Below are 72,089 nucleotides of genomic sequence, written 5' to 3'. Positions count from 1 at the left end.
ATCCACCAAAAACACACAAAAATCCCACGGTGGGACTTTATATGAGGCACCAAGCTGTAAGCAAGGCGTCTCCATCCCTGGTTGCTTAAAAATATTGGACTAGGTGGGACTTTATATGAGACCCAAGCTGGTGTTGCCCGGCGTCTCCATCCCTATAACAAAACACAAAATGAGGTTGAAGGATTGTAAGAGGTGCATGAAAGTCAGCCAGCCCCCAGTCTGATGTACTCACCCTCCAGTCTGTCACCAACCAAATAAAACCTGTCTCTTGGTACAAAGAACAGGGGTTTAGTTGACACACATTTGCAAACGCATGTGAAAGCTGCAGAGCCACTTCACGGCACCCTGTTATATCTGCAGTCCTACACTCTTAATTTAGTGTCCTCACACTGGAGGCACATGGCCGCTAATTTGTGTTTTGTTATATGGATGGAGACGCCGGGCAACACCAGCTTGGGTCTCATATAAAGTCCCACCTAGTCCAATATGTTTATATCTCCAATATTATCTCATAATTTATTTTACCATTAGGTTTGGGTAGCAATATGCTACCCAATGCATGTAAACGTGTGCTCCTACTAAAAAGAGATAGGCATGGGATATCAGCTTCCTTGAAGAGCACTTCAGAACCTAAGGTGAAAAAACGATAATCTGGTTAAACTGGAAATTACGACCTCTTCTTAGGCATACAACCGGTGCCTCTGATGAGCAGAAACCAATGGGGTCAATTTATAAACTTGGGCTCTGCTGTGTAAGGGAGTGCTCATCAACTGCTGTGAATACCCCCAGGCTGTGATATCACCCATAGGCCCCTCGTTGCTTAGCTGTTGTTGGTGTTCTCTCCTCTCCCTTGCAGCAGACACCCACTGACACAGGGGAGCCGGAGCAGCTGGCTAGTGTGACTGGACCACAATAAAAATAGGTAAGTACACCGATTTTTTTTTTTTTTTTTTTTTTTTTTTTTTTTTACACAGGGTATACAAGAAAGGTAAGAGGAGGTGGGGGCATTTTAAAGAAAAGTTAGTCTTAGGCTTTTCTTCCACTCTAAGTCATATAAGAGTAGAAGTCTTATACGTAGGTATACAAGTATACACATCTTTTATGTTATGGTAAACCTATTGCTGCCCACGTAATGCATATGGTGCACATGTACATATAACATATTATAATCCTTAATATAGTTATGTACATCTCTTTACAGTATATACGACATAGAGGTATATAATGACTTCATGTATTCCCATTTTCATAGGCTTTTGACTACAGAACCCAACTGGACATTCTTCTGCTGTATGCTAAGAATGCGAAGTGAAAGATTTCTAGCATCTGTGTGGTTTCTGTATGTGCAACAAGGGTCAGTGTGGAAGATGTCACTCAAGGTCTCTTTGCCTGGGGTCAACTGGGACAGGAAATCCCTGAAGTCTGTATAGAGGGATCCAGCGAAAGCTATAAATGGGAATTCAAACGAAGAAAGACTTTTAAGGTACCTTACTAAATCTTTCCTATAAAATTAATTACATTTTTATTAATATCACAGTAAAATATAATATAAACATATTGCTCACAGATTTATCTGTTACAACGCCTCAGTATTTATTATTTTCCCCAACCACACTTATCTATATATTCATACAGCATATAAACAGTAGTCGAAAATAACTTCTGAAGTGTCATCATAACTATATGTTGCTGTTTTGCTGGACAGGTGATGGGTTAGAGACTTCTCTCAATGTGTTTCCTGAAATAGAATTCTGCATTCTCAGGAGTACAATTGAGGCTAGTTTCTACAATGAGCATAAGATACATATACAGTAAGTACAATGACTTTGTGTATATCAAACTCTATAGTTTCACAAAATGTTCCATACATTACACATGCAATTTATAACATGAGCATCATTGCTAAAAAAGGCATCTCCAGGACAAGCACAAGGACACCAAGGAAAAGACACTAAGAGGTTGATTTACTAAAGGCAAATAGACTGCACTTTGCAAGGGCAGTTGCTTCAGAGTTTAGTAAATAAGGTAAAGCTTCACTTTGCAAAGAATACCCAATTACGTGCAAGGAAAATAAAAAAAAAACAGCATTTTTGCTTGCACGTGATTGGATGATGGAAGTCAGCAGAGCTCCTCCTCATTTACTAAGATCTGGAGCAATTGCTCTTGCAGAGTGCAACTATTCTTTGCAAAGTGCACAGTCTATTTGCCTTTAATAAATCAAATTGATCTCAATGCCCAAAGTCGACCATAAGCTCATTTGATATAATTTGCAAGATCTAATAAGCAAAAGAGAACTGTATAATATATGTTATATACATCCCATCCAGTTTTGACATTAAAGCGTTCCCACCCACCACAGCATCCATTTAACAGGGTCTTTACGTCTTGGGGGGGTGGGAAGGACCGGCTGCTCACATGATCAGGAGTCAGTCCCACCAGATCCCGATCATCATCAGAGACTAAGAGCCCGTTCACCGGATATGGGCCTTAGCCTAAATTATTAACAACTATAAATAATTTATATTGAAGAGCTCCCTGAATGCCATACATGAATTCAGGGCTCTCTACACATTGTTGGATCAACATTAATTCCATCAGGAGTAATGGAGGTGCTTATATACATTACCTTGTGCCTAGAATTATGTTATATTTTTAAATAAAAGTATGTGTATTCTGTTATGTAGCGTCCCTGGGGAGGCTGGAAAGGCTGTAGGGGACCAAATCAGGAGCACTTGCCACCACTGGATGAACCTAAAAGGATAGTGACATAGGCTTTACCTTAAAAGCCTGCTCTACATCTGCCATGGAACTGCAAATTCCAGAATGTGCTGTCAGCCAGATCCCGTATAAATGACAGAGGAATGTTTTGCTTCACAAAGGCTTATTGTGTACGTCTGAGATGTGTTCTTAGAATTCTAAGATTTTATTTAAAACAGCAATATGATGGTATCTGAGAAATGGTTTGACAGTGTTCATCCAGCTTGAAGTACTGCAGTTTAGCAATATACCTTGGCAACCCCTTTGTCCTGAGCCTGTAGCTAGATGATGATGATGATGAGGTCTGAATACAGTAGACCCTGATTGTCTAAAAGCACTTACACTGCAAAGTACTCACTGAATGGCACCCATGCCAAGCGGCTGACCTCCTGTGTTCAGAATGCATCAGGCCGCCTGCTCAGCATAGGACCCTAAAGCTAATGGAGATCACTAGAATAGAGGTGTTTCCTTAAAGTGGAGTTCCACCCAAAAGTGGAACTTCCACTCATTTGCCCCCCCCCCTCCGGTGCCACATTTGGCACCTTTCAAGGGGGAGGGGGGAACGGGTACCTGTTTTTGACAGGTACCTTTCCCCACTTCCGGGAGACGGCGCTGTGGCGCTGTCCCTCTGAAGTTTGGCTCCCTCCTCCTTCCCCCGATCCCCGATCCAAATGCGCAGCGCGCTTCACGCATGCACATTAGGGACCCGCCCGTGAAGCCGTAAGGCTTCACTGCCGGGTTCCCTCACCGGCGGCAGCATCCGACAGCCGATGAAAGCATCGGCTGTGGTGCCGACATTGCTGGACTCCAGGACAGGAATGTGTCCTAATATTAAAAGTCAGCAGCAACAGTATGTGTAGTTGCTGACTTTTAATTTTTGGAGGGGGAGAGGGGAGGCTGGAACACCGCTTTAAGGCTAGGTTCATACTTGTGCAGCTCTGAGAGCCACATTCTGCACATGCACGACAGCCAATTCATTTGAACGGGCTGCTCTGCCTCTTGAAAATGCACGGAAAAGGTCCCTGCACCCTTTCTAAAAAGTACCCTGCACGGAGTATTAATAGCACCCCCGTAAATCTTCTAAACCACAGCTCCTTATTGCGTGTGGGTGGTTGAGGGTGTAGCACCTTCCTAGATAAGTGCTAGGAATTAAATAAAATAAGTTAGAGTTAGTTGTGTTTTTGCGTTTTGTAAATTTAGTTACCACACTGTAGTCAGTGTGGCTGAATTATTTTGGTAGACAAAAAAATATTCATGTAATCAGTGAAGCTGTAAATTGCTAGCCAGGCCTGCTCAGTGTGTTCAGCTGCTGCCACTCTGGTCGATAGCTTCTTCTGTATTCAGGGAACTAGAGAACTTTCTGGATGATAGTTGTGAAGCTATGCAGATGACAGCATGGCTATTAATACAGCCATGACCTATTGCAAAAAGGCAGGCTGTGATGGCATGCTGGGTAACTGTTTATATTCAGTGAGTACACTGGGCTCTGGGTCTTTTCCCAGAGTTTATTAGTCCAGCCAGGGGGGCACGCTGCCCTCCCAGATGGAAGCTGCTGTTGGTGATACCTCAGGTGGGAGGCCTGAGGGGCTGAATGCTGAGATCCAGGAGCTAGAGAGAGCTGACTGAGGGGGACTGTCTGCTGAAGATCTGTCTGGTATCATGGGAAGGTATTGCTTGGAAGTTGGATGGAGGCTACCAGCTGTCCTTGAGCTTTCTGAGTATAGATGCTTGAAAGATCTTCGGGACCTTTGTGCATTCCTTTGTGCATTTGCTATCCCTCTGGTACTATATGGTCAGCCATGGGCCTATTTAAAGGGGACACCAGCTGGTGTCCTGAAGAACTTTGTCCACCTTATCTCCTACTTAAAGGGACTCTGTTCTTATGGTTAAGCTGAAGTCTACTGTTTGTTTCAAGCCCGGACATGTCCTGAAGAATACCTCAGTCCTCAGTTATACAAAGTTTTTGTTTTTGGAGTATCCCACCACTATCCTCAACACTATCCAAGTTCCCCAAAAATAAATACCACGAAACAACATCCCCTGGACTGGTTATTGAATAAACGTGTGAATTAGCCTGTGTACCTGGCTGCGAGGCAAAGCCTGTGGGAAATATCTGAACAGTAATCCTGCGGCTCTTATGGGAGTAGCGCTACATGGATGCACCTAGCCCAAGTAATTCCCAGATTCCAGGAACTCTGGCCAGGTATGGTATATATAGAGCTACATTGGTCCAAACTGGACCAAAGTGCTATGTAAAAATATATACCATGTCTAGAATTATTCCTTAACCACCTCCTTCTCAAGCCTATTCTGACACTTCGCTCCTACATGTAAAATAAACTTTTTTTTGCTAGAAAGTTACTTAAAACCCCCAAACATTATACATTTTTTTTAGCAGAGGCCCTATAGAATACAATGGTGTGTGTTGCAATTTTTTAAGTCACACGGCATTGGCGCAGCGGTTTTTCAAGTGCAATTTTTTGTGAAAAAAAAAACACATTCAAGAATAAAAAAAGAACAGTAAAGTTGGCCCAATTTTTTTGTATAATGTGAAAGATGATGTTACGTCAAGTAAATAGATACCTAACATGTCACGCTTTAAAATTGCGTTTGCACGTGGAATGGCGGCAAACTACGGTGCTTAAAATACTCCATAGGCAACACTTTAAACACCTTTACAGGCTACCAGTTTAGAGTAGCATAGGTGGTCTGGTGTTAGAATAATTTCTCTTGCTTTGACGTTCGTGACAATACCTCACATGTGTGGTGCGATCACGTTTACTTATGCGTGCGGGAGCAACGTATACGTTCACATTTGTGCGTAAGCACAGTGGCGCTTTAATTTTTTATTTATTTATTTTATACAAATATTTTTTGTTTACAATTTCTTTTTACATTTTTCTTTTGTACAAACTTTATTGCTATCACAAGGGATGAACAACATTCCTTATGATAACATGGGCAATGACAGGTCTATTGGACCCCAAATCTCTCTTCTGGCCCCCATGCAGCCAATCAGACTGAGATTGGTCCGATCAGTTGCGTCTCTGGCGTCTCTGGCGTCTCTGGCATTCATGAAATATGACCTGGGCACATATATCTGTAGTGTTTACTTATCTCTCTCCAAAACTCTGAGTGCCATGTCTTACTACTGCTCAGTTTCTCTGTTATCAGCATGAGATAAAAGCAGCTGGAAATTTGTGTTGGGGAGGGTGCTTAGAGATAGATAAGCAGAGAGCTTGTCTATTCACACTGCAGCTCTGCAAGTTTCTTTGTTCCTCTGCCTATGTGGAGTGGGGGTGTGTGCCTTTCCTCACACACAGTGTATGTCCAGACTCCACACCCACTGCTAAATGAGAAAAAACAATTTCTAACATGATGTGCACTTTCTAAAGAATGTAGGAAGGGAAAAACAGCAGATATACATGTAAAACGTATGTAGGGAGATTTGTGTATCATCTGAGGCTGTTCACCTCACTGAGTATAGGAGAGGGTATAGGAGAGGTTTTACATCCACTTTAAATAAAATACTGCATTCACCTCTTTGCATCTTTTCTTGCATCCTAGTCCTGCTGACCTCCTGCAGACTCTTTGCAGCCCCTTCCCTTTCTACATTCCTCCCAGCAATGGTTGCATTATTTCTTTGGGTGGATCTCCTGATGGTGACAACCATGGTAAATGACTGTGTATTGTACATCAGAACAGCCACGTGTAGCTTCCATTGGTAGAGTGTATAACAGGGTGACACCAAATGAGAAGGATTGAGAGTCGAGGAGAAAGCGTTGCGGCCCCATACGCTTCTTGATTATGATAAAGTTGGACCATGCCTGCACATTGTGTGTTGGCACCGCTGCTTTTACCCATATGAGGGATGCATGTGAAAGGATGACAACACAAGGGCACAGTTGGTAGACAGTTGTCTCCCCATTACAAGAAGTACTTGAACAGAGACATTCATGGCAGGATCTCCAGGTATACGAATAAAAGCTGCAGATTTAAAAAAGATTGAAATTATTTTTAGCAATTACTTTACCAGGTTAAAGCTTATATTAGATTTTAAATAATAATTTACATTTTAATATCATTTTAATGAATTTATAACTGCTCATAGCTAAAGATTGTTTTTCTTTAATATTTGCCTGGAATTTGGCTTTAATAAATCTGCCTTGTTTTATTTAGCACTTTACTAATTGGTTGACTTTGTTCTCTTGCATTGTTTTATAATACAGTTGTTTATAAAACTTGGATGACATAAAGCATTAAAGATGAACTCCGGACAAAATGATAAGTACACAAATAAATACATATATAGGAGCAGTTTTACCTTCTAAAGGATTTGTGTTTCTGTCCATCCAGTCCTGATATTAACACAGTTCTGCCACACTGCACTGTCCTTTCTGTCTTTCTAATTTTTCTCTACTGCAGTTTCATTTTCACTCTCACTTCTCATGTTCTCCTGTGATTAGGTAGTGAAAGGTGAACCAGCACACTGATAAGTTAGGCCAGCCATACACGGTTTGAATCAATAATGGGTAGGCTGAATGTACCAAGTTAATCGATTGATCAATTTGGGTACAACCAGCCTGTCGGATTCTCTTGCGATTATCGCTAGAGGCTGCTCTAGCTGCTAGCAATAATCACTGACTTCTCTAGGCAGGCATTGCTTCCTTAAATCAGAGTTCCGGCCTCGGAATACGTTTTTTAGATAAAAATACCCCCGGGACAGTCAGGACTTTTTGCATTTCATAATGGATAGCCTCTGAACTGTCCCAGGTCGCACTTACCTTTTTGAAGAAATACTTTCCTTGAAAATGTCTTGTCCAGCACTGCCATCTCAGGTGTGGGCAGCTGAAGCCAGAGCGTCCTCTTCAGTGTCCTCTTCCGTGTCCTCTCCGGTCCCAGAATGCGCCTGCATCGGCCCCGCTCGTCAGTTCCGGGGCAGGTGCGTCATCCCACCTGTTTAGCAGGGAATGACGCGCATGCACCGGAACTGACAAGCGGGGCCGGTGCAGGCGCATTGATTCCTGGAAGCGATGACGTTCAGCTCCCAGGAGTCAATGTAAGCAGGAAGAGACGGCGCGGGCCGCGGCCGCAGAGGGAGGAAGTGGAAGAAAGGTAAGTATATTTTCTTCAATAACAAGGTAAGTAAACAAAAAAAAAAATCAGGACTATCCATTTATTTTTCAGGTGATCAAGAGCAAGCGGATGGCCCAAAGTGGTTTTTGAGGCCGAAACTCAGCTTTAACTCTGTAATCTGTGGTTGAAACACACAAATGCAGCAAAATTACACCACAAAAGTGCCACAAACACAATAGAAAAGCATGTAACGGCTCATGTGGATCTGCACACTGAACTGTGCTGTGGTGTAAATGAGCCCTATTTGTGGTGTAAACTTAATAAACCCTTACACGTATACACATGTGAAATCTGCACATACACTATATTGTCAAAAGTATTGGGACGCCTGCCTTTACACGCACATGAACTTTACTGTCATCCTAGTCTTAGTCCATATGGTTCATTATTGAGTTGGACCACCCTTTGCAGATATACAGTGGTGATCGAAATTTTGGGCACCCCAGGTAAAAATTTGTATTAATGTGCATAAAGAAGCCAAGGAAAGATGGAAAAATATCCAAAAGGCATCAAATTACAGATTAGACATTCTTATAATATGTCAACAAAAGTTGGATTTTTTTTCCCATCATTTACACTTTCAAAATAACAGAAAACAAAAAAACGGTGTCTGCAAAAGTTTGGGCACCCTGCAGAGTTAATATCTTGTACTGCCCCATTTGGCAAGTATCACAGCTTGTAAACGCTTTTTGTAGCCAGCCAAGAGTCTTTCAATTCTTGTTTGAGGTATCTTTGCCCATTCTTCCTTACAAAAGTCTTCCAGTTCTTTGAGATTTCTGGGCTGTTTGTCACGCACCTCTCTTTTAAGGTCTATCCATAGATTTTCAATTATGTTAAGGTCAGGAGATTGTGAAGGCCGTGGCAAAACCTTCAGTTTACGCCTCTTGATGTAATCCCCCATAGATTTTGAGGTGTGTTTACAATCATTATCCATTTGTAGAAGCCATCCTCTCTTTACCTTCAGCTTTTTCACAGATAGCATCAAGTTACCATCAAAATTTGCTGAAATTTTATTGAATCCATTTTTCCTTCTACTCGTGAGATGTTCCCTGTGCCACTGGCTGCAATACAACCCCAAAGCATGATTGATCCACCCCCATGCTTAACAGTTGGACAGAGGTTCTATTCATTAAATTCTGTGCCCCTTCTTCTCCAAATGTACCTTTGCTCATTCCGGCCAAAAAGTTCAATTTTAACCTCATTGGTCCACAGAGCTTGTTTCCAAAAAGCATCAGGCTTGTCTATATGTTCATTTGCAAAGTTCAAACGCTGATTTTTGTGGTGAGGACGTAGAAGAGGTTTTCTTCTGATGACTCTTCCATGAAGACCATATTTGTACAAGTATCTCTTTATAGTGGAATAATGTACCACAACTCCAGTGTCTGACCAATCTTTCTGGAGAGATCGTGCAGTCAAACGTGGGTTTTGAATTGTTTTTCTCACAATCCTGTGAGCTGTTCTGTCTGATATTTTTCTTGGTCTTCCAGATCTTGCTTTAACTTCCACTGTTCCTGATGACTGCCATTTCTTAATTACATTCCGAACAGAGGATATTGACATCTGAAAACGCTTTGCTATCTTCTTATAGCCTTTTCCAGCTTTGTGAGTGTCGACTAGTTTCAGTTTCAGTTTTCTAGACAACTGCTTAGAAGATCCCATGGTGCTGATTGTTGGGGCAAGGTCAGATGAGTCTGGGCATTTAAAACCTTTGAGATTGACATCACCTGGTCTTCCCAGACGATAATTGAGAACAATCCATGACACTGGCAGGTCTCAGCCTTGCAGTGCATGCTATAGATTCTGCAGGGTGCCCAAACTTTTGCAGCTGCCATTTTTGTTTTCTGTTTTTTTGAAAGTGTAAATGATGGAAAAAAAATCTAACTTTTGTTGACATATTATAAGAATGTTTAATCTGTAATTTGATGCCTTTTGGAGATTTTTCCATCTTTCCTTGGCTTCAACTCTTCTGGGGAGGCTGTCCAAAAGGTTTAGGAGTGTGTCTATGGGAATGAGGGCTGTTCACAGGGTTTAGGGAATTTCTAAACCTTGTGGACAGCCTGCCCAGAAGAGTTGAAGCTGTTATAGCTGCAAAGGGTGGGCCAATTCAATATTAAACCCTACGGACTAAGACTGGGATGCCATTAAAGTTCATGTGCGTGTAAAGGCAGGCGTCCCAATACTTTTGATAATATAGTGTATGTACAACCCCAGATGCACCTGTTTCCTACTTATTTTGTATGCCACTAATCCTGTGAATGAGCCCTTTTAAGTGCCGGTTCACATTGGTGCGATGCAGGAACCCTGCAAATCCACTGCGGGTTCCCGCATCACACCCGACTCGTAGGCAGTTTACACTGCCAAATGAGAACTGCTGGGAGTGTCAATACAAAGTTAACGTCACCCCCAGATTAGTTTGCATATCGCAGTACGAACTGACAGTTCAGACAGTAATCAGATCGCATAGGTGTGAGCACCCATGCGATCGATTCTGGTGCGGACCAAAAAAAGGGTCCTGTGCAACTTTGGTCCAAATGCAATGCAAATTCAGCCCTGCAATCTGTATGGCCGAATTCACATCACACAGACATCGCTTGTGATTTGCAGAGCAGTGCAGTGTGAATCAGATGTGATGTCTGACATTGCATATGTGTGAACCGACACTTACTCAAGATCTTTCTGTGTAAAAACATCAGTCAATTATTATGGCTGTATTCCAGAAGCCTATAACTTGCCAACATTCTGAGGTAGGACAAAAGGACTGTTTTTATTAGGAAAAACCCAGCTCAGACCTTCATCATTTCAGGTTGGCAAAAACAGACAGAACATCAATATTTCATGTGCAAAAGACACATTTTCATGCGCTTACAGACACCTACAAAGGTCAACATCAGCAAAAAATGAAATCCACAAGAGCAAGACTGAGGTTGCCAGATTTATGGTCCTATAGTGTTGACCTATTTAAAAAACAATGACGAGTAAAAATCAAAGTTCAGTTACAAGCATAGAACACTGTCACAGAAGTAAACCTGAACTGGATTGCTAAAGTGCTGTGTATCATAAACAATTGCCAGAATTAGGAAGTATTGTTTTACCTTGTTTTCATCTGTATAGTCCCCACACCTCTGAATGGTCTAAGGTTATCAGTGGTGTACCCCAAGGTTCAGTGTTGGGACCCTTACTTTTTAATATCTGTATAAATGATATAGGGTCTGGGATTAAAAGTAGCATTTCAGTCTTTGCAGATGACACCAAGCTTTGCAGTGGAATAACTTCCTTACAGGATGTCTCCAACTTACAGGCTGACCTCAATGCACTGTTTCATTGGACAACTATGTGGCAAATGAGGTTTAATGTTGATAAATGTGAAGTTATGCACTTGGGGGCTAAGAATATGCATGCGTCATACATACTAGGGGGAGTACAACTGGGGGAATCCATAGCGGAGAAGGATCTGGGTGTTCTGGTAGATCATACGCTTAATAATAGCATGCAATGCCAAGCTGCTGTTTCCAAAGCAAGCAAAGTCCTTTCTTGTATTAACAGAGGCATGGACTCCAGAGAGAGAGATATAATTTTGCCCATGTACAAATCAATAGTAAGACCTCATCCGGAATATGCAGTTCAGTTTTGGGCACCAGTTCTTAAAAGGGATATTGGGGAACTGGAGAAAGTGCAGAGAAGGGCAACCAAACTGATAATAGGCATGGAGGACCTCAGCTATGAGAAAAGATTAGAGGAACTGAATTTATTCTCTCTTGAGAAGAGGAGATTAAGGGGGGACATAATCAACATGTATAAATACATAAGGGGTCCATATAGTGAACTTGGTGTTGAGTTATTCACTTTAGGGTCATCACAGAGGACAAGGGGGCACTCTTTATGTCTGGAGAAAGAGAGATTTCATCTCCAAATACAGAAAGGTTTCTTCACCGTAGGAGCTGTGAAAATGTGGAATAGACTCCCTCCAGATGTGGTTCCGGGTAGCTCACTAGATTGCTTTTAAAAAGGCCTGGATTCTTTCCTAGGTGTACATAATATAAATGGGTAATAATATTTATAGGTAAAATTGATCCAGGGAATATCCGATTGCCTCTCAGGGGATCAGGAAGGAATTGTTTTCCCCTGCTGTAGTAAATTGGATCATGCTTTGCTGGGGGTTTTTTCGCCTTCCTCTGGATCAACTGCGGGTATAGAATTGTGTATATGGGATTGTATGGTTGGGTTTTCTTTACTGTTTTTCTTTTTGTTTTTTATTGGACTTGATGGACTTGTGTCTTTTTTCAACCTGACTAACTATGTAACCAAAAGCCAAGGAGACAGTGTGACAACAAAGGAGAACAATTGAGGGACAGGAAAGAAGCGTTGTCACCCTAAAATAGAGGAATTGCCTGAAGAAGGACCTTCGTGACAGATCACCAGATACTATTTTAAAGACAGCTACAGATTTAAAGACTGAAACATATACAGTAATCCCCCGCTCCATCGCGGTTCAGTTTTTGAGGTCCCGGTAATTCGCGTTTTTTTTTTTGTAATGTTATTTTACTATATAAATCATTAAAAATGAAATATTTTTGTGTTTTCCATAGCTCTTGCTATGTCTCTCAGTATCTTTTATGTGTTTAAATGAGTTTCTATTGTTTTAAAAGTGTGTTTAAAGACCTTAAAATGCTTTTACACGTACAGTGACAGTAAAAAAAACATGCCTACAATGCATTTTAATAGGGTTTTTCTATTTCGCGGAATTTCACTTTTCGCGGCTGGGTCCGGAACGTAACCCCCGCAATGGAGGGGGGTTTACTGTATGGGAAATGGCATTTAAGTGATATGAAACCCTCAGTTTTTAAGCACTTTCAGCAGATGATTTAATCACTTGCTGAATGTGCAGCTTTTTTAGCTTTTAGTCCTTGCCTATGTTTCAGTTTAGGTGATGTTTTAACTACTGCTCCATGTTTCCTGTTTCAGTGTGACTCCTTTTTCTTTTTTTGCAGCATCCTATGGAGCCACCCTTGCATGCAGGGACTATAGTTATATCTCCCTACACTGTGTGCATCAATAGAAACACACAGGCACATAGCCTACCCTGGCAAGGCACTCCTCTGCTCGTCCCTCCCCCTCACCCCTTCCTTCTCCAAGCTAACAGACAGCCTGGAGACTGCACTGTCCACTTTTAACTCCATCCTTCGAAGATCAGAAGTTCAGAGAAGCAGCAATGAGAGAGCAGGAGCTAGCAGCAACGAAAACTGTAATCTGCAAATGCTGGGGTAACAATGTTTGCAAATAGTTTTTTATTGTGCTCAATGTGGTAAGAAAAAAAAAAAAAGCTAAGGGTTTAATGATGTTTTTTTTTTTTTTTTACATTTTTATTGGAATCTTAATTTAACAAATTCAACAATAAAATTGTTTTTTTTTTTTTTTTTTTAGCTTTGTATCAGCAATGTATTGAAGTATTATAATAAACTTGCTAAATAAAAGTGTTACTTTGTGGTAACATTATGTTTTGAAAGTATTAATTCAAGTTATTATTATTATTATTTAATCTTTACCATATATAGAAAATAGCCTATATATTCTTGGATTACAATGCCACAAAAAAATCCTTTTTCATTCCCTCAAAATAAAAAACAATATATATACCATAATTGTAAAGCAAGACCAAATCAATAGGCTCATAGTGACAATTACTCCGGTCTATGGGGGAAAACATAGCAAGGGTGGAAGCAGTAAAAGAAATCACCAGTAAACATACATAATGTTAGGTTATACAGGTTTGATTTTTCTGAGTTACAGTACAAAGTGCCTGAACTGAATGCTGGAGACCCCTTCAACAGCTGAGAGCACGATCCTCTGTTCAGGGAAGTGGGTGAAGGAAAATGTATTCCTGGCTCAGATTGCAATGTGCTTAGTGACTACTTCTTTAGTAATGAACAGTGTTAATTTTGACATCAAATTTAAAATTTTGTTTTAGTTATAGTCATTTGACTAAAATGCCCATTTAGTTTTAGTCGTTTTTTAGTCTGTTGACTAAAATGCCATTTTAGTTTTAGTCGTATTTTAATCATCTGAATTGTTTTAGTTTTAGTTATAGTCTTTTGACTAAAATGCCATTTTAGTTTTAGTCGTATTTTAGTCTTTTGACTAAAATGCCATTTTAGTTTTAGTCGTGTTTTAGTTGTCTGAATTGTTTTAGTCGTATTTTAGTCGACTAAAATCTCCAGTACAATGTAGTCGACTAAAAAACCTCCAGTACATTTCAGTCCTCTAAAATTGAATGGGTTTAGTTAAATTTGAATGCATTATTTAAGCATTTATTTATAATTGCCAAACTCATGATATACTCCTGGAGTAAAAATCGAATAACATGTTATTATTTCTGGTATTAAGGGCTGAACATGCACTACAGACACAGATTAGCTGTTGTGATATATAACGTCTTTATAAATAAAACCAAGTTTCATAAACCAATATATTGCTTTTTGACAAGCTTCAGAAGTACAACTTGAAAAGATAAAAAAAAAAAATTGTAAACTCTTTTGACTGTAATGCCATTGGACATGTTACCTGAATATATTACCAACAATAAATAATAACAAAAAAAAAAATAGGAAAAGCCTTTTTCTTAATTTTCTTTTCTTTTAGCAGCATAGTAGATGTCCCCCGCATATTCTTATGTGGTAGTGCAATGTTAATTTTTATGTCAAATTTCAATTTCGTTTTAGGCATAGTCTTTTGACTAAAATGCCATTTTAGTTTTAGTCGTATTTTAGTCTTTTGACTAAAATGCCATTTTAGTTTTAGTCGTATTTTAGTCATCTCAATTCTTTTAGTTTTAGGGCCCTTTCACACGGGTGCTCCGTATGTCCGCAAATCATCCTATTTTTTTGCGGATGATTTACGGACATAATGTAAGTCAATGGCATTGCGGATGTCAGCGGAATACCATCCGCTGACATCCGATTTTATTCCTTTCAGTTCTGTTCCGTTTTTTGGAATGGAACAGAACCCTATTTTTCCTCCGTTCAAAAAACGGAAAGGAAGCAAAATCGGATGTCAGCGGTGTCATCCGCTGACATCCGCAATGCCCATAGACTTACATTATGTCCGTATATCATCCGCAAACGGATGGGATGATATGCGGACATACGGAGCGGATGACACAAGTGTCATCCGCTCCGTGAAAAAAAAAGTGTGCCGGAGCGGATCGCAATGCGATCCGCTCCGTATGAAAGAGCCCTTAGTCGTATTTTAGTAAACTAAAATAGTATTAATTTAGTCTACTAAAATGATATTACTTAGTTGATGAAAATGTTTTAGTCAACAAAATTAACACTGGTAGTGAACCAACAAAAGTACTGTTTGATCTAACACAGGCCTTATTTTTATTTTATAGGTCTAAAATGTAAATCTTAATATTTCCCAATCCAAAAAAAAGCATGTGTTTATATATACAGAAATATATACAGGAATTACATTAGTTCTGCTGTTCTGCTGTAGCTTAGTACTACAAGTATTATGTTATCTATAGTCCTAAAATCACTGTCCATGGTCCTGAACCATTGGAGAAAGGAAAGAGGTTAGAGTGAAACTATGGGCAAAGTATACTGTATGTTCATAGTTTTTGTTTTTCTGAATGACTATTTGAGCATAGTTTTATTACTTGCTTATCTTGCCAGCAGATTCAAACTTTAAAAAAAAAAAAAATGTTATGTGGATGACTGCATTGTTCTTTCTTCCATGAAATTGCACAACTGCGTTGTCACCCTGTGGACGGGCAGTCTTAGATATACAGGGTGATTTTAAATGTTTTTTTAGTCAAACAAATTAAAAGAAAACTTTGGCCTAGGCCAAGATCCCTTGAGGCCTCCATAAACAGTATCTGTCATTCAAACTGTGCTATCACAAGAAGGCTAGTAATAGCAATAAAGTTAAAGTATTTGTTACCCCAATATTTCATGTTCCTGATATGTGCCTGCTGTACCATGTACTTGTATGAGAATATATTCTTTGTATTGCTTTCTTTGTGTTAAATCCCTGGTGTTCCTGCTAGTCCCTCTGCTTTCCTATTAAAAACTGACCACACTAGGCAGGAGAGCACACTGTGGTCAGTTCTCTAGCTATGCTGGGAACTCAGTGTACTCTCCTCCAATGATCAGACTTGAGTCTTCAAGCTCAAGGTCAGAAACAGGCAGAAGTCAGTAACATGCTAGCAGCGAGGCTTGAGACGTAGTCAGAAATCCAAGACTTTCAAGAACTAGGAACACAGGAACCGGAGCTGAAGACAATCCAGCATTGAGGCCAGGCAAAATCTCAATTTTATTAGGCTGCTGGGCGCCATTATGTGTGGTTGTGTGTGTATGCTTATGCCTAAGTGTGCCCGCGCGTATGTGCCAATGCTCATCTGCATGTGCACACTAGTCCTTGACTATCTGATTAGGCTTGTATTCTTACCATCCTGCACATGCGCATACGAATGAACCCCTGTGGCACAGAAATGACCATCTGCTGTACGAGATTGCTGACAGCTATTGAATTAATTTTTACTATTAATGGAAAACTCACCCATCCATCCATGTGTCCATGTTTTATTTTGTTGAGAAATAACACCTCCTTGAATGTCTAGCCATGGCTATCTTGACTAAGAGCATATGATTCATGTAGCATTTACTTCCTAGAATCCATCAGCCAATAGCCAGGCATGCAGGCAGGAGGGTATGCTTATCTGAGAAAGCCAGATGATCACCGCCTCTCCTCCCCTGGCCCAACTCCCGCTGTGTCTGAATACAGCAGGAGCGATAACGAGCCACTTTGCCGCAGTACCAGCTCAGTGAGCGGTCGGCAAGTGGTTAAAGTGTGTTAAAAAAAGCCTAAGTTTATGTAGCAGGTTTTCCAGGCCTGTTACCTGATGTGGGTCGGCCATCAGTACCAGTTACCTCTCCAGCCCATGTGGGCTGAGGCCCTGGGTGTGAGCAGTGAGACATAGACAACTCCGGCATCTTTGTTTTGTAGTTTTATTGTAGAAAAGGGGATGGGAGAAGGGAATGAGTGGGATACTGTAGGCTTCAACTGAATACACTTGGGACTTTCTCCAGAAAATGTCTGTCAACGCTGTCCTGATGCCAGCTGACGCTAGCCAGCGCTCACTGACACTTAGTAACACACTGTAACTTGAAATAAGTGCTAGATCCCTGACTTTAAGTCCAGAAGAACCAGAACTGCAGAATAGAGAGCTTCTGACACTGTTTCACTTGCAGAGTCCCTGACTTTTCTTCCCAGCCTTGCACTGGCTTGTAGTAAACTGCTAAAGGCTTCTGTATTAATGCAATTCTCAACCAACACTCTGTACAATTCAGGGCCCTACCGGAGGCACCCCCTTTACATTTGTTACTCTTCAGGGTCCACTGACTATGTACCCCCTCTGTAACTTTCAGGGTCCTCAACCTAGGCACCCCCTTTACCGCTAGCTGGCACTGGATCCCAGAACCCTCTCCGAAATGGTCTCCTCTAACACTTCAGGCAGACCCCCAGGGGTAATCCTCAGTACTCACGACCTGTGTAGGCATTCCTGGGACTAAACCCCTCTCGCTCTTCGCTGGTTCTCGGCACACCGGATCCCCTCAGCTCAACTCAGCACTCTCTGGATTCTCAGGCAACACCCCGAAACATCCGCTTCCTCAGACAGGAGGGGAGACAGCCGTTGTCTCCCTCCTGGAAACCTGCTCCCGCCAAAGACACCTGCGTCACATGCTCTCCCAAACTTATACCCACTCCCAGAATTCATTGCAGAATAATCTGCCTTCTGGGGTAGATTCAAGCCTGGATGTGTCCCCTGATTGGGCCTCCTCCTCTGCCCTATGGGAAGCCTCTCACAGGAGCCAGTGGGGAGACATCCCCTTCAGCTCAACACATCTAGATCTCATAACACCTTACTACAGTAATCATGGCCCTGCTGTTAGGCAGACAAGGCCCACTATACATTTACCTAGCACCTACCTGTAAGGTGCTACATTTATGTAATTAAAAGACTGGAATGCCTCAGGGTTGCGGCGCTAGGGGGGACTATTTACACACCTGGTGGTCTTGCCCTAAGCTTAGACCTTTCTGGAATAAGTTGTTCCAGATTATTCGCAAAGTGCTCGACCGTCCTATACAGCAATCGCCCCTTATCGCACTGCTAAATGACCAGGTTCCCAAGCTTCCCAAACCGGCCCGCATACTATTACAGTTCATCCTCATCGGTGCCAAAATCACTATTGCCAGGGCCTGGAAAAAGCCTAGGGTTTCTCTCCGGGAATGCAAACTAAAAATCTCTTGGATCATGTCACAAGAGAAGCTCTCTAGTGTGCTAAACGACACGGTCCCTAAATATGAAGCAGTTTGGGAACCCTGGGCCAAATATGTGCAAGTATCTTTATAAACCCTGTGCAGGATTGTTTTGCTCTTTCCTCTCATTCCTTCTCCTGCTCCCACCCTATCCCTTTTTTCTCTTTTGTCTCTTTTCCTCTCTGTGTTTTCCTCCCCTTCTGTCCCCCCCCAAACTCCCTTCGACCATCCCAGAGATTTTCGGACTGGCCCTCAGAGGGGGACCGGACTGGACCCGGATGTATCGCCACCCTTGGGGGGCACGGCGTCCTTTCCTATTCCTCCTACTCGGGGGTACTCCTATATTTCGCTTGAATAAGTGTACCCTAATATGTGTTTGGTCTTTCCCTTTTTTTCAATTGGGCATTGTATTGTTGTTTCCCCAATTTGGGCTACTGCCTTTCATGACCATGCCCAATCACTTGTTATGGCTTTTTACATTGATGCGATTTCTCTTGAGGGACAACACCCCCTTATCCACTTACTCTTCCGGCCTATTATTTCATGTATCACCATACCTACTGTGTCGCATTTATTGTTGTTTATTTTCGTTTATTTCTGTAATTTCTCAATAAAAACTATTGAAAGTGAAAAAGACTGGAATGCCATTAAAGTTCGTGTGGATTTAAAGGCAGGTGTCCCAATACTTTTGGTAATATAGTGTATATTACAGGGGAATTGAGAAAATCAAAAACTGATGTGTTAATGCTGTTGACAGAGTGCATTATATATGTCATTTTTTATTTTGCCCATAGTCCCAATTTAAATTTAGAGTGGCATCATTTTTGATCCCTGATCTCCACTGGAATGACTGAATGAGCTGTTAATGGAGACAAATTGTAGTTTACAAGTCACCGAGGAAAATGTCACATGGTCTCCCTAATCCGTTCCTGACAGCTCTTTCTGTGGAGTGGCAGCCCCGTATAAACTGTTGACACACACGTATAGATTTTCACAGCTTCTAGACAGACAAATGCCCCATGTATGGGATTTAGGGGTCATTGGGTGCCAGGAATGTGACAGTTAGAGAAACATTTTCACACTGGGGTTCTCACAATAAAGGAACAGTAACCTTGTTAGTTGTTCCGGCGCTGTCTCCAGGAGCACTCTGATTGGCTGATGAAGAGCTTGATAGTTTTACAGCAAGCTGAAACGATGCTGAAGATGAAAACATTGTTAGCAACTTAATACAATCAATATATAGTTACATGAGGTCATTAGCTTAACGGCTGTCAACAGCAATACATCTCTTTTCTGCTCTGAGCTGAAGTGCAGACGTACTTCCTGGTTATTTCAGGACAGTTTTTAATGTTCATTTCAGTGGAAATAAAGAATGAAAGGAGGACTGCAAGCAAAATACATTTCATAACAAGCAAGCATTAGATAGGAACTCCAAGAAGCTGAAATACCTTAATATATTTTTTCTTTTTTTTTTTTTCTTTAATGTATCTTGATTTGTTAATTAGGAAAAAAAAAATGTACAATGCTTACATAAATAATATTAATAAATATAAAGGTATGCTTCAACTATTAGTTTAAAGTGGCACTGCAAATGGCTGCAGTATCAGAGACCCGAAGGTCCAACAGCGAAGCACCGAAAGTATTGTGAAGCTGTACTCCCAGCAATAAAAATGTAAAAAGCAAATAAAAAGACAGAGAACTAGTTTGTTCTCTGTATGCTTCTTCTATGCAACTGGTGTGTGGGGAATTCTCACTGGTCACTGTTAGGAAGTGATTTAATCCTTTTATAAGTCAGAAGATGTTTAAAAGTGTTGCAATTCCTAGAGTTCTTCTTTAAGGATTATAATATACATTAGAATACACATACAACTCACTGTGGATGATCTTGAAGATGTCGATTGCTTTTTTTAAAAGTGGACCTGAAATCAAAAAGTGAATATATGCTGTTTTATAGAGTACACAAGAAAAGCTGTAATTGTGCTTAAGCACTACCCTAAAATATCAACCTTTTTTTTCTGAAATTCCTCATCAAAAATAGCAGTGCTCCACTTTATGACTGTGTCTAGGTACATTTGTGTGTACAGTCCCACAGTGGCGTCTCTATGGGGGTGCAGGGGGTGCGGACCATGACACCCACCAGAGGAGTAACACCCAAATCATGGAGCCGCTGTCATTCTCTCTGGCGGGAGCCATCAGCGGGAGGCATCAGCGGGAGGCAGGACAGCTCAGGATAGCGGGCGGGGCTGGCTGAGTTAACAGCTGGTAATTGGTTGTTTGGATGTAGGGCGGTCCTAGCAACCAATCATCGGCCTGCAGCTCCTGCCTCTGTCCAGACCCGCTGTGTCTCCAGCCCTCTGGACTGACTGTGTAAGGAGGAGCAATGAGGGGGCAATAGTGGGGGAGGAGCTGAGGGTAGCAATGGGGAAGGGGGGGCTGAGGACAGTAATGGGGCGCTGTGAGCGTGGGAAAGCTGAAGACAGCAATGAGGAGCTGGGGAGGAAACTGTGGACAGTAATAAGGTCCTATGAGGTGTGGGAGAGCTTAGGACAGTAATAGGGAGCTGAGGGGGTGGGGAGCTGAGGACAGTAATGGCAGCACTGTGGGGGCGGGCTAAGGACAGTAATGGGGTCACTGAGGACATTAATGGGGGGACTGAGGACAGTAAGGGGGGGCTGAGGACAGTAATGGGGCCACTAAGGACAATAATGGGGTTACTGAGGACATTATAGGGGTCACTGAGGACATTATTGGGGGTGGGCTGAGGACAGTAATAGGGGCCTGAGAACAGTATTCCGATCATTGAGCACATTAATGGGGGGGGGATGAGGACATTATTGGGGGGGGCGGAGGACAGTAATTGGGTCACTGATGATATTATTGGGGGGGCTGAGGAGAGTAATTGGGTCACTAGGGACATTATTGGGGGACTAAATACATTACTGGGGGGACGAAAAAATGTATGTTTGTATCAAATTTAAATAAGAGGGTACCACATCCCTAGAAATGTATATTATAAATTGTGGGAAAGGTATCCCAAAATACACCCACGGCTGTGGCCTAAGGTGCAAAGGCAAGGGCCAGGGTAGGAAAAAACAATGAAGGAAAAAAGAGAAAGGGAGAAAGAGGAAAAAGAGATAAGGGATGGGAAAAAAGGGGGGAATGGAGGGGTGGAAAAAGAAGGAAGGAGATAAAAAGGATAGGAAAAGGGGCAAAAGAAACCGAGAAGGGGAGTCAGGGAAAAGACACAGATGGGTAGGAGGGGGGAAGAAAAGGGAAAAAGGAGGGGGAAGAGGGTGGAAAGGAAGGGAATGAGAAAAAGGGATGGGAACCAAGAAACAGGGAAGAAAGGGAGCAGAAGAATGGGGAAAAGAGATAGAGTAGTCAGAACAATATTGGGAGGGCTAGTGGGACTTTAAAGGTACCAGGTAGACCAATGAGGTAAGGATTACATTAAAATCATGAAATATTTATTAATAATACATATTAAAAACAAGATAGACAATACAGAGAATTGTATTCATTATACAATGAATACAATTCTCTGTATGAATTTTATGTCAGACTACTCCCTTTTTTGCCTCCTGCCGTCACAACCTGTTTGATAAGTTGTGTGCAAAATATATGACCTGGCCTCTAAGAAAGAGTTCCTTGGTATAGGTGCTGGTCAAATGTCGAACGTTCCTTTTTCTGTGGTGGGTCGAGTGGTGGGGGTACAAAGGAGTCTTTTTAATGTGGTTGTCTTGTATCTTCAACTAGCTCAAGTGAAGAAGCCCAATGTAACTTTTGGGTGATGACATTCAGCTAGAGCAATTGTTGTTGTAGATGTCTCCTTGTAGAGCTTAAATGAGGAGGGCAAAGTAAAGGTGTCTGCATGCAGTGTCTTTAGATGCAAAGAGGGTGGGCTATTGCCCGCTCACAGGTCTGGGCGATACTAGGCTCAAGGAATGACGTGAAGATCATGCAGCCGACTCCTGCAGATACTGGATGATACTGCTCAAGGAACAGTGCTTGGCCCCACTTTCCTTAGAGCCACAGCTCAGCTGGATCTGTAAGGAAGGTGACGAGGATGACCTTCCAATTGTCACCCGGACAGCCGGCCAGGCGCTGCCGACGATGGATACGTCCACACTCCTCCACCTGAGGCTCACACTTGCCGTTGTAATGTTCTGGTACCTTTGGGTACCCTAATTACACTTTCATAAGTGTATGCGCCCCACCATTCTCTTTTGGTAAGGTGCGCATACACCTTTAAGACTGATGCTGTCATCACTGAGCGCCGGACTGGATGGCTATTTAGATCGCCGGCTCTCACTCACATGTGTTCGTTCAAACTGCTTTGTGCCTTGATGCTAACCTGTCTTGAAGCTCTCATGCTTGCAAGCATACCTCGCTGTCGGAACCACGCTGCGCTGATCCCTGTATCCCGCTACCGGATCATCCGCTCTTGCCGAACCTCTCCTTTGCTACATTGCTATTAGTGATAAGTACCCCACAGGGGAAACCTCTATAACCTTTATACTAAAGCTTACACTATCTAGCTCTGCATACTAAGGACTATTACTACATCTGCATTATCTAAGATTGCTAGCTCTTGAGCCTACTACCACCTGTTCTTGCACTGGGTTGATCTCTCTTGTATGTCCACCTGCTACTCTGTCATCTGCTACCATACATGATTGCTAAACCTATCTGCATCCCATCTGCTACTATCTTACTTTCAAGAACATTTCCTTTCAAGTGTCTGTCATCTACCATCTCTACCCAACCTGTTTCTTCAGACTATCATCACTGTGTTACTATATACATAAGTCACTCTAGGAAACATCTTATTGAGTGTGTGTATTTACTTGCTGAATTGAGATCATCCACACATGATGAGTCATTGAGAGTTGGGATTGGTGTCTCAGCGTTTCTCTACATGAATACTGAAGTGGAATATTTCTGCAGCTGAAAATCCACATCATACGTAAAACGCAGGAGCGTTACAGCCATCTAGGCTGCAGCACTAACTCACTCTCCCTGACTGTGGGTCACTGTTTCCAGGTGGAGGCCATGATCCCAAGAGACCGACTCCTCCCTTCCTCAAGCTATTTATGCCCTTCCCCAGCATTCTGTCTACTCCCTCCAGCTGGCTGGGACTTGTAGTCCACAACAGTCCGAATCCAATGTAAACCTGGCTTTTCAGTCTTCATGTCCCAAGATACTTTGCTCTTCTCTTGCAAATCCTCGCAGTCAGGATGTAGCAAAAATAGTCTATGCTGAGCACTAGGGGAACAGTCTCCCTGTGGCAGATGCTGCAAAGTGTTCCCTGTCACCGCAGGCATTTCTGCCAGCTCCTGGCTACACCAACATACAGTAAATGTCTTTTACCTGTATACCATTATATCCGTATACTATAAAACGTTCTACAAAACCAATAAATCTTATTTACCAAGAAACTGCTGTAGCTTGCTGGAATTTGTAAATTTGTAAATCCACAATGTCCAAATTTCTGGTACTGGTAATTCAAAATCTTGCAACACAAAGCTAGCATGGACATCATTTGTCCTTGGTTTTGGCTGAAGTATTTTTATTACCCATGATGCTTAGCCAACTACTGACTGACAGATTTGGTTCAGCAGCTATAATGCAGATTATCACCTAAGGTTGATACAGCATGCAGCAACTAATTCAGCTAGTATCTGTGTTATAAAACTATTGTATAGGAAGTTACACAGGAATTTTTAGTTAAAAGTATACAGTGTCTTGAAAAAGTATTCATACCCCATTACATTTTTCACATTTGCGGTTTTGGTTGAAAAAATGTGGAAAATTTCAAGGGCTATGAATACTTTTCCAAGGCACTGTACCTGAAATTATCCTTACTTGAGTGCCTAAAGGATACGGGCTCATTTACACTTGCTCAAAATACTGACACGTATCAAACGCTCCGGTAACGTTAATGCACGGTATTAGCTAAGGTTGGTAAGCTTTTAATGAGCATTAAAAACGTTCCCACCCTGTGAACATTTTTGAAGCTTTTGGCTTGTTAACCGCTTGCAGACCGCCGCACGACTATTTACTGCGGCGGTCAGCCCCTCACAGGCAAAGCGACGTGGGTCTACGTCGCTAGCCTGTGAGGCTCCATGGACCCCCCGTGTGTGTGCCTGGCGAACCCGATGTCCGCCAAGCACTTGCGATCGTCCGTTACACCAGAAGAAAGGCAGGCGGCTAATGTAAACAAAACCGCCTGTCATTCTTCCCTGTGTAAGAATGAAGATCACATGGTTCTACTATGTCAGACCGTTGATCTCTGTTCTTACACTAGTAGCCACAGCCAATCACAGTTAGAATCACGCCCCTAGTGACACACTTAATCCCTCCCTCTCCAATACAGTTCACTGCCAGTGTCATTTTTGCAGTAACAGTGCATATGTATAGCACTGATTACTGCAGTAATGTCACTGGTAACCCCAAAAGTGTCAAAAATGTCAGTCAAGGGTCTGATATGTCCGCCGCAATGTCGCAGTCCCGCAAAAAAAATTGCAGATCGCCGCCATTACTCGTTAAAAAAAAAACAACAAAAATGACAAAAATATCTTTCCCTTAGTTAGTAAACGCAATAACTTTTTGCGCAAACCAAACAAAATGCGCTTTTTGCCATTTTTTTTTTACCAAACATAGGTAGCCTAAAATGTTAAAAAATGTTGATTTTTACATTTTTGGGGGGGGGGGGGGATTTCATATAAAAAAATGTGAAAAATATTGTTATTTTTGCAAAATTGACGCTATTTTTCTGTTTATAGCGCATGATCAAAAAATTGCACATGTGATCAAATACCACCAAAAGAAAGCTCTGTTTGTGGGAAAAAAATGATGTCAAATTAGTTTAGGTACAGCGTCGCATGACCGCGTAATTGTCCGTTAAAGTCACGCAGTGCCGAATCGCAAAATAGGCCCTGGTCAGGAAGGGGGTAAAATCTTCCGGGGCTTAAGTGGTTAAAACTGCTCCACAAACGCCTACAATAGCTGGTTGTTAAGGAGCTGCCGGGATCCAGCTGCCGCATCCTTAACATCAAATGAGTCATCAGCTGTCAGCGGGTTTCCCCGCTGACATCTGAAAAAAATGCTGTTAAAAAATAAAAACATAAAAAAAAAAAAAAACAGCGTAGGGTCCCCCCAAGACTATACCAGATCCTTCAGTCTGATATGGATTTTAAAGAGAAACCCCACACCAAAAAATTGGAGTGGGGTCCCCCCCTAAAATCCATACCAGACCCTTATCCGAGCATGCAACCCAGCAGGTCAAGAAAGGGGGGGGGTGAGCGAGCACATGGAGGAGTGGGTGCTTTGGGGCAGGGGGAGCTCTGTACCCCCACAACAACAAAAGTGCAATGATCTGGTTCCCACCAAAACACTCCTCCATCCCAAATTATACATACAAACAAGAAAAATTGGCCCGCGGGACTTTGTGTGAGGTGTGCTTGGAGGCTGGAGAGGAATTAAGTACACAATTAGTAAAAGCAATAATTTGTTTTATTGCAAAGTATACACAGGTTGTAAAAATACAAATACATAACATGTGCTCCGTGGCACATGACGTAGCTCAAAGGCTATAGTTACAATATTGTACAACACAGGCAAATTGAATAATATATTGAAAAACATCTTGATGTAACCACTCAATTACAGATAAGACATAAATAATGTGCTGAGTTGACATAACAGTAAAAATAGTATATATCATCGTGATCTGACGCGTTTCGGGAGTAACATCTCCCTTCCTCAGAGATCAATAATTCGAAGTATATCTATAAAAGAACACTGTTGTTAAAATATGCAATAGCATTGTAGTTTTAATTGCAAAATTCAATCAAGTAGTGAGAACTTGACGGAGTATGGAATACTCACAACTCAATGGGACTTGAGTGGAGAAAATGGACTCCTGTGTTGCAGCGGTGTGCGTGTCTGGCCCGGGAGCTGAAGGGTCCCAATGTAGTGACAGCCAATGTAAGGGGTCCATGGTGGGTGAGTAATGAATGTGCAAATAACAAAAGCACCTTTCCATCTGTCATGTGTAAAAGTATAAATAGTAGTGAGACGGTAGCAAATTGCAACCGATAAATTGCTAAACAAATGTGTATGAGATGGAGAGGGCCGGTGTAAAAAGGAATAGTGCTGCCAAGATGACCAAGAGTGAACAAGAAAAGAGAAGACATAATGGAAAAGAAAGAAAAGGTGGGTGACAGTGTGTCAGGTAAGTGCCGAGGTGGGGTGAGGGAGAGATGAGATCGTGAGTGGAGGGTATAGAAAAGCCGCCCTGAGAAAAGTGGATGCAAGGAGAAAGTAGTGCGGACAAGATAGTGAGAACAAGGCAACTGACCTACCATTTGGACCCGAGACTAGGAGCACAGGTGGGACCCTAGCGTCATGCAGCGGGTGTGCAGAGATCAATCAGACTAGCAGCGTCTGTGATCTCGTGGAGGAGAGGAGCGCTAGGGGCGGACCTCTCCGACCCATAGATGTGTAGGCATGCACACAGCGCGGTGACGTCAGTGACAACACTGACGCACCACGCTGGGGGTGCGGCATGACGCCGATGTACAGGTGGACCCGCTCCTCCCATGGAAGGGGAGGAGCGGGGACAGCAAGGGAGACGGAGCCTCCCAATTCATACATCGCAGCTCCCAGGACTAGAACTAGCAACATCCAGCACACAGGGAATCAACATAAAGCAAAGACATTGGATGTAATAACCGTAACAGAGTAAATCTCAATGGATGGTTGCATATGGCATATAAGGGAAATAGTTTAGATATACCTATAAGAAAATGGAGGGGCACCAAGATGTGATTGTCCAGCCAGAGAGGGAGCCAGATCATTAAATGGGCACAGTGGGTGTCTTCCACCCTAATATAAATTCAACAAAAGGGCAATGATCTGGTTCCCACCAAAACACTCCTCCATCCCAAATTATACATACAAACAAGAAAAATTGGCCCGCGGGACTTTGTGTGAGGTGTGCTTGGAGGCTGGAGAGGAATTAAGTACACAATTAGTAAAAGCAATAATTTGTTTTATTGCAAAGTATGCACAGGTTGTAAAAATACAAATACATAACATGTGCTCCGTGGCACATGACGTAGCTCAAAGGCTATAGTTACAATATTGTACAACACAGGCAAATTGAATAATATATTGAAAAATATACCCCCACAACAAAGCACCTTGTCCCCATGTTGATGAGGACAAAGGCCTCTTCCCAACAACCCTGGTATCACGTACCTGGAGATGAGCCTGACACTGTGAGGAAGGCCTCCCTTGCGCCTCCGACTCGGGACCCCTGATAGTGCAAACAGGGGACACCGGAGTGTAGAGTAGCACGAGCGCCTGGAGACTTGCTTGAAGCGGACGATGGCTACTGGTGAAGTTTGCCAGAGAAGTCCGATGAGCCGGGTCTTGTGCAGGCAGCAGGTGCTGGAAGCAGGGTTTCCTGGATAACAGGAAGAGCTTCCCAGGCAGGATGGACGGATCTGGGAATGACAGAAGCGTAGTAAGACAAGCCGGGTCAGGAGCCAATTGGTAACGTATAAGCCAGTAGGAGCAGACAGGAAGAGTGGTCACGGGACAAGCCAAGGTCGGTGCAGGTGGAGATCAGAGAATCGTCAGGACAAGCCGGGTCTGGAACTAGGAACAAGTGCAGGTAAACAGGTAACAGGTATCCAAGGCTGAAGACAAAGCAGCACTGAACCTGTGTGCTGATCCAGCTTAAATAGTGCTCTTCCTTGATGAGAAGGGTGGAGCCAGGATTAGGCTGTGGATTTAACTCATCCTCTGCCAGAACCTTCCTGACATGGCCCCCCCCCCAATGGGCAGCCTCCGGATGCCCAACTGGGCCATTCTTGCCGGGTGGGCCCGGTTGAAAGCCTGTATGAGTCTTTTGGCATGGATGTTTTCTTCAGGTTCCCAGGAATTGTCTTCAGGACCATACCCCTTCCATTTAATCAGGTACTGTACCTGATTCCTCCTTTTCCTGCAACCCACAATTGCTTCGACCTCAAATTCCTCTTCACTGTCCACAATTACTGGCTCGGGGGGACCTGTATTTCGCTGCGGAAAAGGATCAGGGATGGCAGGTTTTAGCAGGGTAACATGGAAAACCGGGTGGATTTTAAAGGAAGCTGGTAGTTCCAATTCATAAGAGACGTCATTGATTCTTCTTTTAATAGGAAAGGGACCCAAAAATTTAGGTCCAAGTTTTCTTGAGGGACAGGTAAGCTTCAAATTGGTTGTGGCCAACCATACCTGATCACCAGGTTCCAATATCAGCTCTCCCCTTCTTTTCCTGTCAAAGAATTTTTTATTATTTTCCTGAGCCTTGGCCATGGTTTCCTGAAGTAACTCAGTGTTGGATGCAAAAAAGTTTATTGTGTCCTGGACAGCAGGGACAGGACATTCAGGTACTGTGGTGATCAGAAAAGAAGGATGGTAACCATAATTGGCAAAGAATGGAGTCTGCTTGGTAGCCGAATGTTCAGAGTTGTTGTATGCGAACTCCGCTAGTGGCAATAGCGTCACCCAATCATCCTGGGAAAAGGACGAAAAACAGCGTAGATACTGTTCCAGTGTCTGATTGGTCCTTTCCGTTTGACCGTTGGTCTGTGGGTGATATGCTGAAGAAAAGGACAGTTCAATATCCAATTTCTCACAAAGGGATTTCCAAAATCTGGAGGTGAACTGGACTCCGCGGTCGGATACTATGTTGGCAGGAACTCCATGCAGTCTCACAATCTCTTTGATGAACAACTTGGCTGTATCCATGGCCGAGGGAGTGCCCTTCATGGGTAAGAAATGCGCCATCTTGGATAGCCGGTCTACCACCACGAAGATGGTAGTGTAGCCTTCAGATGGCGGGAGTTCAACGATAAAGTCCATTGAAATCATTTTCCATGCTCTGTCAGGGACTGGTAAGGGTTTGAGCAAGCCCCAAGATTTAGACCTGGGGGTCTTGTTCCGGATACATGTAACACAGGTTTCAATGTACCTTTTACAATCCTTCTGCAGATCAGGCCACCAAAAGGTGCGTTGAAGTAGCTCAGAGGACTTATGGACTCCAAAATGTCCTGCAAGGGAATGGTCATGGCAGAGACCCAAGACAGGGACCCGCAATCTCTCAGGTACAAATATTTTGTTATTATGCCATAAAAGTCCGTCCCTAACCTGTAAGGAAACTCCGGGAAGTGGGGAAATATCCTTAGAGGCCTGTTTGAGCTGTAGCAGTAAGTCGTCTTGCAGTAACAGGAAGTTTCCTGATGACAGAATTGTATCTGGGACTGCAGATCTCTCAGCATCAGAAAACATACGGGATAATGCATCCGGTTTTGTGTTCTTTGATCCTGGCCTGTAAGTGACATGAAAGGAAAATCTGGAGAAAAAGAGAGCCCACCTGGCCTGGCGGGGTTTTAAGCGTCTAGCTGCTTGCAAGTATTCTAGATTCTTGTGGTCTGTGTACACTAGAATAGGATGGGCTGCCCCTTCTAAGAGATATTTCCACTCTTCCAAGGCAGCCTTAATTGCCAAGAGCTCTCGATCACCGACGTCATAATTTCTCTCTGCCGAAGATAACTTGCGTGAGAAGAAGGCAACGGGGTGTAACAGAGCTTTGGCTCCTGCCCGCTGCGACAATACTGCTCCTACAGCCGACTCAGATGCGTCTACTTCTAGGACATAAGGCAGACCAGGATCTGGGTGTCGAAGGACTGGTGCAGAGGTGAAGAAATCCTTTAGGGTTTCAAATGCGATCTGCGCCTCAGGAGTCCACAGGAAACGGATACCTTGTCTGGTTAACTGAGTGATGGGGGAGATGATTGCGGAGAAATTCTTGATAAACTTCCGATAAAAGTTTGAGAACCCTACGAACCGTTGCACCCCTTTTTTATCAGTGGGAACCGGCCAGTGTAAAATAGCAGAAACCTTTTGAGGATCCATTTTAATACCTTCTGTGGAAAGAATCAGACCAAGGAATTGGATACTCTGTCGACTGAACTCACACTTCTCAGGTTTTGCGTATAAGCCATGCTGTCTGAGACGGGCAAGGACATTTCTTACGTGTTCGTGATGGTCTTCTATGGTGGAGGAAAATATCAAAATATCATCAAGATAAACAATAACAAACAAGTCCAGAAAATCTCGGAAAATGTCATTAACAAAGTGCTGGAAGGTGGCTGGGGCGTTGCAAAGCCCAAAGGGCATCACTAGGTACTCATAATGCCCGAAACGGGTGCGAAATGCTGTTTTCCACTCGTCACCTTCCCTGATTCGCACTAGATTATATGCCCCCCGTAAGTCCAATTTAGTAAAAATGGTGGCACAGCGGAGTCTCTGGAATAGTTCCGGCACTAATGGTAACGGGTAACGATTCTTAATCGTAATTTTATTTAGATCACGATAGTCCACACAGGGGCGGAGCGAGTGGTCTTTTTTTTCTACAAAGAAAATCCCAGCTCCTGCCGGGGATGTGGAAGGGTGGATAAACCCCTTTCTCAGGCTATCATCAAGGTATTCCTTTAGTGCGGAAAGTTCAAGTTCAGTGAGTGGGAAAATCCGTCCGAAGGGTATTTCGGCTCCGGGAAGAAGCTCGATAGGGCAATCGTATGGTCTGTGAGGGGGAAGAGTCTCTGCTCCCTTCTTGCTGAAGACGTCTAAGAAATCGTGGTAGATTGCAGGCACAGAAGAACACGATTCGGTGTCAGAATCCATACACAGTAATGGAGACAGGGGGTCTTGTGATTGGAAGAGGCAGAGTTGTTGACAGTAAGAGGACTGGAATTTAATCTCTCCCGTTTTCCAATTAATGCAGGGATTGTGTGCCTGCAGCCAAGGCATGCCCAGAATGATGGGGAACAGTGGTGAGGTGATAACATCTAGGCGTAGTAACTCTTTGTGGTTACCCGATATGGTAGCATGCAAGGGAAGAGTCTCTTGTGTGACAGGTCCAGATCTGATACGAGATCCGTCAGCCAAATGTATAGTCAGTCCCTGTGATCTGGGCCTTAGCGGAACCTTTAGCTGAGTCGCAAATTTCAGGTCAATAAAACAGCTACAGGCTCCTGAATCAATAATGGCGGGTGCCTGGATAGCCCCTTCTGGAAGCTGTAATGAAATAAGCACAGTCAGGTGAGATGAATTGTGGAGGCTCAACCCTTGGTTGGTAGAAGAAAGGGTTAGACACTTACGGCTTTTAGCTGGACAAGACCTCACATAGTGTCCATCTTCTCCACAGTACAGGCACAAGTTATTCAGACGCCGGCGTTGACGTTCTTCTGGGGTAAGGGAAGGACGGATTATGCCAAGCTGCATTGGTTCAGAAGAGTCAGTGGTGGGAGGAGCGGATGCTGGGAATGTCGGACCAGAAGGTCTGAAGACTTGAGGCATCATCCATACAGGTCGGGATTGACCAGATGATCTTTCTGCACGACGCTCCCTTAGGCGTCTATCGATCTGGATCGCCAGGTGTATCAGGGCTTCCAGAGTATCTGGCACCCCTACACGGGCCAATTCGTCTTTCAGAGAGTCAGATAGTCCCATACGAAATTGGTGGCGGAGGGCAGCATCATTCCAGTTAGTATCAGCACTCCACCTTCTAAAGTCAGTTACATAGTCCTCTGCTGCTCTGCGGCCTTTGCTGAAGGGTGTAGAGGGCGGCCTCAGCCGTAGTGGTTTTCTGCGGGTCCTCATATAACTGGGCCATAGCTCCAAAGAACAAGTTTAAACTGGATAAGCAGGGATCCTTTTGTTCAAGTAAACGGTGGGCCCAGGACTGGGGTTCGCCTTGTAGAAGGGAAATGACGAAGCCTACTTTAGTGGCCTCGAGTGAAAAAGTCCGGGGTTGTAATGCAAAATAAAGTTCGCAGGCATTATGGAAGGACCTGAACTTGCTGCGATCTCCAGAGAACTTTTCCGGGGTAGGTACACGAGGTTCTGGAGGCAAAACCATGACTGTAGGTGTAGCAGGAGATCCCCCCTGGGCGTTTGGAGAGGAGGCTGGCGGGGTAAGTGACTGGACCCGTTCTTCAAGTCGGTTATAGCCTTCTTGTAAGTCTTTGACTGATTGGGTCAGTGCCGCCAGGTGATGACATAACTCGTCCATAGGGGAGGTTCCTCGGTCAGGCTCAGACATCTGGCTGCTTTGTACTATCACGTACCTGGAGATGAGCCTGACACTGTGAGGAAGGCCTCCCTTGCGCCTCCGACTCGGGACCCCTGATAGTGCAAACAGTGGACACCGGAGTGTAGAGTAGCACGAGCGCCTGGAGACTTGCTTGAAGCGGACGATGGCTACTGGTGAAGTTTGCCAGAGAAGTCCGATGAGCCGGGTCTTGTGCAGGCAGCAGGTGCTGGAAGCAGGGTTTCCTGGATAACAGGAAGAGCTTCCCAGGCAGGATGGACGGATCTGGGAATGACAGAAGCGTAGTAAGACAAGCCGGGTCAGGAGCCAATTGGTAACGTATAAGCCAGTAGGAGCAGACAGGAAGAGTGGTCACGGGACAAGCCAAGGTCGGTGCAGGTGGAGATCAGAGAATCGTCAGGACAAGCCGGGTCTGGAACTAGGAACAAGTGCAGGTAAACAGGTAACAGGTATCCAAGGCTGAAGACAAAGCAGCACTGAACCTGTGTGCTGATCCAGCTTAAATAGTGCTCTTCCTTGATGAGAAGGGTGGAGCCAGGATTAGGCTGTGGATTTAACTCATCCTCTGCCAGAACCTTCCTGACACCTGGCCAGTGGTTGTCAGGGTCTGGGGGCAGGGAGCTTATAATATTCTGGAAGTCCCCTTTAACAAATCCCAAATCCCGGGCCCCCCATTGAGAATGAGAGTATGGGGTACATTGTATCCCTACCCATTCACATAAAAAAAAGAAGTGTAGTGTTACAAAAAAAACAATGAGACAGTTTTTGACAAGTTCTTTATTAAATGAACAATGTCCCCCATCGTAGCTCCAACGAGTCTTCTTTCTCTGGTCTTCTCCTTCCAGTGATGTCTTCTCCTTCCACCAATGTTGTCAACTTCTTCTTATTCTGCTGCCGCCAACCCCCTCAAAATAAAAAAAATTTGGTCCTGCTCCAATGCTCCCGCTGTTATGCCAGCTAAGCCGTCTGCCAGTTGTTATATAACCATGGACCATGGTCACCCGTTGACATCACCCGGAGACTCGCCCCCTCATGAGGTCACCACCCCATCATGCCCCGGGCAGTGATGGGTAGGGGTAGAATGGACCCCATACTCATTCTCTGGGAGGGACAGAATTTGGGATCGAATGGCCACACCCCATAGTTATATAGGAATCTCGCAGACAGCTTAGCTGGCATAACAGCAAGAGCCATCGTCATAGCAGGACTGGATTTTTTTTATCCTGAGTGTAGTGGCGGTGGCAGGCAGAAGAAGAAGACGACAAAGACATCGGCGAAGGGAGAAAATATCACCGGAAAGAAAAGACAGCAGAGGGAGAAGACTGGAGGAAGAAGACATCAAAAGAAAGAGAAGACCGGAGGAAGTAGACATCAGAAGAAGAAGACTGGAGAAAGAAGTTGGAGCTGCGACGGGGGACATGCTTCAATTATTAAAGGACTTGTCGCCGCCACACAGTAAGTGAGAGACCATCATTTTACACCTTACAGAACCAAAGGTACATTAAGATCTGCAGTTTGAGACAAATAAGCTCTTTGTTTTTGTGTAACACTACACATCTTTTTTTTGGGTGAATGGGTAGGGGTACAATGTACCCCATACTCATTCACATGGGGGAGGCCAGGATCTGGGGAGGGGAAAGCACCAGGTATGTCCCTCACCTCACGTCACGCCCCCCCCCCCCCCCCACATAGTACATCTACTTATTCATAAAAAAAAGAATTCTAACTTAATAATAAAGATACCCAAAAACGTTCAAGTCCTTTATTAACCCCTTGGCGCCGGCCATACACAAATATGTGACCTCTCAGTGCCTTGTCCTTAGCGCCAAGGGGCCGCATATTTGTGTGAATTTCTATGTATACACCTGTTCATAAGAGCGTGCGCGCTGTGAGCTCCTAGCACAGTTATCGTCGCCTAAACAAAAGTTATTTTCGGACCAAGTGACTGCCGCAACAGCCAATCACGGTGGTCACGTGATCTTAACCACTTGCCGACCGCCATCAGTATATTTACTGCGGCAGTCAGACGCTCCTGGGCAAACCGACATAGTACTACGTCGCTCGCCCAGGAGCCTGTAAGGTGCGAGCGCGCGCCGCCGGAGGCCTGCTCATTCACGGGCATCCCCGCGCGTGTGACCGGTGGCTCCGATGCTTGCCAGCCACTCGCGATCCCGCTTAGGAGAGGGAGAAAGGCAGACGGCTGATGTAAACACAGCCGTCTGTCATTCTCCCTGATGTAAATGCAGAGACTATACGATCCTGCTATGTAGGATCGTATGTCTCTGTGGTTACATCACTAGCCAACCCCCCCCCCCCTCACAGTTAGAAACACGCCCCTAGGGATACATTTAACACACTGATCACCAATAAAGTTAACCCCTTCCCTGCCAGTGTCATTTTGACAGTAACAGTGCATATTTATAGCACTGATTACTGTAGTAATGTCACTGGTACCCCCAATAGTGTCAAAAATGTCAGTCAAGTGTCCAATCTGACACTCTGTTTGTGGGGAAAAAAAGGACGTCAATTTTGTTTTGGTACAGCGTTGCACGACCGTGCAATTGTCCATTAACCTCCCTGGCGGTATGATTTTGTCAGGAATTATGTACCAAAAGCGGTACAATTTTTTGCATGGAAATTTGGCGTTATGTTTTAAAGGCCTACAATTCTTAGTAATTACTGACTTAAAACTTACCAAAACAAGACTCTAGTAGACATCCCAGATGTGATAAATTTAAAACACAAACACATGAATTATAAAATTTATAATCTAATCAATAATAAATTTTATTCAATAATGCAATGAAAAATAATGAAATTTGTCAAAGAAATTCAATACACATCCTGAGTGTGAAACAGTTTGAAGCATGGAACTAGACAAAGTCCAATGTTGCAATCTGGACAATAGTACCTTGTTTCCTTTCTGACTTTTCTTCCATTGCCATCCTTCTTAGAACAGCAAACGACGCACATCCTGGTAGGCGCTAACTTTTTTGGGGTGGGCGGTACAAAATCCACAAAATGACGGCCTGTCAGGCGTTCTGGATTGCCAACGTCAACAGCGCGTCGTCCAGGTCTGTTAGCAGATACTGATGGCGTCGGGTGGTTGACGAAAATCTGCTCAGCCACCTTCCAGATAAAGTCCGAATGAACAAGGGGTATGGTAGTGTTGGCTTTGTAAAGGATATAGGCGTTCCAAAGGCACTGTTCAAGGAGATGCCTGAAAATCTTTTTGTAGTACTTTTTTTGTTGCTTCCGCATCGCCGGGTAAAATGTCATTGCCTGATGGGCTCGGTCTTTTCTGAATACAATACATCGTTTTTGCGGCCGGTTAAACGGCTCTTTTAGACATCAAGAATTTTTTGTGACATGGCACATGACCAATCAATATTTTATAGTATATCAACATCATTTTCAAGTCACTCACAAAGGTTTTTTCAACACATATTCTTTTTATTTATATTTTATACATGCATATATCTTTTTTATATATATAATTAATGTATTATATACACTGAATATATGTTTTTATTCTTGATTATTTTTTCACTTTAGCACATACCACTAAGGATATTCATTTGATTGATATCTATATATATGTAAAATGTTTTTTCACAAGTGTTTTTAAGTTTGGATTTTGTTGGGGTCACTCTGTCTGTGCAATCTAGCCGTAGATTCCCAACAGCTGACCAAAGGGAGGAACAACTAGCTTGATGACTCCAATTGTTGCCAGCTGTATGTATGGGGTGTATATATGGCCGATGCCCATCCAGAGTGAATTTGGTGATGAATAAGCGACATATCCAGTCGTGAAACGCGTCCACCGATTGTCCTGCACTCACAGTGTGTATTTGTATTTGCCAACTCGATTGATGTGGAATAAAGACACTCCTTTTCTTTGAAGTTATCGGAAGTGCGGTCATTTCTTTTGTTTGAAGCTCGGTCTACACCTCCCATCGTGTGATTGTAGTCGATCACGACTTGCGGCTTCAGCACATCTGTTCCGTATTTTGTGCGGACCATGGCAGTGGAGGTGCTGTGCACGGTGCCCATGAGACACACATCCTTTTTGTCTCGCCATCGCATTGCCATCATTTTACCCTTTTGAAAGGCAACCATCTCTCCTTTTTTTTTTAGCTTTTTCCTGCTAAACATTGATGGCATGTCACGCCGGTTTGGCCTAACAGTACCATACCCATCTGTTTTGTTTAGGAGCAAAACTTCATAAAGTTCCGGAGAGGTATAAAAATTGTCCATTGTCACGCAATATCCCTGGTTCAGCAGTGGGTCCAGCAGTGAAAGGACAGAGGATGTGGCCATCCCATAGCCGCTGTACCTGGGATTGAATTTGGTACCTTTCCCAGTGTAAATTATAGGATTCCATATATATCCGGTGGACGACTCACAGAGCATATAAACTTTGATCCCAAACTGCGCTCTTTTGGATGCAATAAATTGGATCCAGCTCAGGCGTCCCTTGTAGGCCATCAGACTTTCGTCCACACCGACATCCCTGTCTGGCACATAAGTCCGCTGGAAGTTGGTGACAATCATTTGGCACACCTCCCAGATTTTTTTGAGTTTGGGCGCAGGATGCGTGGCCTCATCAAACTCCTCGTTGTTGGCGAAATGCAAATTTTCCATGATCAGAGAAAAACGGTATTCGGACATCACTGTGCCAAAAAAATGGAGTGGCCAGCATCTTATTGGTGGTCCAATACCATTTCTGGAGCGGTTTCCCCACCACCCCCTGAAGGATGATGAGTCCCAGAAACTTCCAGATGTCCTCTTTACTGACCGGTTCCCATTTTCTGGATCGGGAAAATCTGGCAAGGGAACTCTTACCAAGATATATTGGATAATTTCATGCTTTGTGGGAACAGTTTGGGGATGGCCTCTTCCTGTTCCAATATGACTGCACACCAGTACACAAACAGGGTCCATAAAGACATGAATGAGTGAGTTTGAGGTGAATGAACTTGACTGGCCTGACCTCAACCCGATAGAAACACCTTTGGGAAGAATTAGAACACAGACTACAAGCCAGGCCTTCTCATCCAACATCAGTTCCTGACGTCACAAATGCACTTCTGGAAAAATTGTCAAAAATTGCCATAGACACACTCCTAAACCTTGTGGACAACCTTCCCAAAATAGTTGAAGCTACTATAGCGGCAAAGGGTGGGCCTGTAAAGGCAGGTGTCCCAATACTTTTGGTAATATAGTGTATTTGGTAATATAGTGTATTTATAATAGGCTCTTTGCGCTGACAAGCCAGATGTAGTATTGGGGAAGTTTTGCATTGTTCAGTGTATTGCCCTATCCTTGTTCACGTTTCCTGTGCTCATTGATCAGAGCAGCTGCCATTTTTGTTTTGTTGTATTTGGTGGAGACCTACAATGAAGACTCATCAGCTTCCTTGAATTGATATTAAAGTCAAGTTTTAAAAAAACAAAAAACAAAAAAAAAAAACATGTTATACTTACCTGCTCTGTGCAATGGTTTTGCCCAGGGCAGCCCTGATCCTCCGCTTTTCAGGTACCCCGTCAGCACTTCTGGCTCCTCCCTCCTGTCAAGTGCCGCAAGAGCAAACAGCTTGCTGTGGGGGACCCAAAAAGACTTGTTTCCAAGCCGCTGATTTGTGTGTCCATTCAGACACAGAGCAGCGGCCCGGTCCCACTTCCTCTCTTTTCCCATTGGCTCACTGGCTTTGAGCAAATGGCTCTTGCTGCTGACTCAGCCACTGAGGAGGGAAAGTCCTGGAGACCCAAAACTCTTGTACACATTGCTGGATTGAAATATGGCTCAGGTAAGTAAGTATGGGGGGGGGGGGCTGGGGACTGCTGCACACAGAAGGTTTTTTACCTTTATGCATAGAGCCTTTAGAACAACTTTCACCCCTTTTATACTACAGTAGGTTTTAGAACAGTGGATTGGAAGTACATTATTTATTTAAGTGCCTTTCATAAATGGTATTGGATAAACAAGCACCAAGCAGCCATTCCACCTATAAGTTATCAAACTTAGTGCACAGATACGCTGTAACGAGCCAACCCAAGGGGCTTGATACTATGTGAACACTGTGATTGGCCATCACAGTGTTCACATGCTATTGTTTACATTGTTGGCCCCTCCTCTTCCTTTTACAATAGAGGAAGGAGAAAGATTGAACTAACTTGGAAATGGGGACACATTGAATGGATCTGCAGAGCTCTGCTGCTAGTGGAAAGACCCCAAAAGCAACAGAAAGTTCAACACTCACAGAAGTGGCCAAATGCCTCTCACCGCTGTTGTGTAGATTTCCTCCTGACAGCGATCAGTCTTTCACACACTGTCCCAACAGGCTAGATAAAAGCAAATTCAACACAGGCCATTCCCATTAAGCTGACTGCAGCCTGGCAGCTCCTTCCCTGGATGCCTCAGTGTTGCTCACACAGGGCTGGCCTTAGGTGATCAGGCGCCCTGTGCGAGCTAATCCTGTGGCACCCCCCCCCCCCGCGCGCACATTTTCTTGCACTTTATTTGACTTTTCTTTTTTATGATCACTAATAACTTAGCCCCCCTTACATCAGAGCCCCCCCACACAGAGCCCCCCTTACATTCAGAGACCCCCCACACAGAGCCCCCTTTACATCAGAGACCGCCCACACAGAGCCCCCTTTACATCAGAGACCCCCCACACAAAGCCCCCCCCCCCACACAGAGCCCCCCGTCACATCAGAGACCCCCACACAGAGCCCCCTTTACATCAGAGACCCCCCACACAGAGCCCCCTTTACATCAGAGACCCCAAACACAGAGCCCCCTTTACATCAGAGACCCCCCACACAGAGCCCCCTTTACATCAGAGACCCCCCACACAAAGCCCCCGTCACATCAGAGGCCCCCCTCACATCAGAGACCCCCCACACAAAGCCCCCCTTACATCAGAGACCCCACACACAGAGCCCCCTTACATCAGAGACCCCCCCCACACATCAGAGACCCCCCCACACAGAGCCCCCCTCACATCAGAGACCCCCCAACACAAAGTCCCCTTACATCAGAGACCCCCGACAAAAACCCCCCTTACATCAGAGACCCCCGACACAAAGCCCCCTTACATCAGAGACCCCCCCACACATCAGAGACCCCCCACACAAAGCCCCCCTTACATCAGAGACCCCCTTACATCAGAGACCCCCCACACAAAGCCCCCCTTACATCAGAGACCCCCGACACATCAGAGACCCCCCCACACAAAGCCCCCCTTACATCAGAGACCCCCGACACAAAGCCCCCTTACATCAGAGACCCCCGACACAAAGCCCCCCTTACATCAGACCACCCCCCTCCCCACGGAGCCCCCCACATCAGAGAGCCCCCCTCACATCAGAAACCCCCGACACAAAGCCCCCCTTACATCAGACTCCCCACGGAGCCCCCCACATCACAGACCCCCCACACAAAGCCCCCCTCAGATAGAGCCCCCCCACACATAGCCCCCCACAGCAGAGAGCCCCCCCTTACATCACAGACCCCCCACACAGAGGACTCCCCCCCCTTTACATTTTTTGAAGGAGACCTACCTTACGTTGTCTGCAGACTTTTTTTTCTTTAGACTTCCCGCCCACACATCCCCGGGAGTGTGGGTGGGCGGGCGGGAGGAGGAGAAGGGGCAGGGCGAGGAGGAGCTGACGATCTCTCCTCCCTCCCTGCACTGACGCCAGAGGAGAGATCGTCACTCATCAGCTCCTCCTCGCCCCGCCCCTTCTCCTCCTCGGGCCCGCCCACACTCCCGGGGATGTGACCGAGGCACGGCGATCGAGGCACGGCCGCACAGCGGGAGGTAAGCGGCGGCCGCGGCCTGTGTTAACCCTGTCCATGCCGCGGTCGCCGCTCACCTCCCGCTGTGCGGCCTGAATCGCCTGATCCTCTGCGAGCTGTGATGGCCGCACGGCGCCCTTGTTGCCCATGGCGCCCTGTGCGGCCGCACAGCTCGCACACCCCAAAGGCCGGCCCTGTGCTCACACATCTTCCAGAGGCCAGGAGAAGAATTACACAGCACTCTGGGCCTCCCTTCCCAAACCTATTTCCTTGTACTCTCGTGGGTCCTCTCCCTTTGCATTGCTGCACCACTCTTTCTCCCTCCCATTCTATTCCACTAGGCTTCCTCTGCACTCCTTCTCTGCCTTCCTCCTGTGTTCTGTCAGTAGGGTTAGGTATAGAGATGGCCTTGCGGTTAGCCCGGCGGTCGCAAATTTTTGCTTGTTCGCAAATTCGCAAAAAGTCGGACTTTTGCCGATGTTCGCGAATATGTCCGTGCCGCCATTTTCTTTTTCATTCAGAAGAACTTTGACCCATGACACAGCCGTCAGGTGGAACGGGACAGCAAATTGAAATATTCCAGCACATGGACAGTCCCCCTACCCTATAAATAGACCCGATCTGGCGGCCATTTCACATTACGCTTTCTGCCAGTGTAGGGAGAGGTCTGCTGTCCTCATTAGGGAGAGTTTGCTAGACACATGTAGCTCTGTGAAGATCCACAAAAGTCCTTTTCAGGGCTGGTATTTTGGTATAGGTCTAGTATCTTTTGAGCTTAGGGAGAGGTATCCTGTGGTTGCTTTAGGGGCAGTTAGAGATCGGCTGCAGTCACACAGAAATCGCTCTGTCAATGTCCACAAAAGTCATTTAAAATGCTCCAATGTCATTTTAGGGTCTATTACAGTCTCTTTACTATAGGGCCAGGTATCCTGTGGTTGTCACAGATGTGTGAATAGACCCTATATGTATTACACATGTATTTACCGGCTGCTGTCAGTTCTGGCTGATTTATGAAAAAAATATATATATTTTTTGCTGTAAAAAAAAAAAAACATTTAGGGCAACTTTTTCAATTGCAATACTTCTGTTATGACATTGTCCATGTGCTGGGACTATTTGTGCACAGCTAGTACGTCTTTTGTGGCTGCAAATATGACCTAAAGGTTTTCAAAGTTCGCCTCCCATTAAAGTCAATGGGGCCCGCCGCAAACTCGCGGTTCGCGGACTTTTGAGAAAATTTGTGGCTGGCGTTCGCGAACCGACCCGGCCGATGTTCGTCCATCACTAGTTAGGTCCACCTGCCTGTGCAACAAATCACAGTCTTCCCACCTCTCTGTTGTCTCCCGTAGGCCTATCTATTACCAGTAGGGAAAGAAAACGTTCAACTTAAATGTGACTGTAATGCCAAGCTATGCTGCCGCCCCCCTCCTCCTCCGTGTTTTATGGGACATTGCAGGTATTATCAGAGTTTATATTTTTGTATATGTAATATGTACATCTATACATGTATTTTATTTTGGATGTGTTTAGATTTTTTAATTACAATACAACAGGGGCAGATCCAGATTTTTTTTTTTTCAGGGGTGCTGTGCTGGAAGTAGGAGTGTGGGTGCTAATGCTGTGTGTGAAGCTTGCTGCCTACCCCACACTTGCGGGCATGGCAAAAAACTGGGTGTAGCCAGTAGGGTTTTTCAGGGTATATGGCTTGTAGTATAACAAGTTTAACCCTTTGTATAGACCAAAACAGACTTGCTGGTTAATGTGGGAAAAAATAAGTCCAGTTGGTGGCAAAAATGATAACCCTCAGCTTGTGTCAAGTTCAGCAATAACCTCCAGCACAGCAACATATTTAACTCCCAGCACACTAAAATAACTGACCCATGACAGGACACCGTAATTAACCTCCAGCACAGTAATTAACCAGGGCATTGTTCAATACTTAACCCTCAGCACAACACAGTATTTACCCCCCCCCCCCCAACATTATGTAGTAAAGTACAGCGCCACAATAACAAAGAAATGGAAGAAAAGCATAGACTAAACAAAGTCCATAAAGTCCGTGATACCAGATGCTGAAGTGCTGAAATTCATGCAAGAAGATTCCAACACCATAAGTAAGAACACAATCCTGACGATCACCACGTGCTCATATAAGGTAATTCCCTTACCAGAACTTTAGACCCCCTGTTACGGAAGGTCAACCAAGCATAGAACATAGAGATGACCACCAGGATAGGGTCCACTCCAAGGTCCAGCACCAGATCCACCATGTAACTTCATCCAGAGTAATAAATCCTCATATGTTCAAGTGCCTCAGATAATGGATGATAGTATCCATACATCAACACTGCAAGCTCTGGTGGTCGACATGTTTGGCTGAGAGTCACCATCATAAGATCTTGGCACCCACTTTTTTCTTTTTTTTTTCCCTGTCACGCCCACCCCCCCTTTTTTTTTTCGTAAATCAATTAAGTTGTAATTGGGAGGATATTACTCCTACCCCTCTTAAATATAGTCATGAGTGAGATACTTTTTTTTCCCCCTTTTCTTTTTTTTTTTTCACTTCAGGGAGGAATGCTCTATTTTTTTAAACCCTCCCCTTTAAATTGAGCACGCGAGATATTTTTTTTTTTTTTCTCATCTTCACTGAGGTTAATAGGATGAAAACAATTACTTCACACCTTGAAGGATATGTATGGACTTTTTGGTATATATATATATATATATATATATATATATGATCATAGTAGTTTTTATATACATTTTTATTTTTTGGATCAGCACAATATTTATGAATTTTAACAGTATATTTTAAATAATTTCAGTATAATTGTTCAAACATATTGTGCGAGGCACACATCTGACATCTGCACATATTTGCACTTTTACACGTATTTCTTATTTTTTGTATTTTTGCACAGTTATTAGGTGTAATGGTTAGCACTCTGGACTTTGAATCCAGTGATCCGAATTCAAATCTCGTGGAATTTAAAAAAGAAAGAAAAAAAAAAAAGAAATGCACAGCAACACACATCGTGTGTTGTGGTGCATTGAAGAGCAGGTGTGTTGTTGAGGTGCATTTGGTTGCTATTCAAAATGGCACCACAGCACACCTACACATCTGCATTTTACCACATTACTGCAATGGCCTGGTGTGAATGAACCCACAAATTTCACACTATGTTGGGGGTGGTTTGACGCAGTATTGGTACTTCATATGTATTTGCAAATAAATCAATAAAAACTTATTCTTTTACCGAAACCTAAATGTTAAAACAGATTAATTAAGTATCTTTTTGTGCTGACTTGCTTGATCAAGTGCTGGTATTTTTTTTTTGATTGCTCTATCAAAAAAAAATAAAAACTTTGACTTTTCGTATAATTTGGCAAACCAAAATGGACCTTCTTGGTGTTTAGTGTGTCTTACGTGTTGTTGAAGTTTCAGCAAAGTCATTGCAAGAAACTCTTAACTTCAACAGATAGAAAAGATTTCTCTTTGCCTGTGGTTGGCTCCTCTGGTTTCCTCTTTCTGTCCTTTCTTTTCCATTCTTTGGACCACTTTACCAGGTCATTAGGCAAATCGGATTCTGAGTCATGTGAATGAGTTTGCTCATCTCTGTGTGAGTATGTCAAGTAATGGTGCTCCCACCCATGAGCGGTCAAGTTGTTGAGGGTGGCATTATATTTGCAGTGAAGCTCATCTTGCTGTTTTCTATTAATCTTTTGCATGTTTCCTGACAAAAGGAGGCACTTCTATTTCCAGCGAGTGGTAATGGAGTCTTGGTCAACCCACCAAGTCATTACAGGTAATTATAGCTGCTTGAAAAGATGTCTTTCTTTACACACCAGAGTTCACTTTTATTCTGGAGTAGATCATTGGCACCTTCTCAATGCATCACATTCTTCCTTAACACATTTTGGTTTCCACTTGGCTGAAGATAGCCGTGAGCTATAAAGTCGAAAAAAAATTCCTGCTGCTCTCAACCACTCGGCAACATTGTTATGAGTGCCTGGTGGGAAGAGTATTTTCCTTTGCAGGCCCAACAGGAATAAACAGCCTTGCCAAATCTAGAGGCCAAATGGAAATGCACAATGAGAAATAATACAGGAATTGCTTTTACTCCTTAAATAGCTTTTCACAATCTTGACAAAGACGCAGCTCTGGAATGAATAAGCCTGGTAGGAGAAAAAGCTATTCTACATCAGGAATTCTATAGAAAAAAAAGCTCTCCTGAAAGCAGCATGGAGCAAAGTCCTCGATATTAAATGGCTCCTATTAATGCAGAATCTGAGAGCGTGTTTGCCTGTCATAGTCACTGATCCTTTTCACAGAGCTAAACAGCCGGCATTTGAAATATTAATAAAATTTTTACAAGTCCTGCTTTCCGTGTTAGAGAAGGAGATGTTTGAAATCAAAAACCCAAGAGCAGTTATTTTTTTTTTTTTTTCTCGGTATAAGTGCCTCTTAGTACAGGAAGTCAGGGCATAAGGACATGGAAATGACATTACCAAACAGTGCGATAACAAAAAAAATAAATAAAAAAGGAAACCTTTTATTCCTTAGCAGACTTTCAGCTTCAGGCACCAGCATAGAGGCCTCAGAGTCAAAACACCCACCTCCTCAGCTCTTTCCTAGCTCAAATGTCCCTTCAGCTGTAATACTGAGGATGGCAACTAAGAAAATAAAGTGTAATCAAAGCATAATTTGTAAAGTCTTAGAAATAAATGCAGCATAATCAAAACATCATTTACACCCATAGAATCTAATTTGTGCAATTTTGTTTGAATCTTTGATAGATTCACCTAAGCCTGACAGGTCAGTTTGTTTGCCTTCTTTGTAGCTCAAAGTTTGTTTATTTGCATACATAATGTGCAGCTTACATTTAAAACATCTTAAATCCCAGCGCCATACAATTTTTTTTTTTTTTTACTGCAGATGGGGAAGCATTAAAACCTTTGTCAGGTTACTATTGTTTTCCCTACTGGGGAGATTTAGTCTAATTTCCAGTCCAGATGACAAATTTCCGACAGAACAAGAAGTGATGGAAAATCTTTTCAGAAGGGGATGCAGAAATGTTTAAACATTTGGAGAAGATATGGCCTCTATGAATGAATATGCAGCTTTATGGTAATACACAGGAACTAAGTGGATTCAGTCTCTGGCACTGTGTGGAAGTAATATAGACTTCAGGCTTACCTACTGCGTTTCTCTGGGTCACTTTACACTATTTACTTCTTCATTCGTAGAGTTGGGAGGGGGAGAAACACCATTTTGGTTTTATTGCTGCCTGTATCTTGGTTTCAGAGAAGTTTCCATTTCTTCCTTTTGGAAAAGGAGGAATGCAAACACATGGGACTTTTTGGGTGCCATTATTTTAACCAAAATCTGATTTAAAACTTCTTTATTGAATGAATATTTTTGGAATAAAAAGTGTCAACAATATATTGTCACCAATTGCGCGTTAACATAGACACATCTTTTTTATAACAACACCACTTTATGCATCCTTATCGCATTGCATATGCATGTCATTGCTGAAAGAAACTCTAGTCAACCTTTGACAAACATATGGTTTACATTAGATAGATAAGGTGATGATGGTAAGTTGTTCTTCAACACATTTCGTAGCAAGCTTTATCAGTTAGATTCTTTATATTTATAGAACTAGTATGCTTCCTTCTTATTGCGCCCTGCAGTCCTTTCTTAAACCCATGGGTAATACTGACGGCCTTTTTGGGCTTATGTTTGGTGATGTTCCGTGTCTTTTTATTGCCTTTTCACATGGGATGTGTATTTTGTATTGAGAAATATATTGATTGTGGATAAAAAGTAAAAGTTCTGTTATCATATTGGTACTTATTTACCTGTGTCCATATGACAGATGTTTTCTCCGTACCATATCTCACAAATTGGTGACTCTATTTGTGTTTAAAAATACTCCTTCAATAAAGAAGTCTTTAGTCAGAGTTTTTTGCATCCTAAAAGCAGAGGTGGGGGACTTGAGTCACATGACTTGACTTAAGTCACCAGTTTGAGGACTTGAGACTTGCTTGACTAAAATTAATAAAAGACTTGAGACTTGACTTTGACTTGAGACATATGACTCAAAATGACTTCACTTTTTTAAGTTATTAAATATTTGCATTTTCTCAAGATGTGTTAAAGCAAAATGAATGTGCCTGTTATGTTTCTGACACCACAGTAACTTAAAACACCTCAGTGTGTTCTAATTTTTAGAACACTGGCTGTTTAACAATGGAAATACTTAAAGCGGAGTTACGGCCTCTGAAAGTATTTTTCAATAAAAATACCCCCGGGACAGTCAGGGCTAGTACATTCCACAATGGATGGCCTCTGAACTGTCCCAGGTCGCACTTACCTTTTAGAAGAAATACTTACCTTGAAAATGTCTTTGTCCAGTGCTGCCAACTCAGGTGTGGGAAGCTGAAGCCAGCGCATCCTCTTCTGCGTCCTCTTCGGTCCCACAATGCACTGCACCGGCCCCGCCGTCACTTCCGGGGCAGGAGCGTCATCCCTGCACAACTTCTGGGCATGCCCAGAAGCTGTTTAGCAGGGAATGACGTGCCTGCACCGGAACTGACGAGCAGGGCATTCAGAGACATTCAGCTCCCAGGAATCAATGCAAGGAGGAAGTGATGGAGCGGGCCGAGGCCGCAGAGGGAGGAAGAGGAAGAAGGGTAAGTATATTTTCTTCAATAACAAGGTAAGTAAACAAAAAATAAAAAAAATCGTGACTATCCATTTCTTTTACAGGTGACACTGAGCAAGCGGATGGCCCAAAGAGCATTTTGAGGCCGGAACTCCGCTTTAACATGTTTTTAGTGACTGTGGTGTTGAAACATGACCGGATGAAGGATTTTGAGCTGTTTGGGCATTCAAAATGTTTCTTTAATATGCCAAGAAAAAAAGCACTAAGCAGTTTTGTTAATGTTGAAAATTAAACAAAACCTTTCCTGACCACTGACTTTTAACTGATTTAAAGCAGTTGTAAACCCAAAAAGTAAAAAAAAAAACAAAAAAAAACCTGCAAGACAAAGGCATAATTAGCTAGTATGCATCGCATACTAGCTCATTATGTATTACTTACCTTAGAACGAAGCCCCGACACGGACCCCCGGACATCGCTGCGGGCGCCGCCATGATCCCTCGCAGTCTCTTCCGGGTTCGGCGGCTCCGGCGCTGTGATTGGCCGGAGCCGCGATGACGTCACTCCCGCGCGTGCGCGCGGGAGTGATTTTCCGGCAAGCTCCCGGCAAGCAAAACTGAAGGTCCCCCCGGACCTTCAGAGCGCATGCGCCGCTCGCGTGCTGGTTTAGGAGATATTAATTATACCTACAGGTAAGCCTTATTATAGGCTTACCTGTAGGTAAAAGTGTAAAAAAGCATGATACTACCGCTTTAAAGGTGAAAATTGGAGTAGATCAGTATTTTGACTTGATTTGTGACTTGACCAAAATAAATGACTTGACTTGACCTGCTTGACTTCTAGCAGGGACTCGACTTGACTTGCTTGCTTTTAGTCACAGTAACTTGGGACTTGCTTGAGACTTGAAGGTTAAGACTTGCTTGTGACTTGCACATGTGTGACTTACTCCCATGTCTGCCTAAAAGTCCTATGTGTTTGCATTCCTCTATTTTTTTAAGCACCCATCTCTGCTCCATTTCTGATATCCATTATTTCTTGTCTTGGTGATGGCAGCAAGGAAGTGAGGGGAAAATTTCAGTAGAGACACAGACAGCAATAAAAACCTGGCTATTTCTATTTCTTCTCTAATCTATCTAAAACTGAAAACGTTTTTGTTGGAGTCTTCTTTTTCATTACTTCAAGACTTGTATCTTGAAGGATATGTATCCCACCACTGTGTGCTTACCATACCAGTCAACATGTCAGTCACTATGCAAAGCTGAAATGTCATCTTGTGGTGGAATTTACCTGTAAAACCTTTACTTAAGAATCATATTTATAGTTCCTAATGTGGTGTTTATCACTCTTCCTTTGTTCTGTGCTAGACACTGGCAAAGGATGAGTCATACATTCACAAGCAGAACTTAAGTTGAACTCCAAGATCCTCACCGTTTGGTGGTAATCAGGAATACATTTTAGATTCAGATAATGGAAGCTGCCAAGAGTCATTCCTATTCATATCTGTAATCAGAGCTATGCTGTAGAGAATTACATCAGTGTAATTATTGTGGTGTGCTAATGAATTTGTTTAGATAAAAGCCTATTAAAAAACTAGATGTGAAAAAACATCTCAATGAGGATAAGTCCTTGTGAGTAATCAATAAACGGATTATGTTTAAGAAAATGTGGCATGGTTGGAATAATGGAGACAGCATGTAGCTGTAGTATTTCTACTTCAGTAATCTTCTGTTAAATCCAAGACTGGAAAGAAAAAGAAAAGGCTTCGTGAAATATTCCCATCTGGTTTCATAAGTCTGGCTGATTATATTCATGAGGTTCATTCCAAGTGCATCAAGTACAGCATATGATTTATATCTGGCTTGATAAGGGAAGCAGTGGAGGTCAGAGCCCAAAGGCATTCACTTTTGAGGGGGTTCAGGAAAGGCAGTTGTATTGGGTGTGGCCGGTGCAATTCAGCTATAAGTCTGATGTTTAACTATGCAGATGCAGATAAAAAATGTTCACTAATGTGGGCTCTAACTGCCATTTTGGAAGTATACCTTATACCTTTCAACCTTCCTACCTGGAAGACAATTACACTTTTAACAAAGAAAACCAATAGTCACCCCTGGATGCCAGTTTAAAAGGAAGAAGATTTTAGTAGGACAGGGGAAATTTAATATGAGCCCAATAGTATTGGCCAATGAGAAACTGCAAGAATAGGAAGGGCTTACATTTACACCTAAAAAAAAAGTTGTAATAATTTCAATATACACCTAAAAAGAGCAGTAATAGTTCTAGAAATATAATAGTTAATTGTTAAAAAAATATTTTCTATAAGCTATAAGGATGAGCTACCAAAGCTAACCCCATCCCAAATCAGAAAAGGTTTCTGTTTCTTTAGGTTTGATCAATTGTTCAGTGTTTGCACTTTATGAAAGCTTTTAAAGAATGTGTACTGGAAATTTTAAAAGATATCAAGTTTAAGAAATTATAGATTAAATATATTACTACATCCAGTAGATAAGGGAGGAGTTGTTATTAAAGATAAAAAGGATTATTATTAATGAGAAAATTAACCATTTATTGTCAGGTAGCTTCATGTATGTAGGGTTAAAAGAAAATTCCACAGAAAAGTATAACAAGTAGATTAGGGTTCTAGTTTATAAGGAAGAATTTTCTCTTAGAAAGAGGCAAGATATTTGATACCCTTTACTAACAAAATGTATGTTCTTTATTATTTTCCAAAAATGCATGACAGTTTGACACAAGACCCATAGTCATTAGAGTGGACTTATAGTTTGCACTAGTGGTGCAACCAGAGCTCTGGAGACACACATGGGAAACATATACAGTATCTCACAAAAGTGAGTACACCCCTCACATTTTTGCAAATATTTTATTACATCTTTTCATGTGACAACACTGAAGAAATGACAATTTGCTACAATGTAAAGTATTGACTGTACAACTTGTATAACAGTGTAAATTTGCTGTCCCCTCACTTGCTATAATGTAAAGTAGTGAATGTAAAGCTTGTATAACAGTGTAAATTTGCTGTCCCCTCACAATAAGGCCTCTTTCACACAGGTGGGGCGTTCAGATCCGCCTGTCTGTTTTTCGCGGATCTGAACGGATGCCCCGTGCATCTCTATGGGGCATCGGATGTCAGTGGAGACCCAATTTCCATCCATCCAGCAGATCGGATCGGATCGGATGAGAACGGACAGACGGTCCGCTCCCATCCTATTCCCCCATAGAGAACAGCGGGATCTAACAGCTCTGTCTCCGCACACAGTGCGGAGACACAGCTGCAAGTGGCAGTGGTCGTCTTGGAGGTGTGTTTGGGGTCCTTATCATGTTGGAATACTGCCCTGTGGCCTAGTTTCCGAAGGGAGGGGATCGTGCTCTGCTTCATTATGTCACAGTACATGTTGGCATTCATTATTCCCTCAATGAACTGTAGCTCCCCAGTGCTGGCAGCACTCATTTAGCCCCAGACCATGACACTCCCACCACCATGCCTGACTGTAAGCAAGACACACTTGTCTTTGTACTCCTCACTTGGTTCCCACCAGGTGAACCAGATACGTTTATCTTGGTTTTATCAGACATGGTCCCAGTAATTCATGTCCTCAGTCTGCTTCTCTTCAGCAACTGTTTGCGGGCTTTTTTGTGCATCATCTTTAGAAGAGGCTTCCTTCTGGGATGACAGCCATGCAGACCAATTTGATGCAGTGTATGGTCTGAGCACTGACAGGCTGACCTCCCACCCCTTTAACCTCTGCAGCAATGCTGGCAGCACTCATACGTCTATTTCCCAAAGACAACCTCTGGATATAACGCTTAGCACATGCACTCAACTTCTTTGGTCGACCATGGCGGGGCCTGTTCTGAGTGCAACCTGTCCTGTTAAATCGCTGTATGTTCATGGCCACCGTGTTACAGCTCAGTTTCAGGGTCTTGGGAATCTTCTTATAGCCTAGGCTATCCTTATGTAGAACAACAATTATTTTTTTCAGATCCTCAGAGAGTTCTTTGCCATGAGGTGCCATGTTGAACTTCCAGTGACCAGTATGAGAGAGTGAGAGTGATAACACCACATTTAACATAACTGCTTCCCATTGACACCTGAGACCTTGTAACACTAGCGAGTCTCATGACTCTGGGGAGGGAAAATGGCTAATTTGGCCCAATTTGGACATTTTCACTTAGGGGTGTACTCACTTTTGTTGCCAGTGTTTTAGATATTCATTTTAGCAAAGTGTAATTTCTTCAGTGTTGTCACATGAAAAGATATAATAAAATATTTACAAAAATGTAAGGGGTGCATTCACTTTTGTGAGATACTGTATGTAATGTTAAAAAGGATCTTAAAACACATCATTTATGAATAAATACTAAAAACCCAGGGAGCCTTAAATGATGTGGTATGGAAATTGTTAATACATTTTGGGGAGGGGGGGATTTAAAATCTGAGGAAGACATTTCATAGAATAATATAAAATGGATACATGTTTTAGATACATAGGCCCCAAAGGGCTTGAAGAAAGAATTGTGCATTTATTTTTTATTAGTCATTTTTTTAGGAGGATGGTTCTGATTATAATATTCAAGTTGCAATGCACATGTTATGAAATATGGAATAGGGATTACACTTGAAAGGGACTAGAATGTATAATCAGGGGCGGTTTAGTTTTTATATTTTAATGTTTTTTATGAGTTTAAAAAGAATAGAAACATAACAAACAGCATAGTATTAATACAATGTCATTAATGGTGACGATTATCAACCAGAGACAAGAATTATATACTTTCTGATACAATAGAGAGCTTGGATATCATAACAATTCCTATAAAAACAGGAAACTCAATGCTTATCTTGAATTTTCTTGTGATTATATAGCTTTTTTACTGTACCTATACAGTACAAAAAATAATATTCAACTATCAAGCAAAAATAATAGTGACAGTAATCTACTTAATGAGCAGATCAGAACCACAATAACAAAAGCCATACCTGGACAGATACTAAGACACATGCATCTTTGTTGTAAGAAAAAAACTTAAAGAAAGAGAAAAAGTAAATTTAAAAAAAAGAAAAAAAAATCAGAATACCAAAGAAAACATATATACATACTTCTAATATTCTTACAACCCCAAAGTATATGAAGAAGATTGCATACCTGGTTACAAATTCTCCAAAAATACAGGGGATGTGAAGTGTAAATTTTCGGAAAGCCTATATGGGGTTACAGTATATATCATCTATTTAAAAACCTTTTGAGAATTGTCCCAATGCTCGATTGAAGAGGATATTTCACTATTAAGATAGCTTTGTGTCATTGCTCTGAGAAAATTGATTGCCAGAAGCTACTTTTTCATTCACCATACTTTCAAGTTGCAGCAGTACCTACAATTCAAGTACACCAAAGGCCTTCATAGGAAGCCCTAGAGTGAGATAACCAAACATTTCAGTTTTTGATGAAGCTATTTGCCCTAAGCTCCTTGTAAACTAGCTTTTTTCATAGTAACATTATGTTCATCAGACCTTTTTAGTTGATTTGTAATTGTGAGTCTAGCAGAAAACAGAACATGTACTATAATGGTTTTGTGTTCAGAGGCATACACTTCTAGGCCTATACCTAAGAGTGCCATAGCAGGGGAAAGTGGGGTGAGGTTTTCAGTTATGTTAAAGATTAGGACTGAAACCGAGTGCCAAGAACTTCCAACATTCTTACAAACCCAAAGTATATGAAGAAGATCGCATATCTGGAGACAAATTCTCCAACAAATTTGGGGATGTGAAATGTAAATTTTGAAAAGCTTATATGGGATTATATGGCATCTATTTACAAACCTTTTGAGAATTTTCCCAATGCTCAATACAAGCGGATGATTTACTATTTATTAAGATAGCTTTGTGCCATTGCCAGATTGTCAGAGGTCCTGTTACCATTTTAGCATAGCTGCAGTTTTTGAAATAACAGATGCATGGTGAAAATGGTTATAAATGAAAAGAACCTTATGAAAGAGGTTACAAATTGACAAATGGGGGGCGTGGCTGACCATGGCACAAACAGGACGCTAATTCCAGAGCTCCTGACACACAGGGCTCCTTGCAGCCGTATTATTATTTTTTTTAAATTCTTTATTGCAGCCGTATTATTGACTTAAACTGGGTACCTGACAAATGCGTAAGAAGAGGATGTCCCAGAGCATCCCGCAAGCCCCTATGCAGGCTGATCTCACCCGCTTTTTCTCTTCTGTGCCCCCTGAATCTCCCAGCCCTGTGGGGACTGCCACAGCCAATATGATGCTGTCTCCTCCTACAGCTAACCATGGGGATCAGAGCCATTCTCCCTCCCACTCCTGTCGTACCACTCCAGCCACTGCTTCTGCAGCTGGGGTAAGAGACTGTTCTCCAATTCCCTTACCTTGCCTAAACCTGTCTCGAATCCTGATCGAATCCTCCCTCAGGATGAAGGTGGAGGACCTTCAGGCTCAGATTGCCCACACAGATAACAGGGTCACTGTCATTGACTCTATTCAGACTGCACTGGAGGCTCGCACTGCGGCATTGGAAACTGTTGTGTCCCACCATCAATCCCAACTCCTTCAGCTGCAGTTAAGAGCAGTGGATAATGAAAACAGGAGCAGGAGAAACAACATCCACCTCTGAGGTATACCAGAGGACACCACTCCTGTAGACCTTGCTGTGATGGTCATGTCAGTCTTTAATAAATACCTCAACTGAGAACCAGATGTAGATATGGAACTTATTAGAGTCCACAGGGTCACACCTGCTGTAAAAAAACTTGCTAATGACCGTCCGAGGGAGACGTAATATGCCATGTTCACTACCATAAAGCGAAGGAACAGGGGTCCTATTGATTTTGATAGTGCTACTATTCAAATACTGACAGATTTATCCAGTGTTACACTTGGGATGTGCAGGCCTCTCTTAACTCTTATATGAGAATATTATACTCTCTATACAATCGATACTGGAATTGTATTGTTTTGCTGTTTTGTCAAAATTAACAAATGGTTGGGTCTATATCAATAGATCTCCGTGGGCTGGAAGTAGAAAAATGTCTGAGTTGGTATATCCTATACTTTTCTGCATTGGTAACCTCTTCTGGGGGATGTTCGTAAAAATTATATTTTCTCATAATCCAATCTTGTACATAAAAAGTTGGATAAGGAACGTATATGCCCTAAAGGGTATCTTAAGAAAAAGTGAAGTTCTAGATAGCATGCTGCCCATTAAAGTCCTCCAAGCTTCTTACGAGAAAGTAATAGTAGAGAAATGTGGAGCAAAGACCTAAGGAGATAAGGACATAGCTGTTAAAGGGCCAGTAAGTTTATGGCCTGCTACTTGTTCAATTTCTGCCCATAACTTGTCCCTTCAGGGAGAGAACCATGCCCTCATTTGACATAACAGGGCAGCCTGATAAAAGCCATGAACATTTGGGAGTCCTATCCCATCCCATGCTCTAGGTCTTATTAAAAGGAAAATTCTATCTTTCTTACCATTTCAAACAAATTGTCTAAACTTAGTATCTATTTGGAAAAATATTTTTTTAAGAATCAGTATTGGGAGTGTCATAAGCTGATATAGAAGTTTCGGGAGTATTTTCATTTTAAATGCAGATATTTAGCCCACCCATGAGAGATAAAATTGGCTCCTGTATTTCAGTTATTGAGATATTTGAGTAATTAGTCTGGTGCAATTGACTAAATATAATTTAGAGGCTGGTTAGATTAGCTGCAAACCTAATATCTAAAAAAGTGTGCATCCCCCTTATATTAGAAGTCCCATTTCCAAGTCATTATAGAGGGCTTCGATAATCCTAGAGGCAACACATATGATTTAGTATCGTTGACCTTGCAATACCTTTACATAATACTTTGTATATTTTGCATAAAAGAAACTGGATTAGATACTGAGAGAATAATATTGTCTGCAAATAAACCAATTTTATGTATGCAGCCCCAAATCAATATACTTGTAATCATCAGGTTAGACCTTATAGTTTCTACAAAGGGTTTAATCACCAGAAAAAATATTAACGGGGACAGAGGGCCCCCTTGACATGTGTCATTTGATATTCTGAAGCTATCGGGCAAAATACCAAATTTTTACACCCGAGCAGAAGGTAATGTATAGAGACAGATTGTAGTAAAGTAAATAAACTCCAACAATACAATTTTTTGTAGCATTGGGATACATTTCCCCAATAAACCCTATAGAATGCTTTCTCCGCATCTAAAGCCAGTAGTAGAGAAGGGTTTCTGCATATTTAATTAGATTTATCATTCATCTGGTGACCTCCGGGTGCCTGTCTACCTTTCACAAATCCAACTTGATTGAAGCTAATTAGAAAAGGTGTCACCTCCAGCAAGCGATTCACTAAAACCCTTGAATACATTTTTAAATCAGAGTTTAGAAAAAAATATGTCACTATAACTGCCTGCAACATCTGACTATGAAAAACACCCGAGGATGCAGCACTGTTGCCTTAGCAAGATGGGGGATCAGAACTTTCAAAAAGTTTTTGAATACTCAGCTGAAAAGACATCTAAGGCCAGCCATACACAGTTCAGCTGAATGTACCTAGTTAATCCTGATTCTCTGCCTGATTCTCTAGCGATTATCAGTAGTGGCTGCTATAGCCACTACTGATCATCACTGTCTTCTCCTAGCGGGGATGTCTTGTTTATTGAGGTGTCCAGATGGAAATCCATTATGGTGTTAAACTTCCCACAAAGCAACATATGACTTTTCTGCATTTTCTGAGCATTTGCAAGAAGTTTAAATTTCAAAGGATTGGAATTAGGAACATATGGGTCAATGACTGTATAGGCATTGTTGTTAAGCTCACAGACTAGAATAATATATCTACCATTTATATCCAAGCAGATTTCAAGAGGTAAGTAGCAGAAGCATTGAGCAGAGAGCCACATCAATAAGCAAACAACAGTCTTTCGACAATATACCTCTGAGCATTATAAAGAAGGAGACCCCATAATATCAGTTAATCATGACTAGTAGAGATATCATGATCATCAGTATTCATGAGGAGTTCCCACTATTTTAGAAGCTGAAGAAGATAACATGGGTGGAGTTGTTCTTAGTAACAATGATGCTAGTAGGATACCCCCACTTATAGGGTATTTTATGATTGTGCAATGTCTTGGTAATGGGAATACGTTTTTTACAAGCTAATATAGTATCCTAAAAGAGATTAGCAAATAGAGTAATCCCTAAAAAAGGCAGGGCTGAGTTTTTTTCTGGCAATGGTGAGCTTTGTCTTGCAAGCTGCATTAATTGATCCTTTAAATAAAAAAATGGATCTTAGCCAGAATATCTCTAGGCAGCCTATTGGGGATATGTGCAGGTTTAGGCAGTTTATTCGGCTCTGGCACCCACAATTTCTTGGGAAGAGACTGATAGAAAAAAATCTGGAATCATACGCTGTATATACTGTACTACCGGAGATCTGCAGCTTGTACAGACCCACAATACCTTGACATTTGATGTTATTTCTGTGAGACCTGTCTTTTAAGTCTGACAGTTTCAGCTTAATATTCTGTGGATAAAATACAATAGGTAACTGGCGCTCCAACATTTCAAATGTCTCTGGTGGAGCGGACTGTTTACGTATATAGGTGTGGTGAAAGCCTGCTGTCCAGGCAAAATAAGGTAATGAGAGATGCATATAAAATGAAAAGGATAAAAAGAACTTTATACAAGAACGTATCTGTATAAATAATGGTAATAACTATCAAGAACTACCATTATTATCAGTATTAATATTATTATTATTGATACAGATACGTTCTTGTATGATGTTCTTTTTATCTTTTTCTTTTTAGATGCATTTCTCATTACCTTATTTTTTCTTCATAAGCATTCCCAATTAGAGATGTACCGAACGGTTCGCCGGCGAACTTCGATTCGCCGCTGCGGGCGAACATATGCGATGTTCGGTCCGCCTCCTATACATCATCATTGAGGCAAACTTTGACCCTGAACATCACAGTCAGCAGACACATTCCAGGCCAATCAGCATCCCTCCCACCTCCTATAAATAAGCAAGGGCAGCATCCATTTTAGATCATTTCTGTGTTACTGAGAGCAGGGAAAGTGCTGGTGCTGCTGCTGCCGTTATAGCTGGGGACAGTTCCCGGTCTTGTTAGCCAGTGTTCTTGGTACACTCCTGCTGTAAGGACAGCACCCCAAAAAGCCCTTCCTAGGGCTGGTATTTGAGTTTTTTTTTGGATATATATATATATATATATATCTATTGTCCCCAAAAGCCCTTTTGAGGGCTGGTATTTGTGTAATTTTTTTTGTTCTGTGATATATATATATATATTGTCCCCAAAAGCCCCTTTGAGGGCTGGTATTTGAGTATTTTTTTTAATATATATATATATATATGTAGCATGTCCAGAACCAGAAAAAAAAGATCATATAGGTGTAAAAGGGGTTCCCACCATCCCTGCTCTACTGAAAAATTATCTTTTTTTTCTGGTTCTGGACATGCTACAGAGCTGAAACTTCACAGGTACACTTTTTAGACCCCCTAGACACTAAATCACACAAAAAAAGTTCTTAAAAATTGTCATTTTTGATAGAGAGCCAATTATTGGAAAAAAAAAAACTTAACAAAAAAAAATTTCTTTGGATTTATTGTTTGGGGGGTCTAAAAGGTGTACCTGTGAAGTTTCAGCTCTGCAGCATGTCCAGAACCAGGAAAAAAAGATCATATAGGTGTAAAAGGGGTTCCCACCATCCCTGCTCTACTGAAAAATTATCTTTTTTTCTGGTTCTGGACATGCTACAGAGCTGAAACTTTACAGGTACACTAAATCACACAAAAAAAGTTCTTAAAAATTGTCATTTTTGATAGAGAGCCAATTATTGGGAAAAAAAAAAAAATTTAACAAAAAAAAAATTTCTTTGGATTTATTGTCTGGGGGGGGGGGTCTAAAAAGTGTACCTGTGAAGTTTCAGCTCTGTAGCATGTCCAGAACCAGAAAAAAAAAATAGAATCAGGGTTAGGGCTAGGGTTAGGGTTAGGGTTAGGGTTAGGGCTAGGGTTAGGGTCAGGGCTAAGGTTAGGGTTATTTTTAGTGCTTAGGGTTAGAGTTAGAGGGGTAGGGCTACTAACTCTAACTCTAAGTATCACACCGTAACCCTAACCCTAGCCCCTAACACTAAACCTAACCCTAACCCTCTAACCATAACCCTAACCCTCTAACCTTAACCCTAACCCTCTAAGCCTAGCCATAAAAATAACCCTAACCCTAGCCCTAACCCTAACCCTAACCCTAGCCCTAACCCTAACCCTAGCCCTAACCCTAATTCATATTTTTTTCTGGTTCCGGACATGCTACAGAGCTGAAAGATCACAGGTACACTTTTTAGACCCCCCAGATGCTAAATCCAAAGAAATTTTTTATTTTTATTTTTTTTTTAATTTTTCCAATAATTGGCTCTCTATCCAAAAATTATAATTTTTAAGAACTTTTTTTTGTGTGATCCCTCTCCGGCATGCCACAGTCCAGGTGTTTGTCCCCTTGAAACAACTTTTCCATTACTATTGTGGCCAGAAAGAGTCCCTGTGGGTTTTAAAATTCGCCTGCCTATTAAAGTCTATGGCGGTTCGCAATGTTCGCCGGTTCGCGAACATTCGCCGATGTTCGCGTTCGCCGTTCGCGAACAGCGAATTTTATGTTCGCGACATCACTATTCCCAATAATATTGTAGGTATATTTCATATTTTATATCTTTTATATTTGTTACTCTACATACGTTTTATATTTGTCTTGTCTCTTACACTCCGGTAATTTTTTTATGTATGCCCAGTCATAGTATATTTTTATGTATGTATAACGGTGTATCCTCACGCTTATGGTAAGTGTTGTGCGTATATTAATTAAATAATTTAAAATATAAAATATATCTGTGCAATCGATAGCTGCTTACTGCAAGTTAAAGTGCTAGTGCCTTTAAAGTGATACCAACCTAATATTGCAGCGCTGCTCTTAATAAAAATATAAATAATATTCATGTGCAACATTCCATTATGTCTGTATTTAAACTTCTCTCCTCTAGGAAGCAGTAGGCCAGTAGAAGGAGCAGTGAGCTCCGAGCGTGTAGCCTTCGCCCCCTTGTGGTTTTACCAGTGATCCAGACTTCCGCTCCGCTCCGCACCAGTGACGTCACTTCCGCTTCCACGTTCCACGCTGCTTAGCGTGGAGGTACACGGCTGTATACCCTGACTTGACATCCTCCTGGTGTTTGGGGTCTGCTGAAGCCCACAGGACCACCACCTACATCAGGACCACATCCACAATGATGGACCTGTATTACTTGTTAATCTTGCAAGTGTTCTAAATCCTGTATATTAAATTATACTTTATTACTACACTTAGTGGTGCCTCCCCCCTTCTTGCTTTCCACATAGCTTAATAATCTGGACTTCATCATCCAAGTCATCGTGAACATCCACAAGTTCATTATGCGCCTTCACAAACTTCCCTTTGTTATGTTCAATATGATGTACTCTGTCACCTATTGCTGTGATATCAGATTTGGTTTGTTGCACAAAAGACATTGGATCAGGGGTGTTCAACCTGCAGCTCAAAATGGCTATGAATGGGGCTCAGGACAAAATTGTAAACTTACTTAAAAATGTTGATTTTTTTTTGGGGGGGGGGGGGGGGAGATTTCTTGATATTAGTCTCTTTATTGGACATTTTTTGAAGTTTTATTTCCCCTAAGAAAAATATTCACTCTTCATAATCACTCCTTATTAATGTCACCAGTTTTCAGCAGCACCTATTTTTTGTGAGAAACTATTTTTAAGGATGAAGAACACAAAGGACAAAATTAGAACCCAAATATCTGATGAGCACCTTGAGAATTCATTGAGAATTGCTACCACAGCCATTAAACCAGATATTGATGTGTTAGTTTATTTAAAACAGTGACACATATCACACTAGTTTTATGTTATAATGTTTATATGTTTATAATAAAAATTATTACAAAAAAATTAAGTTTTAATACTCAGATGGGTACGTTATCTATATCAGTGATCGTAAACTTGGGATTTGCCTGACCTTTTTGTCCATCAGCTATCCTTATTGTTAGTGTATTTTATGTGTGGCCCAACACATTTTCTCTTCTTTCAATGTGGTCTAGGAAGGTCAAAAGGTTGGACACCCCTGCATTATATAAAGATGGAAAGACCCCCTCACAGAGACAAGCATATCTTTAAGTGTAGTGTCTAACACTTGCTGTCCTGAGCTGGGGTAATCATCAAGCTGCTCCACATATCTTCTAGTCTAGTATCAATCAAACCAACAGAGTCAGGACTACATTCACATACTTGTGAGTAATCTGCCGCGATGCCTCCCTTGTGTCAGCTGGGCTGAAAATATCTGTCAATTTGCTCTAGAGAAGCTCAACCAAACCAAGCTGCTGTCCATGCCCTAGTGGTTTGTTTTTTAATTTCTTTTCCCCCTATTTATTGATTTTTATATTTTTTGCATGTACTGTATGTGTGCGCTTTAATTTTTATTTTTATTTTTAACTGTTGCATATTTTTTTGTGTTAAGGCGCCACATAAAAAAATTTTTTGTAAAAATGTATATATTATTTTATATATTTGTATCAATAGGGTTGATGTACTAAAGGCAAATACACTGTGCACTTTGCAAAGTGCAGTTGCTCCAAATCTTAGTAAACGAGGTAAAGCTTCACTTTGCAAAGAATAGCCAATCGCATGCAAGGGAAAAAAAAAACAGCATTTTTGCTTGCACATGATTGGATAATGGAAGTCAGCAGGGCTCTACCTCATTTACTAAGCTCTGGAGCAATTGCACTTGCAGAGTGCAACTACAGTTTGCAATGTGCACAGTCTACTTGCCTTTAGTAAATCATCCCAATTGTGTCAATGTGATAGCTAAACATAAGGAACATGACAATGAAGAGTTTAACCACTTTATCTCAAGGCCTTTTCTGGCACTTTTTGTTCACATTTAACAATCAGTATTTTTTGCTAGAAAATGAATTAGAACCCTCAAACATTATAAATATTTTAAAGCAGAGGCCCTAGAGAATAAATTGCTGGGTGTTCTAATTCTTAATGTCACATGGTATTTGCGCAGCTGTTTTTCAAACCTAATTAATTTGGAACAAATAAACTTTTTTTATTTTAATGCATAAAAACACAATATAATACCCCATTGTTTGGCAAAAATGTAAAAGACAATGTTACACTAAGTAAATAGATATCAAACATGTTATGCTTTAAAATTGTACATGCCCGTGCAACGGTGACAAACATTGTAAATTGTACTACCCCTAGGAGACGATGTAAAACCTTTTACAAGTAACCACTTTAGATTTACAGAGGAGGCCTTGTGCTAGAATTACTGTCCCCCATCTGATGTCCATGGTGATACCTCACATGTAAGTGGTGATCGCTGTTTGCGTGCGTGCGGGATCAACGTGTGTGTTTTCCTCTGCCTGCAAGCAGGGGGAATGGGGCACTTTATTTATTTTATTTATACATTTTTAATCACTTCTATTGTTGTCACAAGGAATGTAAATGTCACTTGTAACACCAATAGACATGTGACAGGTACTCTTTATGGAGAAATATAGGGTCTTTAAGACCCCATATCCCTCCTCTGCACTTAAAAACATTTGATCAAGATCAGTGTGATTAAATGTTTTTCATTTTAAAAAATTAAAACCAGGAAGTGATGTGAGGAAACCAGAAGTGATGTAAGCTCATCGCTTCTAGGTTCCTATTTCATAGAGGCAATCAAAGCCTTTCATGTCTTTGTTCACCTCTATGATCAGCCGGCAGAAGTGCTGGGTGGTTGATAGGGTGTCCCGATGGGACAGCCTGATGAAGTTGTGGAAAGCGGCGGGAGGTGGGGCATCCCCTCCCGCTGCTTGTAAAAGCAATCCAGTAGCTAGTTAGCTGCTAGGATTGCTTTTATAAGAGAGCTGACTGTCAGCTCTGAATAACAGGCATCATCTCGGTATACCCACTTGAAGTCTAGCAACATACCAGTACATCCCTGGTCGGCAAGTGATGTTGTATAACAGAACATAGTAACATGTCCTATCTGATCTACTAAAGAAGTCTAAATGATGCAATTTATTGGATGCATTAAATTACACTAGCGTTCACTCTGGGATATACACTTATCAGGATTTCATTTACCAAAATATGTAGCAGAATACATATTGGCCTAAACTGATGAAAATTGTATTTTTAATTTTTTATTGGGAATGTTTTATAGCAGAAAGTAAAAAATATATATATATTTTTTTTTTTTTTTCAAAAATGGTGGTACTTTTTTTGTTTATAGCGCAAAAAATGAAAACTGTAAAAGAAAGCTCTATTTGTAAGAAAAAATACATCACTTTAATTTGGATGCAGCGTTGCACGACCACGCAATTGTCAGTTAAAGCAACGCAGTGCAGCATCACAAAAAATGGCCTGGTCATTAAGGGGGATAAAACCTTTCCGTGGCTGACCAGTGCTGCATCTTTGAATTCTGACAGTTAAGAAGTCCCCCCTGTCAGAATACAATAACACTGCAGGGAGGATATCTGTAGCCACCATACTTGTGGATAGCGGAGTCCATTCAGTTTAATTGATTAGTCTACTGTTCTGATCGATAAAGACAATGACCAATGTACGGCCCTTTTTTTTGGTTCATGTACTAGGAGCAAAAAAAAAAAAGGGGAGAATCTCTGGCAGAAAAAGTGTCAAACAAAATGCTCATAATGGCTTGTATTGCACAAGAATTTAGGAGAGTTTATGGGCATTTGCTTTTATAAGCATTTTTTCCAAAACATTCCACTTTGATTATCTTTCATTATAATCAATGTACTCTTGAAAATGCTGAATGCTGCTTAATGCCAAGTTAGGACACGTTTATGAGCGTTTAGCATTTTTTTCTGCTCGAAAACTCACTTTCAAAAACACACTTGTGATGTTTTTTGCTTTTTTTCTGCCTCTAAACTCTCCTTTTCAAATATGCCTCTAAGGCCCCTTTCACACATGCGGACCATTCAGATCCGCCTGTCAGTTTTTTAGGTGGATCTGAACCATCACCCCATGCATCTCTATGAGGCATCGGATGTCAGTGGAGACATGTCCGCTGACATCCGATCCTGCCTGTCAAATCTGGATAGATGGAAACCCTATTTTCCATCCGTCTGGCAGATTGGATCGGATGGGATCCGATGAGAAAGGACAGACGGTCCGTTCCCATCCGATTCCCCCATAGAGAACAGCAGGACCTGACAGCTCTGTCTCAGCACACAGCGTGGAGACACAGCTTCCATCCGTCTGCTCAGCTGGGGATCGGCGGATCGATCCCCCACTGAGAAACACGGAGTGCGCAGATGGACTCTCCTGTGTGAAAGGGGCCTAAATGCCCTAATATGAATGGACACATAGCATAGGGGGTGATTTACTAAAGGCAAATAGACTGTGCACTTTGCAAATTGCAGTTGCACTCTGCAAGAGCAGTTGCTTCAGAGCTTAGTAAATGAGCAGAAGGTCTGCTAACTTCCATCATGCAAACACGTGCTAGCAAAAATGCTGTTTTCATAACTGTCCCTGCATGTGATTGGGTCTTCTTTGCAAAGTGAAGCTTTACCTCATTTATGGCGCTTTTCCACTGCATGGAACCGTACCAGTTCGGCACGCTTTTGTGCTTTTCCACTGCTGGTACCGCATGGTATAGGGTCGGAACGGTTCGGTACGGTACTGTATAGGTTTGCTTTTCCACTGCATGGAACCGAAACGGTACGGTACGGTACGGCTCTGAAAAAACAGTATCTACTCGATTGTGGTTCCAACAGGTACCAAACTGGTACCATATCCCACAATCCTTTGCATGCAGTCACTACTAGCCACTGATTGGTCAGAGAATCACACCCACCCGTTGTTATCCCACCCACTTAACTTTAGTACTACTTTAGTTGAAAAGCAAACCTATACCGTACCGTACCGAACCGTTCCGACACTATACCATGCGGTACCAGCAGTGGAAAAGCAAAATGGGCCAAGCAGGGCCGAGTAGAGCCGAGCCGGTACTTGCAGTGGAAAAGTGCCATTACTAAGCTCTGGAGCAAAGGAAAGAGTATCATATCATAATCCCATTTTTATCAAATCAACTGATAAAACAACATATTCTCTCATATATGTTGTGCACTACACACCATGAGATTGATTTACTAAAGGCAAATAGACGGTGTACTTTACTTTGCAAAGTGCAGTTGCTAAAGAGCTTAGTAAAAAAGAAAAAAACTTCACTTCACATGCAAGGAAAAAAAATGTTTTGCTTGCACCTTATTGGATAATGGAAGTCAGTAGAGCTCCAAGCTCTGAAGCAACTGCTCTTAAAGTCTGCAACTGCACTTTGCAAAGTGCACAGTCTATTTGCCTTTAGTAAATCAACCCCATAGTGTGTATTGCACTACATATATGGGAGCATATGTTGTTTTATCAGTTGGTTTATTACAATTTGGATTATGCTATGATACTGTTTCCTTTACGTCTATGTGGATGTTTTTGGGATATATAGAAATGATGGAGAATGCTTGGATGGAAACACTTTTGCCTTTTAAAAAAAAAAAAAAAGATGTCCAACTATTCTGGTGAGTTTGCTTGTCACAGGAAGTTGAATACACAGAGCATATTTTTTACTTTTAGAAATTATTTATATATAATATATGTAAAATGTTCTGTCTTAAAAAGTTATACTTACCGCCTCTATGCACTAATATTGCACACAGGGGTTCCCTGCCTCCTCTATGGTGGTCCTTTGCTGGCACTGCCTGCTCCTTCTTCATCCAAGTGCCTCCTTAGCAAGCCATATGCTAGGGGGGAACGCATGCAGGCTGTGTGCATCCATAGATGCACACAGTGCTGGTAAGCCAAGCCCCCGCTCCGTCCTCACTGGAGCTTGACTGGCTCCTACTGCTCTCAATATCTCATGTGAAAGTGAGAGGAGAGTGGTATTGCAGCTGGGACAGCGCTGGATCAGTGAGAGAAGACAGGTGAGCGTTTAAGTGGTTGTAAAGGCATAAAGCTTTTACCTTCATGCATTCTAAGCATAAAGGTAAAAAACCTTCTATGTGCAGCCCCCCATTACTCACATGGGCCCCCTCTTGATCCAGGGATGTCCATGAGAGCCTTGCCTCTCCTGGGACTTGCACTCCTGATTGGCTATTGGCAGCAGTGGGAGCCATTGGCTCAGCCAGTGAGATGGAGACAGATGGGTTATGCAAAGTCACTGAATGGACACACAGAGGAGCGGCTTGTCTCGGGTGCCCCCATAGCAAGCTGCTTGCTGTGGGGGCACCTGACAGGAGGGAGGAGCCAGGAGCATTGGCGTGGGATCTGAAAAGATGAGGATCCAGGCCACTCTGTGCAAATCCATTGCACAGAGCAGGTAAGTATAACATGTATTAATTTAAAGTGGAGTTCCACCCATTTTTTATTGTTGCAATGTATGGTAAAAGCATTGCGAATGCTTTTATAAATGGCAACTTTTTGTTTGCAAGTAAAAACCTTTTTTTTTTGTTTGTTTTTTTGGCAGCCCCGCCAGCTGCAGCCGTCTAGGTGATTATGCCACCAGGCGATTCGCAGGGGCTCCTGGGATAGCAGCGTCACGTATCCCAGGAGTCCTTGCAAATCACCTAGTGACAAAATCTCACATTATTTCCAGGCCGTTGCTATGGCAATGTGTCAGAAGGAAGGAGCGCCGCATGGTGGCATTACTGTGCAGGCGCAAGATCGGGGGGTGCATGCTGGGTAGCCAGCTGCACAGAATCCCAGAAATAAACACAAGAGGGCTTCAGATGCCCACAGTAGACATGGACCATGCCAGCTTTTAAGATCCAGGTAGTTTTACAATATTTAAACATAGATTAAAAGGACTACACAATAGATACTATCTAAACGTTGCAGATGAAGTAGACCAAATTACAGCGGAGTATTAAAAAATACAAATAAAAAAATTGACACGGGGAAATGGAACTCTGCTTTAATGAAGCTTTACAATCACTTTTAGGGAGGAGGGTGGATAGGATAGGTGGTGTGGATTTTTTTTTACCATAATGCAGAGAATGCATTAAGGTAAAAACCTATTTTGACATTAGAACATCTTTAACACCTCTGGTTTCTGTCTGTTACCATTAGTTACTTATAACTCTCAGTGAAATACATTTAACAGTCAGGCCTGGATCTGAATGTCAGGGCCTAGTTCCAAAGATGTTCATGAGGGGGGCAGACTTTGACACAAAGCATGAGACTGGCCTTTGCTTGGCTCTAAAACCTCTGGTTCCTGGTTATTGCCATTCGTTACTTGTCAATCTCAGCAAAAGCTATTTGACAATCGGGCCTGGACAGGAAAGTCAGGGCCTAGTGCCAAAGAATTTCAGGAAGGGAACTGACTTTGACATTATACTAGAGCAGGGATCCTCAAACTACGGGCCTCCAGCTGTTGCGGAACTACACTTCCCATGAGGCATTGTAAAACTCTAACATTCACAGACATGACTAGGCATTATGGGAATTGTAGTTGCTGAACAACTGGAGGGCCATAGTTTGAAGACCCCTGTACTAGAGTCTGGCCTTGATACTTGGAGCCCAGGGAGAAAAGCAGGTTCATCCATACCTGCCAACTGTCCCATTTTTGCAGGGACAGTGCCAGCAAATAGGACCCTGTCCCGAGTAATTTAATTTGTCCCAGCTGTCCCTAAATGCCCGTTATGGGCAGCCGGTGCCCGTAAAAAAAAAAGGGTTGCCGGCCGGCATCATAACAGCACATGCGCCGTTCCAATGCCTTCCGGGCTTGGGAAAACTTGTACAAGCTCGGCCAGGCGAGCGCATGCGCAGTTATGTAATGACGCCACCTGGCGCCATTTTTAAATCAAAGGCACTCATTCTCAGCAGCGCCTCGCTGGCGCCGTCCGCCACAGTCAGCTGCAGAGAAGGACCTTCACCCGGAAGTGCTGCTGGACACTACTTATCCTTTGCAGGGGAAGAACATATTCTATAGAAGGTGAGAAAGCCTTTAATTTTGAATGGGTTTGGAGGCCAATCTCTGACAAGTAGAAGCATTCAAAGGAAAAAATGTAAGAGATGGGCAGAGGCACTTCCTGGAAATAAACAACAGGACTACAAGGACCATTGGAAACTTATTCTGCACCTACTACCCTTCATCAAAACAAAAACATAGGATTTATGAGTGCAAGGGTTCGCTTACAAAAATAATGGTATGTATTAAAACTTGGAAAAACATATATTGAAAGAACCATTTTAAATTACAATTTCAGCATAACCACTTCAGCCCCGGAAGATTTTACCCCCTTCCTGACCAGACCCTATTTTGCGATTATTTTTTACTAGTAATGGCGGCGATCTGTGATTTTTTGCGGGACTGCGACAATGCGGCGGACAGATCGGACCCCTGGCTGACATTTTTGACACTTTTTGGGGTACCTGTGACATTACTACAGTAATGAGTGCTAAAAATATGCACTGTTACTGTAATAATGACACTGGCAGGGAAGGGGTTAACAATATAGGTGATCAAGGGGTTAAATGTGACCCGGGGGAGTGAATCTAACTGTGGGGGGTGTGGCTTCTGAGATGACCATAGAGACATGTGATCCTATATAGAAGGATTACATGAGCTCTGTGATCATCCCAGGGAGAAGGACGGTCGGCTGTGTTTACAACAGCCGACCGTCCTTCTCTCTCAGTGGGGAACGATCGAGAGTGTCAGGCGGCAATCGGAGCCACCGGCGTGCGCTCGCCCCCTAGACTCCCGAGGGCGAGCGCAGTACATGTACAGCGATTCGCCCAGGAGCGGCTGCCTGCCGCAGTATATCTGTGGCGGGCGGTCGTAAAGGAGTTAAGGGAGGGCAAAGGTAACCAAAGTGTTTTCAATGAGCATGGGTCACTTATGATATAATTCATTATATGTGCACCTCCCTTTTCATTTTCCTGTAATTCGCTCTTTATTGAGTAGACCCTATAATCTGAGTGGAGTGGAGTGGGCGGAGCTTCAGGGAAGTGGGTGTGGTAAGAAATTGGTAGCTGTGCTGCAAAGTGTTCCTGCAATTTTTTTTCAAATGTTGGCAACTGTTAGGGGTTCATCCCTAATTTGAACTGGGTGTGTCATCTGGCTGTGCAGTGGGAAAATATGTGTTAGCCCCCATTTACACTGAACGCGGGCTTGAAATTATGCGAATTCATCTGAACTCCCATGATGTCAAAGCTGCATTTCAGTCCGACTTCTGGGGTGACTTCACAGACATCTGTGCAGCTTCACGCACAGATGTCTATTGAAGTCGCCCCCGAAGTCGCCGAAAGTAGTGCAGCAACTGCTTTTGGAAATCGGTGTGGCATTGCACCAATTGGGACTCCCTTGCAATAGGCTGCGATTTGACCTGTCAAATCGCATGTCAAATCTCTCCAATATGAACGTGGGCTCAATCACAAGACTGACAACAAAAATGCAAACTTTTTGGCAGGTAAAACAGTACACACATATATTTCAACTGTACTTTTGGCTGTTTACCTGGAGTTTTGCTTAAAGTAAAGATGTGGGTGATATTGAGCTTTACCTTTGTGTTCTGTGCACAGTATGTAAACACAGCGGGTACGCAGACATGTGTCTTTGCTTACCACCTCCACTCCCGTTTTTTCTACAAAGTGATTATATTTTTATTTGAAGCCATAATGAGCCGCGTTTGTGCAGGATGCTGGCGCGGTGTGAGTGCAGGATAATGATGCTAATCCTCCAATTTCAACCCGTTTAGTGCGGCGCTGGATTGTCGCCGTAGCCCATCACACACAGACTGTTGACAGGCCCGGAAAGATAAGTGCTGGGATAATATGATATAGACACAGATGAGTGTCATTTCTTATCCTCCCAGGGAGGAATACGCAGTACATGCCGTTATATATTTCAACCTTGCCTCTGTAATGTACAAGTGTAATTGTATTTTATGATATATTCCCTATCTGGGGAGGCTTCTCCCATGATCTCTGAGAGGCATTATAATGCAAGCGGAGGGGTGATCGCCATTAAATGTAGTGTACAATCAGCTCCAGGTCCCATGGCTTGGATCGATTACAAAAAAGTATAGATGTTTTCACAGCCAGAATAAAGAAAAAGAAGACAGGATGCTTACTCATATTTTATCCACAGAGGACTGAAAGGGAAATGCCATCTCATATCGAATGTCAGAATTACTGCTTTGCAGCATATATGTTGTTTAACCTCTTCAGCTCTGGAAATGTTACCCCCCCCCCCACTTCTTGACCAGGCCATTTTTTGTGATACGGCATTGCGTAACTAACAATTGCGCGGTCATGCAAAGCAGTATACAAATAAAATTGATGTCCTTTTTTTTCCCACAAATAGAGCATTTTTTTGGTGGTATTTGATCAGCTCTGCAGTTTTCATTTTTTGCACTATAAACAAAAAAACTATTTAAAAAAAATAAAAAAACAATATTTTTTTACTTTCTGCTATAAAACACATTCAATAAAGAAATTAAAAAAAAAAAAAAATCAAAATGCCTTTATCAATTTAGGCTAATATGTATTCTGCTACATATTTTTAATAAAATAAATCCCAATAAGCGTATATTGATTGGTTTGCGTAAAAATTATAGTGTCTACAAACTATGGGATATTTTTATGGAATTTTTATTTATTTATTTTTTTACTAGTAATGGCGGCGATTAGTGACTTATAGCGGGACTGCGACATTGCGGCGGACAAATCGGACGCTAAGTGACACTTTACTGGGGACCAGTGACACTAATACAGTGTTCAGTGCTAAATAATATGCACTGTAACTGTACTAATGGCACTGCCAAGGAAGGGGTTAACATCAGGTGCGTAAAAATTATAGCGTCTACAAACTATGGGATATTTTTTATGGAATTTTTTTTTACTAGTAATGGTGGCGATTACTGACTTATAGCGGGACTGCAACATTGCGGTGGACAAATCGGACACTAAGTGACACTTTTGACACTTTATTGGGGACCAGTGACACTAATACAGTGATCAGTGCTAAATAATATGCACTGTAACTGTACTAATGACACTGGCTGGGAAGGGGTTAAAATCAGGTGCCTATAAATTATAGCGTCTACAAACTATGGGATATTTTTATGGAATTTTTATTTATTTATTTTTTTACTAGTAATGGCGGCGATTAGTGACTTATAGCGGGACTGCGACATTGCAGCAGACAAATCGGACGCTAAGTGACACTTTTGACACCTTATTGGGGACCAGTGACACTAATACAGTGATCAGTTCTAAATAATATGCACTGTAACTGTACTAATGGCACTGCCAGGGAAGGGGTTAACATCAGGTGCGTAAAAATTATAGCGTCTACAAACTATGGGATATTTTTTATGGAATTTTGTTTTTACTAGTAATGGCGGCGATTAGTGACTTATAGCGGGACTGTGACATTGTGGAGGACAAATCTGACACTAAGTGACTTTTTTGACACTTTATTGGGGACCAGTGATACTAACACAGTGATCAGTGCTAAATAATATGCACTGTAACTGTACTAATGACACTGCCAGGGAAGGGGTTAACATCAGGTGCAATCAAAAGGTTAAATGTGTTCCTTGGGAGTGCTTTTTAACTGTGGGGGGGGGTGCTTGTACTGTAAGAAGACAGAGATCCATGTTTCTGCTTAGCAGAAACACATGATCTCTGCCTTCTCCTGTCACAGAACGGCGATCTGCCTTGTTTACATAGGCAGACCGCCGTTCTGTCTGCCTTGGGAAGGATCGGTGGGTCCCCGGTGGACATCGGGTCTGCCAGACCTGCTGATTGGCTCCTGCTGTGTCTAATCACAGCGGGAGTGGGTCACCAGCGCCACAGACCCAGGAAATGAAACCACATACAGGTACATGATTCCTCGCTAAACGGCCGTCCTGCCCCAGTATATATGCATGGGGCAGTCTGGAAGTGGTTAAATATAGCGCCTCTGCTTCATATGCAGAAAAAGAAAAAAAAAATCATAAATGGAAGGAGCACCAGACCAAAGGATAAAAAATTCCAAATTCATCTATAATTTGTACCAAAAAATAACCAACACATTTCGGGGGTCAGAAAAATTCCCCATTTATCAGGGCCTTAGGTAAAATAAAGACCTTGAATGGACTCAAACCAGAGCTTTCCTTTGTGAATCTGTACTGGAAGTATTCAAGGTAAGAAGTTTCCTATCTTGATTGCTCACGCTTGATACTGCCGGCCTGTAATTTTTCTGATCCAGCAATTAGCTTCCCCACACAGTTTCATGGGCTGAACTCTGCAGAAACACCAATCCTGGACACTAGACCTGGAAATCTTGTGCAGCTCTACTTAGAAACCAATCAGCTTCCAGGTTTTTGGGGGTTTTTTTCTGTCAAAGCTTAAGGGCTCTTTCACACGGGCGTTCCTTTTTTTTTGCCCGATCAGGTCCTTTTTTTTTTTTTGTAACGGACACGGATGACACTTGTGTCATCCGGTCCGTATGTCCGTTTTTCATCCCATCCGTTTGCGGATGAAAAACTGACATAATGCATGTCTATGTAAATACGGATGTCTGCGGATGACACCACTGACATCCGTTTTTGCTTCAGTTCCGTTTTTTGAAAGGAAGAAAAAATAGGGTTCTCCTCCGTTCAAAAAAACTGAACTGAACTGACAAAAAACGGATGTCAGAGGATGATCATCCGATGACATCCGTATTTACATTATGTCCGTTTTTCATCCGCAAACGGATGGGATGAAAAACGGACATACGGAACGCCCGTGTGAAAGAGCCCTAACTGAACAAGCTGAAGTTAGTAGCTGATTGGCTACCAAGCACAGCTGCACCAGATTTTTCACCCCCAAGTTTTAGTAAATCAACTCTACAGTGTCTGCGTCCAGTGTCGGTTGGAGGCTCTATTTGCATATAATTTCTGAGATGAGCAGTTACATGTGAACAACGGTGGAACTGATTTGTACAGAGTACAGATCTGACAGCCATAGCAGCAAAATTGTTTGTATAAAGTGTATGCAGGCAGCACTTCGAGCCACTGACCAGAATCAACTGATTCTTCTGTTGGCCACCCCTGTGAATTAAATCTAAATCTCTATTAAACAGGAGGGGGGAACAGT

Source organism: Pelophylax lessonae (assembly GCF_965119305.1).
Source record: "Pelophylax lessonae genome assembly, chromosome: 7".
NCBI lineage: Eukaryota > Metazoa > Chordata > Amphibia > Anura > Ranidae > Pelophylax > Pelophylax lessonae.
The sequence above is the reverse complement of the archived record's forward strand: the minus strand, read 5'-3'. Positions refer to the sequence as shown.